The following is a 70,267-nucleotide window of genomic DNA, read 5'->3' as shown; positions in this document are numbered from 1 at the left end:
TCACAAAACCTGCTTGGAGCAGATGCTCCAGGGGGTCTCACAAACACTAGAACACAAATAAGAACCCCCCACACACACACACACACTTATTAGAAGGCAATTTTTAGAACTTGGGGAGCGATTCTAGAGTGGTCTGACATCAATCATTTTCAGAAAGTTATGAATTCAAATATGGAAATTAGAATAGACCCAGAGACATAAAAGTAGGGTGCAGACTGACAAACCTCAGAAGAGGGGTGGGAGGGGAGGGAAGAGATAAACCACAGAACTTATGCATGTATGCGTAACCATGGACATAGACAATAAAGCTGGGGGGCGGGGATTGGGAGGAGGGTGTCAACGGGGGGAAAAGGAGAAATATCTGTAACAAAAATAAATTAATAAAAATAATTTTTAAAAATATATAGAAATTAGCCCAGCTAGTGTGGCTCAGTGGTTGAGCATCAACCCATGCACCAAGAGGTCGCTGGTTCAATTCCTGGTCAGGGCACATGCCCAGGTTGTGGGCTTGATCCCCAATGGAGGGCATGCAGGAGGCAGCCAATTGGTGTTCTCTCATCGGTGTTTCTATCTCTCTCTCTCCTTCTCCCTTCCTCTCTCTCTAAAATCGATAAAGAAAAAAAAATTGTTTTAAATATGGAAATCAGGCAACTTATGTTAATACCTACCCAAGCCAGGCCCCGCACTGAAGCACCGAGGTCTACATACAGCGCCTTCCCCTTGCAGGAGCGGGATTCCCTGCGCAGCATCTACGTCCAATGTCGGTGGTGCAGGTGAGCGGACAGCCAGGTCTCCTGAGCACAGAGGCTCTGGCACTGGCTGCTGTGTCAGTCCGTCTCAAGCACTCAGAAAGGGGTGACTGCCCTGTGCCGCCATGACCTCATCTGCAGAATGGGAATAAGGATCTCAAAGTCTTCCTCCTAGCGCTGCTTTGGGGATTGAGCGAGATAACAGAACGCTCCGCTTGGGGCCTGGCCCCCGGGGCAGTGCCCAGAGACACTGCTGTCCTAGAACGAAGTCCTGCTTTCCAAACCCAGGTGAGGCCTCCCTGTGGCCGTCTCCCTACCGGCCAGCTGGAGAAATCCATTCCGCCCAGAGAACAGACCCAAATATGATCCCAAAAGAAGAAGAAGAAAAAAAAAAAGTTGTCCTAGTGAGCCTAATCCTTCTGGATTTTCTGCGATTTCCTCCACCGCCCCAGCAAGCCTGACACAAGGAAGGCATTCAATCTCGATTTCACAGGGGAAGAAAGCTCAGGGAAAAAAAAATACCTTTGAACAGAAAGAACTTAGTTTGTGCAAGAACCGCAATTTCAAGGCCCCGGAGGACACAATTGGAGTGTTGTGCGTTGGAGCGGCCAGCTCACAGGGCAGTCAGTACGCTTCTGATGCAACTGAACTGCTGGGCGGCAGAGTCTCTCGCCGTGGGTGACAGGCGTGTGCTCCCAGGAGCATGTCAGGCTGCATGCGTCTGTCATCCTGACGGGAGACCCTCCCAGCCCCAGCAGCAAGCACGGCAGCCCTGCGTGAATCCCGTTTCTGATCCAATCCAGTGTGTCCAAGGCGGGGCTTTGGGACTCACCTGAGGCAAATGCGTCTGAGCAGAATCACCCAGCGACATGTCTGCCTTTGCCCCCTGTTGTCACCCTTTCCTGTCTTCGCCCCTGGAGTTCCTGGGTGACACGTGTGCAGCCCAAAGAAGCTCACGTCCTTCATGCACACTGTCTGAGAGCAAGATACCACATGCATATTTATAGGACCAACCAGCAAAAATGACGTCTTGCAACATCATTTAACAGGAACGCCATAGGATTAGATCTGTTGCATTGCTCCCTAGGCCCCCACCCCAGCCACTGGGCCATCAGAGAAGCCTGGATCCCCGAGTGACCTCGGGATTGAATGCCCATGAAGCACCTGGCACATGCTTTGTGAAGGTGATGGGGGTGGGGATTATGGGGGTGGTGCCCCATCAAGAGACAGGGGGATCAAACTAGGAACAGGGGCCATCTCGCGAGCGTCAGAGGTACAGGCCGGCCTCCAGAGAATGACACAGAATCCCCATTTTCCCAAAGAAGAAACAGAGGCTCGGCGATGGGTGAGACCCGGCCGATGTCACACAAGCCACCCAGCTCTCCCCTCTCAGAGCTGCAAACACCTCCGGAAACCGCCGTGGTGCGTGAAGACAAATAAAGAATCTTGGCACGGCTCTCCTGGCCAGGACTTAAGTTCAGAAGGACCCTTGGACTCCCTGCTGTCTGTTTTCAGATGGGCAGTGCGGAGGAAAGACGATGGGGAAGCTGGAAGGCCAGCACCCCAGGACAGGGCGAGGCTACCCTAAGGAGACAGTGTTGGGCATCTGGGTGTATACATGGGGGCGGTCTACAGGAGGGCCTGGGGGATCTGCTGTCACCTCAACACAACCCACATCTACCTGGCAGGAGCTCCCAGAATCTCTGGGCAGGACATCCATAGGAAGGGATGGACATTTATGGAAGCCAGGGAAGTTGGACCTTGGCCAGCGGGAGTGGGGGTCACAGCCTCTTCCCTCGAGGACACACCTGCCCTGCCTGAGAGGGGGGCCATTAGCCTTGTAATTAATCTAGTTCCTCAGAGGCCTTGGGCAAACATTTAGACTGGGGACTCCCTTCTCTGGTTTGTCCAAATATTTGTAGATTGTGGGTCACCCACTCGCTTCCTACGAGGCTAAATTTGGGGTGGTTCAAACCCACACAATTTCCATCACCCCAGAACGGCCAGGGCCACGCTGAGTAGCATCCGTGTATCTGGAAGCTTCAGGTTCCAACCAGGGCCACCCTGACACGCAGGATGTTGGGGGAGGCGAATTCGGCAGTGAGACCATATTGGATCATCGTTTCGTATGTGGGGCTCTGCGCAGGACACCACACGGCAGTGTCTCAGCAACTCTGGGTCCAGTAGTGTTCAGAGATGAGGTCCCTCAAGGGATATAAAGTTACCCACACTGGGGATGGCCTGGGCCCACTCAAACTTGGAGGTGCCCAACACCACACTCCAGGTCTCCTACAGCCTCTTACACAAATGCTTTTATTCATGTATCCGCTTCAGCCCATATCTTGTTTTTTATCAGCCTCTTCAGGCTTTTTCCTTTGGCTACCATTTACCGAGCATCCCCACCTGGGTCAGGAGCTGGGATACAGCCTTCACGTTAATATCTGATTTAATCTCTCGGACCTTCTGGGGGGAGCTATGACTTCTCCCTTATTTTATATATGAGGCTCTCGAGGTGCAGAGAGGGTAGGTAACCCACCCAAGGCTGCACAGCAGAAACAGAAACACTCTGGAGGACAGATGTGTTGATCCCACCGAGCTCCAGACCCATTGCATTGTTGCTGCACCACCCTCACAACCCTGCCAAAGGCCTCTCGCTCCAAACCAGGCAAGTGGGCTGCAGGGGGGATGGAGCAGCGAATCTTGTGCCAGGTCCAGGGTGGGGGCGCAGGCAGAGCAGGAAGGGACCTGGAAGCCGCTCGTCCTGCCTGGGGTCTCTTGGAAGCCAGAGCCTGTACTTAGTTCTCCCTGGTAAATAACAGCTCTGGTTTCTGCTAAAAGGATTCATTCCCAGAACACAATAATTTTCATCTTCTCCTCGCTACAACCCATAGTTTATGGCTAAATATACGCCATAATGAGCCTCTGGCCTGATAGCGTTGTTAAGGAGATATTTGACCTTGGGTTTAATTGCAGGATGGAATAAATGGCTGGGATGCGCAGAGGGATGCTGCCAACTCCAAGGCAGTTCGGGGCAGCTCTGGCATCCACCAGACCCAGAGAAAGTGGCTCCCTCGGTGCCCAGGCTGCCAAGACCCGCGAATGCTTAAGAGCCAAGTGCTTCTGGTGCGGTCCTTGGCCAGGGGCTGCCGGGAACCCTTTCTTGTGGGTAGATAAGGTTGCCCGTTAACACTGGAGAGTGGCCCTCATGGGACTCGCTCCCTTTTCACCTGGCCCCCTGCTTCCCAATGCCCCTTCCCCGAAAGCCCCTCCCCCGTGAGCAGAATGCAAGGCCCAATAACTGGGCCTTCAGCTCTCTCAGGAGGCGCCTCGCCACCAATCGCGACAGACTAAACACCAGCTTGAAGTGTTTCCAACACAAACCTCCTATCAGCCTGACTGGCGAGGGCGCAGGAAACGGGACGGGAGGAGGATGGCCAGGCACCTGCTGAAGGCTAGGGAGAGAGTAACGCGAACTCTGGCAGACAAGTTGGTGACCTGGAGCAGAGCGGGGGCAGCAAGTGGGGAGGGGGGGATTCTGCGAAGCAACTGCGATGGTCTCCCGCCCTGGGCCTGCCAACCCAGAATGAAAAACACGTCCCAGCTGGAGCCTGTGACCCCTTCGGCCCACAGGAGGGGGGGCAGACTCTGGCCTGCAGCGGCACAGGGTGCTGCGCACACCACACGCCTGCTCTCTTCTTGGATTTTTCTCTCCACTGCTCAATGTCAAGGCTACAGAACCCATCAGGGGAGTGTCAGCTCAGTGCACCGATTTGACAAATGGCAGGGCCTTGAAGGGGGGGGGGGGACGGCAAAACCACGTCTTAGGCCCCATTTGTTGGATCTTCGTGGTTCTTAATTGGGAGGGGAGGTGTTGGGGGCTTTGAGCAGCTTTGGCGGTGCCTTTCCCCCAAAGGTACCCGAACACCTGGCTTTGCACCTCCCACCTCCGGGTCCTTTGATCTGGAGTGAAGAACACTCCCCCACCAACCTCCACCACCTAAGATCCAGGAAGCACACAGTCCAAACTCCCAACCCCAACCAAGGGTCCCTGCAGTTTCCAGGGGTTGGCATGGAGCCCCAAGGTGGCAGAAGAGGGGCACATGGTCTTTAAACTGACCTCTTCTCCCCTTGTAACTCGCCCCCCTCCCCCATGAGGCAGAAACTCCACCTAAACTTGGGGCTTGGAATGAATCACCTTAAGGACTGTTTCCCTGGGAGAGCAAGTCTACCTGCAGAATTCTCATGCAGCCGGGAAATTACCCCCTATTTACCCTCTTCCTTGAGAGGTTTTTGTTTCTTTGGTTCCCAGGAATTCTTTACAGTTGGGGTTCCCAGCAGGTTAGCAGGTCAGGGTGAGCCTGGCCTTCAGAGCCTTTTTGAGTCACGAGTCTGCTTGGTAGTGAGGAGGGAAGCAGAGATTCAGAATCCGGGAAGGTGGGGTCTCAAAGCAGCCACCAGACCCAGCCGCCAGGTGGGAAGCCCTGGGCGGGGTGTCCTCCATGCCGCTGCGGTGGAGAGGCAGCTGCCCAGCACCCTGCTCACCTGAACAGGAGGTGAACGACCCGAAAGGGCAGGAGCAGCGTCTACGCAGCACAGCGTGGTGAAGAGCTGCGACAATGTATCTAGAAAAGGCCCTGAATTTTCCAGGGGGCTGGCCACGCTCAGGTTTCCGCCTCACGTTGCCTGTGGAGACACGGCCGCACCGTGTTTGGAAAGAGGCCCGGTGCGTTTCCAAGAGGAAGCGCGTGGCCCTGATCCCCGCGGCCCTGGCCCGGGCAACGCCCCTCCAGCGCGGCCACCGCAGCGGCCACGGCCACGGCCACTCTCCGACGCGCTCAGAATCTCTCCCGCCGGCTGCGGTCGGTCGGGCACACTGTCCAGCAGCGTCTGGCTTTCCTTTCCCCGGGTTCTCATTTAACTAAGAAAAGGAGGCGACAGCAGACACGCGCCGCCACAGCCCTTTCCAATCCACGTTGGAAAAGGGGGCGGTGGGTGTTGAGAGAGAAAAAAAGAAGTCTCTTGGGATGGGGGAATTGGAGCGGCCTTGGAAAGCCAACTGCTGCTCCCCAAGGCTGGCGGTGGGGGCAATAAAAGTCGTCCGGCCAGAAAGCAAATAGCAAAGCCGAGGCGAATCGTATTATTTTAGAAAGAAAAGAGGCAAGTGGAAGGCGGGCTGTGTAGGGGAGGGGGAGACTGATTTTACCCCCGCTCTGATGTTCTCTTTTTTTTTAAGTAGGCGCTGCTTGCAATTGGGGTTTTTCTTACCCAGAAATCGGATTGTGTGCTACTGCCGGCGGACGGGGTCGGAGGACGGGTGGTTGCAGAGAGCTCCCGATTTGTAGGGGGGTGGAGGGAGGAGACACTATTTCACCTAGTTAGACGAAGTGGGGGTTCTGCTAAAGGTCTCAAGCGGGCCCAGCGTGTGCGCCCTTTGATTGGGCCTGGGACGCGAGTCCCCGGTGGCCACAGAGCGATCGGCGGGCTGTTTGTAATTCCATCCTTTTTTCATTAACATAAACACCACTTGAACAAAAATATACACGGCCACCTACTTCGCCAGGAAAGACGGCCCAGCGCCCACCAGCCCGCGCTCGGCCGCCGGCCCGGGGCCCTGCCCTCGCGGCTCGCCCGGTACGCCCAGGCCCACACGGCGCGCGGAACCACGGCTGGGGCCGCATTTGGGTGGCTTTGAAGTTTCAATCCTCCCGGCTCCCAGGACACCTCCACTACAGTTCAGCTTGTCATCCCAGCTGGCCGCCGCCGAGCCCCGACGGAGGTGCTGAGTTGTCAATGTAAATTCCTAGTTAAGCCACTTGTTGATAAAGCCTGGAGGCAAATCGGTTCCTCTTTACCTGCGCGCCCCCGCCCCCAACCCCAGCCGGCACGGCCCTAATTGCACAGGGATCTCGTAGCCCGCGGCGCCTCGGCAGCGAGCAGATGGAGTTCGGTCTTTAAGCTGGACGCCTGTCGGGGGTGGAGGAATGAGCTGAGGGCGGGGGTACTCGCCGCCTGGGACCTCGGGTCTGGGGTTGGAGGCTCAGGCTTGCTGGGATGGGCTTTTGGTGGGGAAGAACGTTGATGGGGCGGGGGTCTTCGCGGGCCACAAAGGTGGACGCTGTAACTGCCCCGAGCTCTCGTTGGTGTGCGGGCCTCCCGAGTCCGCGTTCACGCAGTTCTGGTCCCGGATTCTCAACTCCTCTTCCCCCCCCCCATCCCCCCCATACACACACCGCACGCTGTTCCTAGGGTCCGCCAGGGATCCAAGAATCCTGGGTCCGAGCTTCCTCCTCTTCCACCCCTCTCAGAATCCCCAATTCATCCCCCCGCGCCTGCTCGAATTAAAAACCGGCTTTTGGGGACTTCAGTGTGTATCAGCCCGACCCATCCAGTGACCCGGCTCCAGGTTTTGTCTTAAACGGGCGCAGGCAGGTGGAGAACAGAGCTAGTGTCCCGTATAATTCAGGCCCCAAACGCCGTAGCTGAACTAGTCCAAGCAGCGGACTTGGATGTGCTTTCCCCCCCCCTTTACCTGACGGCACAACCTTTGGTATCCACTGTTTCCTGTCGCCCTTACAGACACGCCCCAAGCAACCTCGCCCTTTAACTATCCCGGTTTTGCAGGGGGTAAAAATCCGGTTCGAGGCTCCCAGTTTCATGTACCTTAGACTACGATCTAGGCGTCACCCTCTAGCGGCAACCTAGGCTGCACCACGGTCCAGATCCCTCCTGTCCTCCCCTCTCCCTTCAGCGCCGGAGCAGCAGCGGTATGAGAGCCAGGACACTCCCGCCACAGTCCGAGGAAGGCGTCGGGGCCCGCGACGCGCGCGGACAGGGTTTCCCGAAGGCGCCTCTCCATGAGCGCCAGACAGGGGTGCACCCGGGTGCCCCAGGACTCCTGCTCAGACACGCGCGGGAGAAGACTGACTCTGCTCCCACTGAGGCAGGGCCAAGGGGCTGAGAAAGGGGCCCCCACTGCCCCCACCTCCCAAGACCCTTCCCCAGACTGAGAGCTTTTGGCTGTGCATCTCCAGCGCCCTTCGCCTGGCGCCCAGGAGCGCACCTTCTCGCTGGGGGCGGACGAGGTAAAATAAACCTCGTGTTCACGCAAGCAGAACCCATCATTAGTCCAAACCGCGGGTTAAATAATGGCTTGCTTCGTCGCAGAACCGGAGCAGTAGTAACCAGCCGGCTTTGCCCGGGACCCTCACGCTGCGGCCGCTGCTGTCGCCGCCCCCGGCGCCTCGGTGGACGCAGAGCCACATCACAGCCAGGGTCGGGGCACCCAGAACCCCGCGGGGGCCTGGCCACGCGGAGGGAAACCTGTCCTGTGCTTCCTGCGAAAATCTGATGCACCGCCTCAGCCGAAAGCCAGCCCCTCGCCAATTCTTTTCTGGGAGGCCAGGAAAGAAGGCTCGGGTCAGACTCGCGAAACCAGAGTGAGTCCGGGCTGCTCTGGAGAGGCAGGAGGGGGAGTGAGGGGCAGGTAGGGGTGCTGAAGGGCAGGACCCTGAAGCGAAGTCCTTCGGGAAATGCTGCTTTGCAAAGTCGCTGAGAGAATCGTGGGGGCGGTGGCGAAGGAGGTGTTGGGACTCTTGTTACTGGTCTCTTTCAAAAGCTAATTTGATTCCTAATTGAGTTCGTTTTCATGGCGAATTAAATGGGTCTTAGCCTAATTGGGGGGCGGGAGGTGACCCGCGGAAGCTTTGCCTGCAGCTGCCCTGTGGACCTAGCGTTCTCAAACTTGAGCACGGAAAAGGGAGGTGTGGGGAGAAAGAAGATACAAGGATCGATTTTGACCTTGGGAATAAAACAAAATGTTTGAAATACCTGGAGGTTTATGCTTCTTAAAATAGCAGGTCTCATACGTCTTCCCACTCCAGGAATAGAATTTTGCAGGTAATTAATTGCCGATTATTAAGAAAAATACCTAGGATAAGAATTAAATGGTGCTGGGGTAGAGAAACGAAGGACATATATGAAAACAAATAGCCCCAAGGAAATTCCTTTTTTAAAAACGAACCCATACTAGGATCTGTGTATGATCAGCTTGTTCAAAGGTTTGGTGTATGGGTCCTGGCCAGGTCGCTCAGTTAATTATAGAGAGTTGCTGGGACAGTCAAGTTTGCAGTTTGATTCCCCGTTAGGGCACATAGAAGAATCAACCAGTGAATGCATAAGTTAGTGGAACAACAAATCTCTCTCTCCTCTCCCCCGCCCTCCCTTCTTCTCTAAAATCAATTAATAAAGAAAAGTTTTGGTGTATCTCCAGCCCTGAAAAAAATATCTTTTGAAATAAAAGGACCGGAAAGTTTGTGTTATTGGCTTTATGTTTTCACCTCGGATTTTTTAATTCTACAGGGTGGAAAGCTGGGGGTTGGTAACAAGGTGAACCCTGGGTAAGAGGCAAAAATAATAGTACAGAGGACGGAGCCGAGTTTGAAGCGGCAGGGAGCCCACGGAGCAGGAGGTGTGAGGAAGAGCAGCTGGGTGGGGCCCTGTAATCGGCCCAGGTAGAGACCTAGTGGCTGGGCAGGCAGGGGCCATCACTCTGGAGAACTGCCCTGGAGGCCTGCTCCTGGGGGGACAGGGACCACTGGGCCTGCAAGGAGCTGAGCCCAGAACTGCTTCAAAGCCTGCGTGGCTACAAGTCCTCCCACCCCAACTTCATGCCACAGAAAGTCCAACAATGAAGATGTTCCCTGAACACCCTGGGTGGGGCAGTCTAGGGACTGAATGAGTCCCCCAGCCCCAGCAGGTGGAGACCTGGTGGGAGAGTTCAGGCCACCGCCCACCCTCCCGGCATTTCTCAGAAACTGGACTGTTGGGGAACAGTGCCAGGAAGCAGGGGTGCCAGCAGGCAGGCCTTGCATCTGCCACCCCCCTACCCTCACCCCCGTGCGAGGTTACAGGGCAGGACTCTCCGAAGGTTGGAGGTGTTATTTTGTTATTACTCATGGAGAGCTGTGGGGTGCACCAAGCAGAGCCTCTGAGTTTGGGGGCATGACAGTCTCCCCTCTTCTCCCTGGATTTGTGAATGGCAGCCCAGAGGCGGGACGCACGTGCCCTCGGGAGGAGGGAGGCAAGCGTCTTGCGATGGGCCCCGCGTGTGTGAGCCCTCGCCGTGCGCCCTGGTGCTGTGCCTTACTCTCTTCCGGGACGGGGCTCAGGAGGAGCAGCTCCTGAGCACAGGGCTGCAGTGTCGTCCGAGCTCATGACTTCTCTCAGGATAACACTGTCCTTGGTCAGTCTTCACACAGCCCTGGGGCAGAGATGCCTATGATTTTACCATCACGCAAAGGAGAAAGGGGGCTCAGAGAGGTTAAGAAGTTGCAGAGAGGTCCCAGAGCGGATGGGGCAGGGAGGCAGAATTCTAACCCGGGTCTTTGACAGGCTGGGCCCTGGTCTGGGCGGCCACCCCACAAGGAGTCCTGCTGATGCAGGGACCCAGCCTGGCTGGTAGGGGCAGGCAGGGCACAGGCTTCAGCATCCTTCCCTGCCTCCGGAAGTCTGCTGGGAGTCACCCCATGGCCCCCGGAGGCTCCCCTCCAGCCCGACATTCTGCCGCCTGACGTTGGTGCCAGGATGAGAGTCCCTTTCCTGTCCACACGGAGGGGGCAATTCACCGAGGCGAAAACAGTCTGAGGGAGCCGATCCCCCATTTTTTCTCTCCACCAGATCCTTGGTCCTGTCGAGCCAAGGCCACAGCCTGGGTCCCCAATGCTTTCGGGGACTGTCAGGAGAAAGGCATGAGAAATCTCATCCCCCAGCACCCCACACTCCAGTGAGGAGACACCCTCCATGATAACAACCAGGCCAGCAATCAGTCATGTATGTAATCCTCTCCACTGCCCAGAAGAGGCGCTGTCACTGTTCTTGTTCTACCAGTGAGGAAACCAAGGCACAGAGAGGTAAGGCTACCAGCCCAGGCTCACACAGCAGCGGAGCCAAGCCTCAGTCAGGCAGGTCCCATGCTCCGAACCGCTCTCCGGTTTATTTGTTTGTTGTTTAACAATTCTGTGTCCTGGCCAGTTTGGCTCAGCAGTTGGAGCATCGGCCTGCGGACCAGAGAGTCCCGGGTTCAGTTCCCGCTAGGGGCACGTACCAAAAAACAAAACAAAAATAAAAACCAATTCTGCCGTGGGCTACTGGGCATCAATGCCCCCACACACCGAATCCCCCCACCGGAGCCGCACAGAGTACTCCGGACGTTACCCCTCTGGACGGGTACTAGATTTACCATCCCCATTTTAAGATGAGGAAGCCGAGGCACCTGGAGGTTAAATCACCAAGGCTCTCCTCCTTCCATCCTGCCCATGGCTTCCTTTACTCACAAGGACCCCAAAGGGCTGCCACCCAGCTCTCTTGGCAAAGCCCCACACCAAGGCTAAATGGGAACTAGCCTGGGACCCACACTCAGGAGAATGGGACGCAGAAACACCTCAGTGTAAGTAAGAGCAGCCACTGACTGCCAGAGTCCCGGAGCCCGGGGGAAGGGTCTCTGCCTCTCTCCCTCGCCCTCTCCCACCCTCCCTCTTGCACACTCTCCTTGCTCCAGTCTGAGGCTCCCAGCCCGACCCCATCAACAGCCGCTGGATTTCTAGGTGCTGCCCCCACCCCCCAGCAGCAGACCAGAGACCTCCGTCCACCCCTGGGAGATCTCTCCCCGCCCCCGCTCTGCTCTCTGTCCTTTGTGTCGCTCAGTTTGCAAATTTCTGACTCTCACCATCCGTGTCTGAGTGTCTCTCCTGGCCTCACTCTTTGTGACTCCGACTCTAGGTGTCTCTGGGTTCTGGTGAGCGAATATTGGGTTTCTCTCCGGGAAGGGGAGGGTCTCCATGTCTCCAGGCCATCACTGCCTCTGTTCTCCTGCACAGGGCAAGCCGCCCAGTTCTCCACCCAACTGACTGCCCAGGTCCTGCGGCACCTTCACCCAGGTCCCATCACACACGAACTGGCTCCCCAGTCACTCACGCAGAAGACAGGTCCAGCCAAGTCGTGCAAGCCCAGCACACCCAAGTGCACATTCTTCCAGGGTTTCCTGGGGTCACCCGGCTGGGACAAAAGCACCCACACCAGACCTGGGGAGAGGCACAGGAGAGGATGTCACTTTCATTTTCTCAGCAAACCCTGGGTGGTGGGCAGAACCCGGGGGCAGGCAGAGCCCCTTCCTCCCTCCCTCTCTCCCTTCCAGAGTGGGGCAGGGGCTCAGTGGATTTTGTTTTCTCAATAAAAATAACTCTTGTTTACATCATTTTCAACACCCTCTAAATGAGGATGGACAGAGAGCATCACCGGCTCTAAAGAGAGCACGGCAGGCACATCCTGAGCGCACACACTGGCAGGCTTCTGGGAGCAAATTGCTGCTTTTGATTAAGAAACAAATCTGAGCATGTCCCCCTTCACCTCCCTGCTGTGCCTGGCCCTCATTTCCCGACCTCACTGGGCTCCAACTCCCTCTTCCCCCACCGTGTGTGTGTGTGTGTGTGTGTGTGTGTGTCTTTATTTCCTCTCTCCCTCAAATCAGAGAAATAGAAAATACCTACCCCTGACATTTAATTTACATTTTCCGATTTTTGCAACTCAGACGGAATTAGTTTCCATCTTCTCTCTCTACCCTGCCCCCACCATCTCAGGAGGACTGATTTCCCCTGGGAGCCCCACCCACGGAGGAAGCCTCGAGCCACCGTCTCTTTCTCTCTGCGACAGCTTCTGGGCATCACTCTCTCTCCTGCGAGGACCCTTTGCTCAGAAACAAAACCGGGCACCGCACACATCCTCACACACACGCCCCACTCTGGAAGGGACATCGCCTTGCTGTCGATCTGAGCACAGCTGTCCAGGCAATGGGGATGAAAACAGCGGCTGCTTCAGAGTTTGCCCGGCGGGAGAAGCAGGGCTGCAGCCCGGCCAGGCAGCGGGAGGGGACGCTCCATGTCCCCGAGCCTGTCTGCTTCTCGGAGCGGCATGCGCTGCTAATGCCAGAGAACTCCCAAAAATCTCGCAGGGGAAGAAGGCTGTAAATTCCTGGGCTGCAATGTTGTCAAATATTTCATTGAAGAACGTCATGGAAAATGTGTGCTTTTGGGTAAAAGGGCCAAGTGAGGGGCAGGCTCCGGGCGGCAGCAGCGCAGGCATGAACCTTTCTTTCTTTCTTTTTTTTTTTTTTCTTGACCAAAATATGAACCTCTCCCTAATGTACAGCTGACAGGGAGATGAACTGCCAGGGCCTGGTGCAGGGATACCCCCTCCCCTGCTGCTTCCCCAGTGTGGCCCTGGTGGTCCGCACAGGTGGGGTTTCTGAGCCCCCCATGTGCCCAGGGGGTGTGGCAGGGCTCTGCAGGCCAGAGGGTGATGCCTCTCTCTCCTTCTCACCTTGGGGGACCCCCATGAAGAGTCTCAGGGGAACCCAGAGTCCAGCTTCCTGTTGACAACGGGACTGCCTTCGTTCGGAGCTTAGTTTGGGCAGCAAGGGGCACAAGTGAGTGCAGCACCCCAAAACATGGGCGTGGGGCTCAGATCAGGAGCTTTCTCAATGGCTCCTGCACAGCCAGCTATGGGGCTCCCCAGTACACGCAGCTCTTGTTTCTGCGGCTTCTCTGTGCCGGCTGCAGACAGCAGGCTGCTGGGTCCCGGCACAGCCTCCCAAGGACCCACACAAGGCACATCGTCCCAGGTCTCCACGGCACTTCAAGAGCTGCCCTCCCTTCCCCGCGTGACCAAGTGCTCCAGTGCTACAAAAATAAAGTAGGAGAGTCACTTGGGACCTGAGATCAAAACAGACTCTGCCTTACAGGGTTGTGGTCAGAGTTGCCTGAGCGAGCGATTAGCTTGCGGGGCCTCAGAAGAGCACACAGTCAGGCCTCCGTAACCATCAGCTGTGTGGTCTTTGCATTTTGACGATTGCACGTTAGATTGCACACAAACTTCCTGCCAGCCTTCCCTCCGTGTGGCCATACGCTCCGGTAAGCACACTGCCTGAAGCTGGGTGGACAGAGCTCCCCGTGTAGACCCCACTTCTTGCAGCATGCTGAACCCAGGATGCGCTGGCAACACATTTCTCATGGTACTATGTGCCCATGGGCATCGAACTGTGTGTATTTTACAATGTTCGTGTACATCCAATATATCATGTCTAATATAATCCATTATATCACACACACACCCTACAACCATCTATATAATTCTCTATTTTATGGTCCTCAGAGCCTCCAATATTCTATGTCTGGAATACATTACGTTGTACACACCCTCAGACTATTCCATGTGTGCAACTTGCTGTACTAGACATATTTCATAAAGATCGGTGTACAGAAGACCTCAGATGGCACCGGAATATCTTGCACACATAATATGCTATATTGTTCACATCTTAAGATATTAAGTACACACGAAGGCACCGCACTGTACCTACATCATCTAATGTCCAGTGCAGCAAACCATCATACTTGCACACCTCATGCTATCCTGTGCACAGCCCTTACACTGAACACCCACCTGACACTCTCCTGTCTGCTGGACACCACCTGTGCCTCCCCCCTTCTACAGTTCTTCCCCTCTACTAATTGGCACGGTGATACGTGCGCATATCCAGAGTTTGCAGAGAAACATTCCAGTTTATTTTGTGTTAATGTGCACAGATAATTTTATGATTGGGGGAGGAGGAATGCCCTCTCACCTCCTGACCTTGAAGGTTCTCCCCACAGCGCCTGTCTCCGGGGTGCATTTTCACCGGTAAAGGTCCCGTCCCCGCCCCTCCAGCCTCCCTACGGATGCCTCCTGGCCAAGCGGCTTCCCTTACTGCCCAGTGCCTGCCTCGGGTCTGGGGACCAGCCCACACTACCTTGGGTCGCCTTTGGACGTCCTCTGGAAGGGGTTGGAGGGAGCAGGGCAAGGGAGGCGCTGGCCCGGCGCTAATGCAGAGCGGGGGCGGCTGCGGGCAAGGCGGCTGCCCTCGCGGTGGGTGGTCGGCGGCTGCCTCTGCCCCCGCCCCTGGGCCAGCCCCGGCACAATCCGAGCTGGATCTGGTTCCCTGCTCGGGTTACTGCGCGCTCTCGGCCCGGGCGGCTTCACTTAAGCAATTAGCCAGTAAAAATACCTTGGGCTTGGGGAGTGGGAGACGTGGCAGGCGTGTCTGTTTTTACACCCCCGCCCCCGTTTTGAGATTCCTGGGGCTGGCGTTGGGGCGCACATTTGATTTGAGATGGGAGGGGGGCTCTTTGGGGATCTTTAAGCTAAGAGTAAAAATCTGCCACATCCCAGTCTGCATTTTCTCTAACTGCCCCTCAAGCCGATTTTGTTTGTTTGTCTGTCTGGGTAGCCTAAGTCTGTCTCTGCACAGTCTTGTCCAGTGCTCCCAACAGCCCTAAGAAAAAGGTGCAATTATTTGTCCCGTTTTTTTTTTCAGATGAAGAAACTAAGTTACAGCATGGTGATTATATCTAATAATACTGTATCATATCCTTGAATGTTGCTAATTGAGTAGATAGATCTTAAATGCTCTCTACACACACTCACACACATGGTAATTATGTGGATGAACCAAGAGGGCAGCTCACTTTATCGGGGTAATCATTTTGCAACATATAAATGTATTAAACCAATACATAATATACTTTGAACTTCAGCAATATTGTGTTTGATTTCTATATAAATAAAGCTGGGACAAAAATAAATCAACAATAACCCCTCCCTCCCTCAAAAAGTGAAACTAAGGCACAAACCGCTCATGCAACATCCCTACACGGTAGAGGCTGGATTACATCTTGACAATGATTCCAAATCTGCGGGCAGAGGGTCTCTGCCCTGTCCACTGCTGATGCTCACCCCATGGCACAGGCTGAACCCCTGATCCAGCAGTCAGACCTGGGTTTGTATCCTGGCTCTGCAGGGTGACCTAGGACGCAGGGTAACCTCGCTGAGCCCCATCTGCAAAAGGAGGGATAATATTGACCTGGGAGGGCCTTCTGTGAAGATTAAACAAGTACTTTCGGGGCATTTAGCCAGCATCCTGGGTTCATGAATTAGAGGTCCCAGATTCACCAATGGGACCCGTGGATGGTGGGTTCAAAGTGTTTGGTAAAACCTTGACAATCATTTTACAAATGTCGCAGGTATGTACTTTCTGTGTGTGTGTGTGTGTGTGTGTGTGTGTGTGCCCGCGCTGCAGGGAGGGAGCGGTAAATGTAATTTTCAACAGTTGGTCAAAGGGATTCACAGCCTAGAGGACATCATCCAAGGGGGTGCTGATAAGGTGATGATCAGTACTTGGGCATGATCAGCGATTGATTAGCCCAATTGACATTATGTTTGTGGTGGTTGTTATGACTCATCAGCATCGATTCCCCAGCAGGCCTCTCGGTGCCTTGGGCCTAGGAAGCCGGGCAAGCCTGGAGGTAGAGCATCTCTAAATCCCACTGTCCTGGTTCAGCCTGCAGTGAGGCATCTGGGAAGGTAAAATGCAATGACAGTCTATCCTTGAGGGTGGAGAGAAAAGATGAAGAGACATTTGCTTATCAGCACTGGCTGACCCAGGCCAGGCCTCACTGGGCCTCAGTTTCCCCACCCTAAAAATGCAAGGTGAGGTAGGACTTCTCAGGGGCGTCTTAAGAGTCGAGAGCTTAGTTCCTGGGCGTGAAATAAAGCCCTCCTTGCTTTGGCTGAGGTTATTTCCAGAATTGAGGGGGATTTCCCCCAAGTTCCAGAACTAGGAGTTCATTCCCCCTCCCCTCCTTCTTATGCCTCCACCTTTACGTCCTGCCTGGTGGAGATTAGGGGTTGGGGAGAGCCTCTATCTGCCACATTCCTGAGGCTCCAAGGCCCCTGGGGGCCCCTCTCCCTGGGCATAGTAAATGCAGTCCTTCCTCTGCAGAGTGTGCTTTGCTGTCAGAACCTGAGGGGTAAGTGGAGGCCAGGTGGGGCTGGACTCTACACTTTTTGTCCCAGAAGGCAGTAGCTCCTCCACCCCAAAACACTTAGGGCCCCCCAAGCAGAGAGGGTGAGAGACAGGATGTGCAGGAGGGAGGAAGCTTGCTCTGGGGGTTAGCCAAAAGGAAATTTGCAGCCCCTCCCCACTGGAGAGGGCCTCAGAGGAAAGGGGGGCTACTGGAAAAAGAGCCCCCCAACTTCATACTCTATAGAGCCCCCTCACTTTGAAGGCGCCGGGTCAGTGGAGGAGGAGCGAGAGAAAGGGAGGCGTTCCTATCACTTTTGGGGAGCCATGGGGAGTGCTGCACCCCTCGCTGGCTTTGGAGCAGCAGCCTCCCCCGCTCGTTTCTCCTCTGAAGGCCAGATGTGCTCCCAGCAGCTGGTGGTTGCGACCCCTTCTCAGGAACTTCCCTCCCGGCGCTGCCTGGGCCTCCTTGCCTGCAGCTGCCGTTTGGCGGAGGAAAATAAGTGATAGAGGGCGAGAATGCGGGTGGATGTGGACGTGTGCGTGCGCGCGTGGAGCGGCTGTGCGCGCGATTGCGCCTGCATACGCGGCGGACAGTGCGTGGGAGAATGTGCAGTGCAGGAGTGTGTGCATTTAACCGAAAGTGTGTCCTCAGCGCGGGGCAGGCCTGTGCATCTGTGAGAGGGTGGGGCACCTGAGCTGTGTGTGGGGTGTTAGCTTGAGGGGGTGTATTGGAGGTGGGCAAGGTGCAGAGGGTGTCTGGTCTGTGGATGCTGACTGGGCCGTGTGAAGTGGAGGCGGAGGTGGGTCTGCCACTGCGCATTTACCTGCGCGAAGATGCAGCGACACACAACCCAGTCACGTCCTGCACTCACCCGTTCCTCAGGCCGGCTGGTTGCCTGCGCGCCGAGCCTAGGCCGTGCGAGCCAGGAGGAAGCGCAGAGCAGGGAAGATGACTCTCCTGTCTCCAATAGCGCGGCTCCACAGGATCAGGCGGCGAGCGCTGGCCAGACAACGCCAGCGAAGACCCAGCTCCTCGCAAGGACGGGCCTGGCGCCCCGATGGCGACGAGGCGTCTACCACCGAGCGAACGAGGAGGGGTGTCAGCAGGAGACCGGGCGACCAGAGAAACGCGAGAGGCCGGCGGCTTTGAAAAGCGCCGCGGGCCGCTCTCGGAGCCCAGCACACGCCTCTCACCCCAGCTTGAGCCAGAGCATGGCATCTTGGCTCCTCGCGATGACCCGCAAAAAACACCCCTCGCTTCCCTCCCCCGACCCAAGGCCCTGGCGGGAGAGGCCGAGCCTGGTGCCCCGCAGTCTGCGCGCAGACAGCACTCACCTGGGTCCCTGTGTGCGGCGTTGCGCTCGGCTCCTGCGCTGTCCTGCACTCGGCGCCACCGCCCCTCCACCCCCGCGTAGCGCACACCCTAGTGCTACAAGGTTGGCGGAGGGAGGAGTGCGTACAAGCCCCCTGCTGCGGGCAGCCAAGAGCTCGAGGGCCGCCTGAGCCGGCGCTCCCCACCCGCGCAGACAGCTTTCCGGAACCTGGCCGGGTGCGCAGTGTCAGAGGCCCCGTTGCGGCGACAGGCCAGCCCACAGAGGCATTAGGCCAACTCCCCCCGCGCACGCGGAATTCTCTATTATTATTATTATTAAAGAATCCCTCAGAACATGTTTACATTGAACCGTATAAACTTCCTGCCAGGGCCTTTACCATCCATGAGAAATTGGAACCTGCTCTTGGAAAGTGGGGACATCAGGGCTGCGGGGCCAAATAATAGGCGGGTTTTCAGTGTGTGCGTGTGGGTGGAGGTAGTGGGAGTGGGGGAATCAACCGAGCTTCGGGTGGATGCAAATCCGAGCGTGGCTAAGGCACATGTGGGTGGGAGTTGGTGCAAATTTAAGCTCCCATGGGCCTATTGTGTGTGCGTGAGTGAGCGCATTAGTGGGCGCGTACATGCTGGAGCGCCCTGTGCGAGTGGAAACGCACGAGTGGGAGTGAGCTTACACATCTGAGTCTAGTCATATACCGGGTCTGCATGTGCATCAATACATACATGTGTGTGCATGAGTGAGTGGATGAGCAGGGACAATTGTTCTGGGAGCCTGTGCGATTTTGGTCCCTGAAGACCAACCGTCCTCACTTGCTCCCGCCCGGCCCAGCGGAGCCGGAGACAAAGTGGCAGCGACTCGCCCTGCGCTTTCGTTTTCCTCCTGCTCTCGGCTCCGGCGGCTGACCGCCTGCTCGCGAGCTGCTGGGCGAGTCCGAAAAGTCCCGGGCGCGGCGTAGTCCTTCCCGGGGCGGGGAGAGTGGGGAGGCGGTCCCTCGCGGGAACGTACGCCCGCTGGCTGCGGGGACCGTAGCCGAGCCGGTTGTGCCGTGATGGCCACGACCTGGAGGCCGCTGCCGCCACTGCAGTTGCGATTTGCCACTGGTCTGTACTCGTCGGGAAAGGCCCTGGACCCGGGGTGGGTTTCCCGTGGCGCCGCCAGGGCAGGGAAGGCGGGGGCCTGCGCGCAGCGGGGCTGAACCACGGACGCAGGGCGCTTTAACACTTGCTCGCCAGGTTGGTGGAGGCGGGGCGGGTTCTGCTGGCGACGCTGGGCGGCAAGGGTGGGGGCCCTTTAAGCGCCCACCAACGTGGGGGCCAGAGGGGGGCAGGGTGGGGAGGAAACTCCTGGAGGGTCTTACGCCGGCCCGGGAGACGCGGCCCAGAGAAGGTGCAGTGAGGACGGCCTCGGCTGGAGTTTTGGAGTCGAGGGCTGCGGGTGGTGCGGACTAAGCACTGGTCCCCGCGGGGGCGCACGGACCCAGGCCCTAGAATTGGTGCCTCCCCCCAAAAACCGGTGTGTGTTTGGGGGGGTTCCCGCAGCCTCCGCCCTTGCTGCCAAGAGGCTGCCCTCAGCCTCCGCTCTGTTCCTTCCCTTGTGGGAGGGCGAGAGGGAAAGAGGGAGGAGATAGAGGTGGGGGGAGGAGGGAGCTCTAGAGAGAGAGGGGCTCTGCGCCAACCGCCGGCCGATCCAGCAGCTCCTCCGGGAGGACGAGCGGGCGGGGGAGGGCGCGCCGTGGCTCGCTCGGGAGAAGTGGCCGCCGATGACGGCAGAGGTGCAGCCAGCCCCGCGCGCGCAGCCCCCTCCCCCTCGCCCTCCCCCCCCTCCTCCTCCTCTTCCTCCTCCTCCTCCTCCTCCCGGCTCGTCGGCGGCGCAGAGCAGCGGCGGCAGCGGCGGCGGCAGCAGCCACCCGATGTCTTCGGCGCCCGAGAAACAGCAGCCACCGCACGGCGGCGGCGTTGGCGGCGGCGGGGGAGGCGGCGCGGCCATGGACCCCGCGTCGTCCGGCCCGTCCAAGGCCAAGAAGACGAACGCCGGCATCCGGCGCCCGGAGAAGCCGCCCTACTCCTACATTGCACTCATCGTCATGGCCATCCAGAGCTCGCCCACCAAGCGCCTGACTCTCAGCGAGATCTACCAGTTCCTGCAGAGCCGCTTCCCCTTCTTCCGCGGCTCCTACCAGGGCTGGAAGAACTCGGTGCGCCACAACCTCTCGCTCAACGAGTGTTTCATCAAGCTGCCCAAGGGCCTCGGGCGGCCAGGCAAGGGCCACTACTGGACCATCGACCCGGCCAGCGAGTTCATGTTCGAGGAGGGCTCCTTTCGGAGGCGGCCCCGCGGCTTCCGAAGGAAATGCCAGGCGCTCAAGCCCATGTACAGCATGATGAACGGGCTGGGCTTCAACCACCTCCCGGACACCTACGGCTTCCAGAGCTCGGCCGGCGGCCTCTCCTGTCCGCCCAACAGTTTGGCGCTTGAAGGCGGCCTGGGCATGATGAATGGCCACTTGCCGGGCAACGTGGACGGCATGGCTTTGCCCAGCCACTCGGTGCCCCACCTGCCCGCCAATGGCGGCCACTCGTACATGGGAAGCTGTGGCGGCGCGGCAGCCGGCGAGTACCCTCACCACGACAGCTCGGTGCCCGCTTCCCCGCTGCTGCCCGCCGCTGGTGGGGTCATGGAACCTCATGCCGTCTACTCGGGCTCTGCGGCCGCTTGGCCGCCCTCGGCCTCCGCAGCGCTCAACAGCGGCGCCTCCTACATCAAGCAGCAGCCCCTGTCCCCCTGCAACCCCGCAGCTAACCCCCTGTCCGGCAGCCTCTCCACGCACTCCCTGGACCAGCCCTATCTGCACCAGAACAGTCACAACGCCCCAGCTGAGCTGCAAGGTGAGTGGGGAGTCCGGGCGGCCCAAGTCCTGGGGAAACCGGACATCTGTGAGTGCATTGTGGACCCAGCACCCCGATTTGCTGACTACCCTTGGGTGAGAGCCTGCAGCCACTTATGTGGGGCACCAACCCCAATACTGTGGTGTTTCTCAGCCCCACCTCCCTCCGTTTGAAGGGCAAATGCAGCTTGGGCCCTGATTTGGGCCATGTCGTTGTTTCTCTTTTTCTTTTACAACTCTAGGCTGCTGGCCTTCCGGAGCATGGCCAGGTCCCACCAAAAAGGCTCTGATCCAAATATTCTAAGCCGCTTCTGGTCCGTTAGGCCCCCTCACACCTCAGCAAGTTCCCAGGATGGAGATGGGGCCCAGCCCTGGCCAGCAGGCTCACCCTCCGGGGGTAGTCACTCAGAAAGCTGCCAGGAGAGTCGGCTCTGCTCCTTGCCTGGGCAGAATGGAAGAGTTAGGCCCAAAGCCGCCCGGTCTCGGTGCACAGAGGCTCAGCACCCTGGCCTTCCGGAGAACCAGGCCTGGCCTTGTGAAGATTGAGTAGGGGTCGTTTTGTGGTGACAGAGGCAGAGAGGGTCTCAGGCCGGGCCCAGATCGAGGATCAGAGTTGCAGGCCCCACCGACTCTTTGTTTCTCAGGATCCAGGTTTTTGGGTCCCCAGGTACCCTCTCCCCAACCCTCAGAGAGAAGATGAGAACAGTCTCCCCTCCCGAACCCCCTCATCCCAGCACCCACCAGCAGTCTTCTGGCCTACTTCTGGCAAGAGCATGGGGTGAGTAGGGCATGGCCTTGCAGGACTCAGCTGTTAGCCTGTGGGAGGCAGGAGCCGGGCCTGGTGGCCTGGTGGCGGAAAGGCCACTTCTCCGCGAGGATCTGGGTTTGCCCTGCTTGGGCGGCTTCAAACCCTTGGCCTTTCGTTGCCCTGGTGGCCCTGTTCTCCAAGGGGGACCTCCCCTGAAGAAGCCACCCTTCACCGCTGTGATGGCCCTATGCTTCTCTGTCAGCGCTGAGGCCTCCACCGCCTTCGGGGTTGGGAAGTAGTCGCCCTTGCACCAGGCCGAAGGCTGCCCGAGAGATGGAGGCGGCCAGGGCCCTCCCTGGCAGCTGCAGACCCGTCTTGGCCCCAACCCCACCCCTTCCTCTTCAGCATCCGGAAGCCCCCAGCCCGGGCTCCGTGTCCAGGGCAGGAGAGGCCCAGGCGGCGAGAGCCCCTGGGAGCAGGGATGGTCACAGGGTGTTCCAGAACCTTCCCCTCGGGTGCCCAAGCCCAGGGCCCGAGTAAGGGCCCGGAACTCAGGGAGTGCACCATGGTGGAGAGTGGGGAGGACAGGGCCCCGGACCCAGAGGTCAGTGGGCAGCGCTGCTTCTCCGTCTTGAACTCTGGCCCCTTGTCACCTCCCTCACAGGCATCCCTCGGTATCACTCCCAGTCGCCCAGCATGTGTGACCGAAAGGAGTTTGTCTTCTCTTTCAACACCATGGCGTCCTCCTCCATGCACTCTGCCGGCAGCGGCTCCTACTACCACCAGCAGGTCACCTACCAAGACATCAAGCCCTGTGTGATGTGAGCCCAAGCCCGTGGGGCCCTCCCGGCACAGGCCGCCAAACAGGGACCTGGGAACCCATCGCAAGAAACTGCTTTATTCTCGAGGTATAACCGTCGGCAGAAGAAAAGGGTTTGACCCCTCCCCAATCGGATTATTTCAAAAGGAACCCCCAGGGCAAAGACACCGCGCAGTGGTCGGCACCTCCTCCCCCTATTCCCTCAAAATTAAGGAAAAAAAAAAAAAATGATGGCTGTAAGGCCTGATCTGACTGCAGCTGTTGGTAAATAAATATCTATTTTTGTTCCGATTGAAACCGGCTGAGAAGGTGCTGTGTTGGGGGAAAACCCTCAACATCTAAACAAAAATTCTGCTGAGGTCTCTCCCAGCCCTTAACCCTCCAGTGGAAAAAGCGGAGGGGGGAGATTTTTTTTTTTTTTTTAGAAGAAAGGCAAACATATGAGACCATCATTATCAAATACTTTTATTTTTTGGTTGAGTATTTATCTTTTTATTTTTAACTTTTTTTTTTTTTTTGGAAAGAATGTCTTGGAATGCGCAAGTCTCTTTTTAGAGCCGTCTTTTGCAGGGAAGGGGGGCAAGACATCGCCTTCTCCCTCCCCACCTCAAGTCCTGCAGCAGCCACAGGTGGATGTGCGGACGACTTGCATTTCTGAAGCCACTGTTCGTCTTGAAAAAGAAACACACGGAGCCCAGAAGCGGGCGGCTCTCCGGGCCTCTGCCATCCCCCTCCGCCTTCCTCTCCTCCCTTCTCTGCAGTCTTTTTGGTTTTGTTTAGAGTTTTACTTGGACTTTTTCGGTGGGTGTTTTTCTCACGAGACCCGGCTGTCTCCCGACCTCTACTGTAAACTTTCTGGTGCGAAGCGAGGCGAACACACGCGACGCGGGGATGGGGAAGGCCCGGCTAGCGCGCGAATTCAGGATTGCGGTGAAGGTTAAGGCACTTTTTATAACTATAGCAAGGCTCATCCTGTTATTTATTCTTTCTTTCCCTAGTAATCGAAACACCGCATAGGCTCCTCTGTTTATCAGTATTAATGGTGTAACTTTGTTGGCAATATTTGCCGCGTAGAATTTTTTAGATATCCATTGTAAATTTGAAACAAAGTCCAATTTGTGTAAAAACAAATTCCCATATGTTTTATATAAATATATATATAAAATGAAGGACTACCCTCTCTTTTTTTTTCTAGTATTTTGGCTGCTGGGATGCAGCGTTTGTGACACGTATTTTAAATTTCCTTCTGCACTGTATAAAATGATAATTTGAGGATGTTTTGCCTTTTGTGTATTTTTTTCCTAAAAAAGAACAAAAATAAAAATGTATAACATTTGTACATGGCCTTTAACATTGTATCAAGTAGAAATAAAATCGCATGAGTATTTTATTGGGATTGCAGAATATCTTCGAAACCCCCAAAATATAGACAGAAACTGGCTTGGGATAGCTGGACTTTTTTTTCTTTCCTTTTTATATTTTAAATATGGGTGATTCTCAATACTTTCCTCTTTTTCTTTTTCAAATTTTTTTTTGGCTAATCTTCCTCTTTTCACTCTTCATTGCACATTGAGGTGAAATCTGGACACGAGTAGCTATTTTTCTTGGCTTCTGTTTTTAAGGAGAGCCCTCTGCCTCTCTAAATGTCATTTCTCTTTTTAAAGAAATAATCAAACGTTGAAAGAAAAAAAAAACTATAGTCCTCCTTCTCCCAGGGAAGACCATAGATATGTAGAAATATATAAATCTATAAAAATTATATTTTTAATTTCTCCCACTCCAAGACCAGTGAGAGTTGTCCTTTGCTCCAGACTTGACTGTTCCAATATTCCAGCGGTTATAAATCATGAGAGAACTCTTAAGCGTTTTTTTGTTGTTGTTGTTGGGTTTTTGTTTTTGTTTTTTTGGTATCCTACACTTGTTTTTCCCAAATCAATAAGCGAGTAAAATTTGTGCGGAAAGAAGGGGCCTTTGGTGGGAGAGCAAGGTGATAACGCATGTTTCCAATCCTGTAACATTTCCCCCTAAATCCTCAGGAGTAAAAAAAAAAAAAAAACCAACAAAACCAAGAACCAAAAAATATTTTTTAAGAGCCTCTGTCTCCTGCTGATCACCCTCTTTCTAGTCCCATTCCCGCTATTTGGGAAAACAAACACAATGAAGTCGCATTGTTGGTGCGGCCGTTTGAGACCCACCGCAGTTTCTCTGAACCTGGTTCTTCTCAAATTTGACATTTTGGACCTGAGGGTAATTTCTCCGGTGCTCTGTTACATCAAAATTATCAATAAAGTCGCCCGGGCAATTAATGTCCCAACCTAACAGCTGTCTATAAAACCGAGATAAAGGGGACAGGAAAAGACCGGTGACTCCGTGTCCCTCGGGGTCTCGGACAGGCCAGCGCATCGGGCCGGGGTCTCCTGGGCGAAGCGCGCTGGCGCCCGGGCGCGCACGGCCTGGTGCTCCGAGGGCAGGTTCGCGGCGGATAGACAAGGCACTGTCCTCCCAGGAGAGGCCACCTCTCCGCGTCCCCGCCTCCTACCGGTGCCCAGGAGAACGAGGCCAGGGAAAAGCCCCCGGGCCTCCAGCGCGGGAACATCGCGCCTCCACGCAGACAACCTCTGCAGGCAACAGCGGGCCTCCTCCTCCCTCCGTCGGAGCCTGCGCCCCAATTAGGTCGGAGGCTCCGGGGAAGTGGGGCTGATTAGGAGAAACTCAATGCCAGCCCAGCCGGCGCGCTCCCCGGTCTCCTCCTGCAGCGTCTCCAGCCCCCTGGCCCGCTCGCTGGGACCCTTGGCGCGCCAGAGGCCTAGGTGCGCCCTGGTTGTACGTGGCTTTGGCGCCGCGGCTGTGCCAGAGTCCAGGGCGGCAGCGAACCCCGGCTTCCTGTGCATCTCCTGGTGGCGCCTGCAGTTCAGCGCGATCTCCCAGCGTGTCCACGTCCAGGGTGCGGGGAAACCGGCCTGGGATGGGCATGACGGCTGTTTTCGGGCTTGACTTGGGACCCGGGGATGACAGAAAAGTCCAGCCTTCCCCGGGAGGAGAGCTCGGCTCCAGGCAAACCTGAAAGGGCCGGATTTCGCAGGAAAAAATTGCTCCACACCCACGTCCGAGATTTCACGCCGCCGCTGCCGCCGCTGCTGCGCGGAGACCGAACTCGCTGGGCTTGTGTCCTCCCGGTGGCCCGTTCGGGCGCGGGCTCGCACCGGAGGCCGCAGGGCGAAGCTCCCGCTGCCGCGCGCCCCGCTGAGAGCGTGCCCGTCACGTGCAAGTTACAAACTCAAAATGTAACGTTTTAAGAGTCTGGTGCGAAACCACTGGCCCTGCGTGCAGAAACGGGAACCGTCCTAGCAGACAGGCATCTTCAACGGGATCGATTCAAAGTCGTTGCGCTATCTTTAGGGAGTTTGTCTTGGAACAATGCAGCCCATCCCATGCCCTAAATGTGTGTAATTCCACCCGCCCACCCCCAATAATAAAAGGCCCAGAAGCGGAGAAGTCGCAAGGATGCCTGCGACAGGGTTTCTGTTCGTGGATCACAAATTCCGCAGATTTCGCGGTTCTCCACGCGGGGCTGATGCGGAGGGCGCACCGGAGCCTCGGCAGCTCGCCCATTGCACCCTCTGGCCGCAGAAGCGCCTGGGCGCGGCCTCTGGGCTCCCAGAGGGGACTGCAGCCCTGGCGAAGGCCACCGCAGCCCGGAGCTCACTCCCAGTCCACGTTGGGTGCAAGCGCGGGGCAGCTGGAAGACGCTCGGGGGTGCACTTCTGATGGGAAAACGCGGCCCACCGAGGTCCGCTGGGTCCCCGCTGTTTTCCTTTCCCTTTGGGCTGGGGGGCTGGGGATGGGAGGGCAGCGCTGTGGCACCAATGCCGGGCTCCCCGCCTGCTTGTCCCCCGCTAGCAGGCAGCTTTCCTGAGGCAGTGGGAATACGGAGCTAGACTCTGGGCTCTGCCACCACCTGACCACCACAAGCAGTCACCTCTGAACCTCTGTTTTCTCATCTCTAATAATACTGTCTTCTAGGACCTCTGGGGGTGGTGGTGGCTCCAACAGGAGTGGTCATGGGACCCATGCATGTCTCACCCTGAGATCTGGTGGTGTGTAGGTGTGAGCAGGTGGGCTGAGAGGCATACCAGGTGCAGGAATCCATATTTTACAAGGCCCCCTGCTCAGGGACTTCCAACCAGCACCCAGTTTGGGAACCATGAAACTCCCCGTCTCCTGGTATGACCCACTTGCATGCTCCCTCCCTTCCCAGGGAGGAGTATGACATCTGTACGTCTCAAGAGATGACATTTTGACAGTGGGGTTGGTCCTGGGCTCCGACATGGACTCACCCCCAGGATCTCCTAACCTCCAGGTCAGAAGGCCCCTGAGCCCCAAGGCTTCACTTCGGATGGTGATTCTCAGAATGCAGCCTGAAACCACCCTCCTCAGAAATGCATGGGTGGTCCGCTCACACTGCAGATTTCAGAGCGGGGCAGGGCCTGGAGAACCACTGGATTCGAATCTCTGGGCTGGGGGGTGTACCCAGGAATCTGCAGTCTTTACAGATTTCCAAGCGGTCCTGGTGAGTGCTTTAAAGTTTCTCCTCCATCCTTCTCTGGGCTCCCCAGAAAACCCAGAGAAGGCAGCTCAGCCTGGCCTCTGCTGCCCCCTCCCGCCAGCAGCCCAGGGTGGCTTGTGAGTGTAAAATTCAGCGGATTGAGAAGGTGGAGCCCAGCAAGCAGACTCACACAGGGCTCTCCTTGACCAGGCTTACCGCTGCAGGCCTTGCTGCCCCCCCGCCCCCCAGTTCATCTAGGCAGTCCTCACATAGGTCCTCTTACTACTCTGGCTTTCTCGGTGTAGAAACGGAGCTTGGACAGGTTCGGGGACTTGGCTCCAGACCCTGCTGGTAAGAGGTGGAATTTAAACTCAGACCCAGGACTTTCTGACTCCAAAGCTCATGTCCCTAGCCACTGCATTGCCTGGTCCTGGTCACCCGTTTTCCTCCAGCCATGGGGTCTAGTGAACAAAGAGGAAAGCTTAGTGTGTGTGGTCCACGAACCAGCCTCTGCTGGCTGCCAGCTCAGACCCCTGACATTCACCTCCTTGGCAGGACAATGGAGTTAGCTTTCATGAGTTTCCGCCATGGGCCCTCATGAGAGCTCTCTTGACTTTCTTGGGCCCTCTTAGTCCAGCAGAGAAAAACTCAGAAGTTAAAGCTCACGGTGAGAGAGGCCAGCTGGGGCTGCGTGCATGTCTGCACCTCCCTGCTGTGCTTCTGGGAGCTCCGGGACATCAACATCCCTGGGTCCTGGGCTGTTTTAAAGAGAATGGTCCTTGTTCTGCATCTCCTACCTATAGGCACACCGGGGACAAAGCTCTGCTGTGCAAGCAGTGTGGCCAATATCCTGGACATGTGGGGGAAAGGCTGTGTCCATTTACATTGGTATACTGACTTATTAGAGGACCAAGACAAATCATGGGCCTTTAACAGATATATTTTGTGCTTTGGGGATGGGTAGGGAAAGAGGGACAACTGATGTTTGCAAGTCTAAAATATTATTGGCATGAAGGAACAGAACGATGGGAAAACCTGCCTCTGATTCATTCCTTCAAGAGACACTGAGCACCTACTATGTGTCTGCCACTGAACTAGACTAGATCTAGTGTCTGACACATCATCACGAGTTGATGATCAGTGCACTGGGGTGAAGGTGGGGCTCATGTCTACACCCCGAAGAGACGATGTCACCAAGGCCAAGGGAACCTGAGCGAAAACAGAAAGACCCGGGGTGAGCACAGTCACCAAGGTGTCCACTCCAACGTCCTTGATGTAGGCTGGGGACGTGGAAAAGGGTGAGTCTGGCCAGAGCGGCCAAAGTCCACTGGGCCAGGTGTAGGTCACACCCATGGCTTGTTCTCTACGATGCTTTGTGTCAGCACAATGACACATTGTTGGTGGGCAGTGATCTGGAGAGAAACTGGTGACAGGCCTCTCTGAGCATCTTATGAAACTAGTCACAGCAGCAAGGAGGCATGGACCCCACATCCTACTATGTCCAGGGTTTATGGCCACGGGGCAGTGGGCTGAGTTCTCAGATGTCCCCTGGAAAAGGATAAAAACTGTTTGGAAATTTTCTCCATAGATCAGCACACCCTGTTTCTGTGAGACGGTGGCAGATGTGGCCAGTGAGGACATGAGAGCGGTGGGTCCCAGCTAACTTTTCAGGGGGCTTCACTGTTATTCCCTTTCAAAGGAGAGAGCTCAGGGTCAGGGACACTCTTAGTGAGAGGAGAGGCACCTGGCCCACCCCAGGCATTTCACACGCGGGCTGTTTTTCTATTAGGCGGCAGCGCCACCTGCTGTCTGCTTTGCAGTTTGTGTCGGAACAACAGCAGAGACTTAGAAAAATAAACCCGGCCAAGGAAAATTGATTTCACAACAGCCTGGACAGCGAACCATGTGCACAGATGAACCTGATTTTGGTGTTTCAAACCCTTTGACCTTTGTGAAGGGGTAGCCGCCTTTTTGGGGGAGAGGGTCAAACTAAATTAGTCTTTTCCTAATTACACAAATGATAGGGCTTATTTAAAATAAAATAAATAAACCTTGGAAAAGTGAAAAGAAAGCAAACGTGGCGCTCCTGAGACAGCTGTGTGGGTCCCAGGAGATGCAGGTAACACATGTAGTGGTTGAAAGTGTGGGAGTCAGAGAGCCCGAGTTCGAGTCCTGACTCCACCTCTTCCTAATTTCGTGAGCTTGGGCAGCTCCTTCTCCTCCCCATGCCTCAGCTTCCCCATCTGTAACATGGGAAGAGCAGCGGGAGCAGTTCCCTCAAAGCATTGTTGTTTAAAACGTATAAAGGCCTTACAGGTGAAACTGGGGCACAGAGAGGGCAAGCATTTTGCCCGAGCACACACAGCTTGTATACATCAGAGCTGAATGTACTGCAAACCCCAGTGTGCACTACTTCAACACCACATTCCTCAATCGTTAGTCGTCTCTCTGGTGTTCCCCACAAGCTACTGTGGCTTCCAGGTACCCCTGAGGCCCTGTTGGTAGTGAAGAGATGAGCCATCAGAGTATCTCTGGAGAACAGGCTTCTCCTTTGCAGACTGGGAGAGGCCCTGGGTGAAGGCCTGCTCTGCTGTGTGACCTTGGCATGTCATATAACCTCTCCGAGCCACCTGAAAAATGTAGTAGTCCCTGCTTCATGGGGTTCTTCGAAGGGTTAAATGAGTTAATCCGCCCTCCCTTTGAGACAGGGAGGGATGTTTAGTTTGCTCACAACTCAACACTTCAGGGCCTGAGTTTATTGCTTGTTTCCAAACCATCCAAAGTGCAAAATGTCCACATTACACGATCCCATGTCAGCTCCCATTTTAACCTTTGTGATTTATGGGCATTGGAAATAAAGGGGTCCATTGACGGGGAGAACCCTGCCCTGCTGGAGGAGCAGGAGTGTGGGTTCACTGTTTAGAAGTCTCCGATGGTTTGAGAGCTGGCCCAGGCAGTCTCGGGTGAAAACTCAGGGCGACAAGGACTGGCAAAGTGAGCAGGACTCGTGGGCGTGGGGTGGGAACCTGCGGGGCTCTGCTGGGAACACGTCACCACCACCCGGTGCCTCAGTTTCCTCACCTGTGGAGGGGCGAGGCTGGCCCAGGGCCCGTCACACAGTGGGCTTCCCACAGGGGTAGCTATTTCGAGAGGTGCAGACTGGAACTGGAGGGAGCGGGACAGACAAAGGGCAGAGTGGACACACCCGCGGCCCGCTGCCGGGAGACTCTCGGAACTGAGCGGCGGGGACCCCAAGGCATCTGTGCCGCTGGCCTGCGGGTGCCCTGGGGAAATCACCCCACTCCTGCGCCTCTCCTCTAGCAAGTGCCCCGGCTTGTCTGCCTTTCTACCTTAGGTGGCACAGTGAAGACAACCGCAGTGAAGGATGCCGCATGGGTATTTCTGGCTTAGTCCATGATCTGCGACAGTTTGAGTCTCAGCTTCACTGCCAACCAGCGGGGCACTGTGGGCAAGTCGACGCCTCTCTGTACCGCGGCTATGTCTACCAAATAGGCAGCCCCTCAAAAGTGACGGTAAGGACTACCTGGAATTACGTGCTTGTGTTTCTGTGTATACAATTTTCATTTATATGTTATTATATCTTCAATAATGTAGATTCATATACGTGCATCCTATAATCTACAGGTGAATATCATTATCTATAATATAAATGAAATTATGCAACTGATTACCAATGAGGAACAAATCATCTTCCAATCTTAAAAATATTTTTTTCTTTATTAATTTTTAGAGAAGGAAAAGAGAGAGAGATAGAAACATCGATGAGAGAGAACATTGATTGGTTGCCTTCTGCATGCCCCTCACTGGGGATTGGGTCCACAACCTGGGCATGTGCCCTGACCAGGAATCGAACCAGTGACCTCTTGGTACATAAGTCAATGCTCAACCACTGAGCCGCACTGGCCGGGTGGTCATCTTCCAGTTAAAGCAGCAAAACTCATTCATTTCGCTCCTGACTGCAGTGTGTGAAGGGCTCAGTGGAACAGCTTGCATCAGGAGGCATCCCTGAGACGGCTCAGCTGGCGCTGGAGGGTCCCACTTCTGAGTTGGTGTACCCACAGGCTGGTGAGGCGGTGCCGGCTGGTGGTGCCTCTCCACGTGGGCCTCTCCACAGACAGCTTGGGCTTCCTCATAGCATGGTGGCTGGGTTCCAAGAGCATCCCTTGAACCCAAATAGAAGTTGACCATTTCTTAGGTTCCTCTTGCAAGCTCTGTGTTACTTCTGCCGTAGCCTATTAACCGGGCTGTCCCAGAGCCCAGAGCCCAGGAGATGGACTCTAGTACTCCCACAGCTCAATGAAGCTGAGCTGTTATTAAAGGAGGGAAGCATCAGCAGGTGATAGAAGCCAATCCGGCTGAGGATGTGGTCCCCTCCTTCAGCTGCAGGAGAAAAGGGGCCGGGCGGTCATGCAGGCAGCACCCATTAAAGCATGCTGTTGGGAAGTGGTTACGTGTTCACCTACACACTCACCTCGCCTGCACGCGTGGGGTTCTGTGTAAGATGGATTTTGGAGAAAGGTGTCCCAGGAGCCCCTACCCCCAAAGAAAACATTTTGAAAGTGGAGTCCATGCTCCTTAAGTTTTAGGGGCATTTGCTTCATTTGGAATGTAGGCTAGATTAGATCCAGACAAAGGGGAAGTAAGTTTAGCAACACCCATTTGGTTATTTGTGCTGGGGGCAGGGTGTGTGAAAATCAGAATCAGAATTTTGAAAAAGGTCATCTGCAAGCCAGGTGCTCCCTGGGGGCGTGTGGGGGAGGGCAGGTGATCATGTGTGGTCATGTTCCCAGTAATTCAGAAGAGGTGAAGGGAAGGAACCCTCATTTTTGCTCCTTTGGCAAAAAGCTTTATTATCTCATGGCAAGTAAGAGCATCCAGCCCTGGTACATTGAAATGCAGGGATGCAGGGATGGTCACGGATGTCTGCTCAGGGTGCAGAGAGAGAGCGTGCTTCCGCTACGTGTACTGTCCCTAGACCTGGCTGTTTCTCTTTTAAAATGTTCCCATCTGACATTTGATTCCTCTCTTCGATCTCTGCCAAATGTGAGTTTTATGGTTTTCGCTACACTGGCTCTTTTCTTGGGTGGTTTTGTTCTCAGCCTCTCATTTGCTGCCTGAGTCATCACCAGCTTGTCTCTCCTTAGGTGGCATCTGGGCTGAGGTGCGCTTGGGTTGCTGGATGAGAACGGGGGAGGCCAGATGATGCCCAAAGGACACGGAGGGCAGAGAGCCAGAAGAGCTGGCAGGACCCCTCCCCTGGAGCGGGGGCTGGGAGAGGGCTGCTGGCAGTGATCCCCATTAGGTGCAGCTCAGCTCTGCCAGAGGGGCTGTGGGGCCAGGTGGGGGGATCCCTTGGTCCGGGTCAGCCTCGGTCTTCCCATATGCAAAAGCGGGAGGACACTGCTTCCCACCTCACGGCTGAGGCGGTGCTGCCGGGCCTGGCCCACAGGGACACGGGATGCGGTGCTTGTCCACGTGGGGAGCCAGACCCCAAGAACCGTGGTGAGCCCTGGCCAGTTTGGCTCAGTGGTGATGTGTCTGTCCCTCTCATGTCGATGCTTCTCTCTCTCTCTCTCTCTCTCTCTCTCTCTCTCTCGCTCTCTCTCTCTCTCTCCCCCACCCTCCCTCCTGCTCTATCTGAAGATAAATGGAAAAATATCTTTGGGTGAGAATTTAAAAAAAAAGAACCAGGGTGGACACGCTCACCTGTGTATCAGCGCAACCCCATGCACTGCCCTGCACCCCAGAGACTGAGGTGAGACGTGGAAGGCAAGGAGCGTGAAGAATACTTATCCTGGCTGTCATCCCCCAAGCGATTTCCGTGCTATGAACTAGAACCATCAATGTGTAGTGACAAACATTAGGGAAAGAACACACAGAAATCACAGTGGCTCTTGCAGGTGGTGGGGTTCCTCTTTTTCTTTTTTTTATCCTCACCCGAGGACATTTTTTTGCATTTATCTTCATAGAACGGGAGGGAGAGAGGGAGGAAAAGAGAGAAACATCGATGTGCGAGAGACACATTGAGTGTCTCCCACCCACACGACCCCAACCAGGGCCGGGGACAAACTGCAACCGAGGCACATGCCCTTAGCGGGAACCGAACCCGGGTCTCTGGTCCGCGCGCTGACGCTCTAACCGCTGAGCCAAACCGGCCAGGGCTCCTCTGTTTCTTGATATGCTCTAAACATTCCAGAATGCTTGTTTTCAGGGCACTTCTGCACCTTCACATTTTGGTGGAAATCCTATGCAAATATTCTCTTCAGCCAGCAGCAGAACCGGGTCTGGCACCCAACACTCTTATGGAAGAACAAACAGCTCAGAGGCGCTTGTTCTAACCAACTGCTACCTGTCGATCTACTGAGAAATCAGGTGTGAACCACTTACGTGGTCCAGGTGACTTCACTGCACAGAGCAGAGACCATCAATGAAAAACCCTGCAGATGTCAACAGAGCCTGGCGCTTCGGTGCCCGCGTCACAGCCCTGCTGCTCAGCCAGCGGGGGCCCAAGGCGCCTGGGTCTGGCATTGGCCATGCACCCGCCCATTTTCTTGGGCAGTGGGACAGGATTTAGGGAAAATCTGTGGAAGGATAGAAAGGTGGAAGAGACCAAGGAGTTTGTGTTTCTCCTGAAGATGAAATTCTTTTCCAGATGTAAAAACTGGATCATACTATAACCTTCCCTTCCCCCTTAGAGTAGAAGTGTCACCATGGAAATGGCTCTTCCATGGAGTCATGAAAACAGCCTTTTGGGGACCCATGCACAGCAGGACTGCCTCCAGGTGCCCGGGGTGGCATCCAAGAACAGGTGGCTTAGCTCCATCCCGCTGTGAAGAGGTCCCGCCTCATGTCTACCAAGCCCAGAAGAAGGGCCAGAATCCAGAGATGTGCCGTTACTGGCATCGGAAGGGCATCTGAAGTCACCGCAGTTCACTTTGGTCCATGCCAAAGCTCAGTCCAGCTCAGTCTGTCCCCACCCGGCTAGTTTGGTCTCCATTCCGGGCTGCGCTCCGGCACCCAGGCCGGCCCTTGGACCCTGCCCAAGCTTGGGCCCGCTCCACTGCCCTGTGCTTGGAGTCGCCCGGCTGCTAGAGAGAGAGCAGGCGAACAGGCCAATGGATGGGCAAATACATGCTACCAAGACAGGCCTTTGTTAAGCTTTGGTTCTATTACCTCGGGCTTGGGAAAGAGCCAGCTTTGTTTCAAACTAACCGATTTCTTTCCTAATCCTTTTGGGTTTGTGGAGGGTCCTGGCCCTATCCAATCTCTTTCTGAGGTCTCGCGCCCCCATCCAATCCGATATTTTTCTCAAGCTAGATACTGCCCCTTTATGGTTGCCATCTTGTGCCCAGCAAAGGAATACTTTCCCCTCTCTCCCTGGTAATCCTGGCTAATGGTCTGTTGTCCCCCCTGGAGATGGCAAAACTGCTCTTCCGAGGGGGATTAAGTCCCCTCTGGCAGAGGATTTGGCTTTCCCCGGGGGAGTCTGAAGCTGTAACTTCCAGGCTTAATCAGGCTCAGCCCTGTCTCGCTCCCTTCTCTTTTGCTGACTCCGATGCCCACCCTGACAGTGTGACATGCATTGGGTGCCTGCTCCCAACTCCAGAGAAAGAATCCTCCATGCTGATGGCTTCATCAACTCGTAGGGGCCGCTGGACCTGCTGGCCATATTTACACATATAGCTAAGGGTCGTTGCATTGAAGAGGAGAGTACTAAGTAAGCGCATGAAAACAGTGCTCTAGTCAGTTTTCCTACTTGGAGAATATTCCTCAGATAGCTCCTCCTGGGTCATTTGCATTCTGCACCAATCAAAGTCTCACATTCTGAGACGGAACAAGGGAATCGGGTCCTCCTTACATTCAGGGTCTTGCTTATGCAGCCCTTCCCTAACCCAATGATGAACTATTCTCTTGTATTATCTCCAAATTCTTTTGAATTTCTTTTTCTTCCAAATATTTTTATTGATTTTTAGAGAGAGAGGAAGAGAGAGAAACATCCATCGGACAGTGCACATCCATTGGCTGCCTCCTGCACGCCCCCAGCCAGGCATCGAGCCGCAACCTCCCAGTGCCCAGGATGCCCGACCCCCTGCGCCATACCAGCCAGGACTTTTTGTATTTCTTTCTATGTCTACTGAATTCGCCTGGATTTTATTTTTATGTGTGCTATGAAATCCCCATGAGTTACTGATACTCTATGGGGAGGTCACTGATCTGTATGCTTTCCTTGTTTTGGATTTTGAGGACTTTTCAATATGAAGCCAAAATTTCTTTAGCTGAAGACAGTTTTATCTACTCTCCCCAATGTTTCACACTTGCCCTCTCTGTCCTCTCTACTCTGGTGTCAGGAAGAATCGTGTGGCTTATCTTCCCACTGCCTGCATTTGCGTCTACCCTGCTGTCAGTGTGATGGCTTAGGTTTATGTCATGGTGTTTTCAATGCCTAAGAACTGCTTTTTCCCTTACCAGTTTATTCTCTTTTTAATGGGCATGATGGCCTCCTAATCTCCTTCTGATTCCTGTACTGACATTTCCCCAAGGGTCACATACTGTTCAAGATGCTGGTTTTCCTTAGTGAGTGGAGACTCCGTATGGTCTGCTCACACCTGCAGAGGGCCCAGGGTGCAGGGCTGGTGTGACCCCTCTCCAGGCAGGGCTCCTGCCACGGGACACTGACGCATACACACATCAGTTGTAGACTCCGTGCTCTGCCACTGCCTTCTGCGGCCCAGGGGAGTCCCTCCAGGTTTTGAATGTCGGTGTGGTCTTGCCTTCCACGTGCCAGCTGCAGCCACAGTCCCTTCTCCAGTTGTATCACCTTCTTGCTGCCCTCCTTCTCTCCTCCACACCACATCTTCTAATATAAATGGCAAGGTTACAATCACACATTTCAGTTTTTTAAAAATATCTCTACTTATCCTGCTCTTTACATGTCTGCCTACTTTTGGCAGGCTCTCTTTGGACAGTGACCCACCCCACTGGGCTTTTCATTTGAGAGCTGAGGATTTCCTGTGCACTTCGAGATCAGAGCAAAAAAGGTAAAACAATGGCACAGATTTTTCATAGAAAAATGAAAACTGTTTTCTCAAAATTTTCACAAATACAGAGCAGAGGTTGCCCAAAATTGTTTCCTTGGAGTAAATCTTTTTCATAAATGCTTTTCCTTCATATCTCGTGTCAGATCCTTTTGCTTTGATAGAGTCTCTGAAAGGCCCCATATTAGTCTGTTTTCTCTTTATTCAACTGCATTCAGATTGTGTGTCCTAGAAACGGGCCAGGAGCTTCTCCTTTGTGCTGCTTTTCACCTGTGAGCTGTCACAGACTTTCTCTGATCTCCACCGAAGAGCCTGTTTCTGGTTCAATGATCGAATCACCTGAGGGCTGGGAGGAGCTGGCTTCCCAGGCAGGGGAACGTAGATGGGTAAACTCCAGAGCCAGGGGCCCCTCTGGAGCAGAAATGTCTGCTTCCTGTCTTCATAATACGCTCTCCTGCAAGCTCAGTGCTGTGGTCGCCCCTGCCCACTTCCACCAGGTCTCAGCATCCATGACAACCTTTGTCACCTGGGAAATGGCCATCACCGGTACCCCTAAAGCCAGGGGCCTGCTGTGATGCTGACTCAGACCCTTGCTCTTAATGCAGGGCATGAGGCAGGACCTCTAGGTCAGTCCCGAGTTCTGCCTCACTCAGAGCTGCTCCTCCTCGAGAGGCGCTCAACGGGGTCTCTGGGCGGCCGGGCCACAGGGCCCTGCATGGAGAGTACACAATCACGAGCACTTGCTACGTGCAGACACATATTTCTGATGCATTATTTCATCTGATCTTCACAAATCTATGACCGCTTGTAGATGAGCAAACGGAGTTGGGAGACAAGGAACTGCCGTGGCACAGCGTACAGACACTGGCAAAACCCGTGCTCCCACCGAATCTGCTTGTTTCTCAAGCTCCCGTGGCTAATCCCAGCTGTTTCAAAACTGCACAGAAGACTGAAAATAAATAAAAGGTGATGTCAATCAAGGGTGCTTAACTGGTGGGGTGATGGCTGATACCCCTTTATACTTCTGAGATTCCAAAGTTTCCATAATGGCTATGTTTACTTACATACACAGAAAAACCTAAGCGATGATGACCGGGAGGCTCCAGAGAAACAGGATGTCAGAACTGGTCAGGACTTTGTTCCAGAGATGCAGAAGCTAAGACCTGGACCGGCCACTTGGCTTGCCCGTGGCACAGGAATCGCGAGCAGAGGCCGCAGTGGAACCTGCGTTCTGGGCTCCGAGTCCAGCGCTCGTTGCGAGCTCCCGGGAGCTGTGCGGCTGCAGATCGGCACGAGCCAGGTCCACTGGCAAAGTGCAGGGCCAGTTGGGCAAACACAGGACGGGCCCCACAGAGCAAAGACGTCTACAGTCCTCAGCTCCTTGCCACGTAGTTCTTTTCCGTTATTTTACCTCGGTATCATCACGTACACTGTGCAGTTATGATCCTGACAAGTACTCGAGAGTCTTGGGCACAAACAGCTGGGTCACTGGCACTTGTCCTGTGACAGTGCTCCTCGCAGCAGCTCTGAGAAAGGCTCTCCAAGGCCCGTCTGAGGCCCGGCGGAGGGATCAAAGGCGGACATAGGCTGTTACATTTGCAGTACCAGTATTTCAGGCACGTGGTCTTCCGTTTTCCTTAATACTGATTTTCCACAAATATAAAAATAGTGAACTCATTCGGATTATCTGTGTACCAGTAAATCTGGATTATTCTGGCTGCAAGTGGCAGAATGCCCAAGGGACCTGGCTTACCCAGAACCACCACTACTGACGTGTGTACCGCAGTCTGAGCAGGCTGGCGTCAAGCACTCCTGGACACGGCTTCGGGTGGTATGGTCGGGATGTAGTTTCTCGGCCTGGATGGATCCATTCACATGTTACAGTTTCCTGAGCTGCTATGTATTTGCCAGGAGTTGCTCTCACAGCTCAGGTATAGTGGAGGGTGGCAAAGACAGGCAGGGACACATTTCCTGTTCTCCTGGACTGCAATTCTAATGGAGTGGCAAATCAACGATAAACACATCAACCAAAACTAAACAAGAACATGCACAACACAGGAGGTACTCAGGAAAAAGAGAGAAACAAAAACGGAGTGACACGTGAAGATGGTCAGGTCACTACGGTGGATTCGGTGGCCAGAGTCAGCCTTGCCATCCCTGCTGAATGCCGAGTGACAAAACAGAACCAGCCGTGCAGATGAGGGTGGACAGTTCAGGCCAAGAGAGAGGAAGCCCAGAGGTCCCAAGGCAAGGAAGGTCCTGGTCCATTTTGAGATATTTGTCCACCTTCATTTTATTCATGACAACTTGGAAAAGGAGTCTGTATTTAATGAGCAAATCTAAGAATGGTGAAAATGACAGAAGCTTCATTGAAAGTGGAGTCCAGAGGCCAGAAGAGAGATGTCATACCCGTGTCACTCTAGGCACACTACTGACCCCCACAGGAAGGACCCACCTGCATCTCTGGCAGGGCTTGGTTCTACCTGTGTGCCTCAGCAGGAGGAAGGAGAGATGCCTTCTGGCCCAGTAACAGCTCAGCCAATGAAAAGTCACTACACTTCGAACTTCCAGTTTCCTCCAATGGACTCTTCCTTTACAACAGCTCCTCGCAAGTCCATAAAATATTCTTCTCCTTTGTTTCACATGGTTTGCCATTAGACCACATGTCCCGGATTGCAACTCTTTCTTGTTCCTGAATAAACCCATTTTGTTAGAGAACTATCTGTCTATTTAAGGTCAACAGGATAGATTTTCTTTCCAAAGTCTCCACAGTATCTTCATTGTAAAACCAGTAAGAAAATGCTTTTTCCAAGGGAAACGGAGTACCTTGAGAACATTTTCTTGAAAGTTCATGCGAGGCCTGGCCTCTTGAGGCATAATAACATACTTAAAATACACTCAGTAAGATCCTTCGTTGAAAAAATAAAATTTCCAATGCATGTACATTTGAAAAAATAATCTCCACTTAAATGCTTATTTTGACGTTGTGCCCAGGATCAACTGCAAAAGCGCTTCTGTTTAGAAAGCATAGTTCAGCCAAAATCCAGCTAGTTTTTTAGGAACAAGGACCTGGAGGAGAAAACTCGGAGAACACAAGGCGCTGGGCAGACGCGAGCGTGCGCGCATCTGCAGGACTGCCTATGACGTGGGCCTGCAGGACACTCCCGAGACGCGCTCCCTGCTGTGTGCAGGCCCAGCTGGCCAGGGGAGCCAAGCCCAGAGGGAGGAAAGGCTAGAAAGGTAAGGAGGGGGCAGAGGGGAGACCACTTAGCCCAGGGTCCACGTCATGTCAGCTCTCCATTTCCGACACCGGGACAGAGTTGAGACAAGTGATTTGTACACAGGGGGCTGAAGTACTTGGCTAATCCAATTTGAACACTGCTTTTCCCGTCTGGAAGCGCCGGGCCAGGGTCCTGGGGCACGGACGTGCTTTCTGGTCTGCCTCCCTGGGCTCCTGCATTTGGTCCCCGCCAGGACCCGTCCAGGCAGCATCCTCTCAATCTCCCACTCCCCTTGAATCCAGACACACACTCTCCTAAATCACTGTTACCATTTACTCCTACTGGTTTATTCTCGCTTGGTCTCTTACACCCTCTCAATTGCCGTCTCTGCAGAGAAACCAGCATGGCTATGCCATCCAACAAGCCAAGGGACTGTGATAAACCAGAACTGAACACATGGAGCCCTCAGCCTCCCAAATGCAGGAAGGGCACTACTGGTTGACTTCAAGTAGTTTTCAATCACGCAGGAGCTGAAGGCTGTGACTTCCCAGAAAGGACCGTCAGGGCAGCTCCTGTAGCATCAGCTCTGTCCCGTCCTGCTGCGCAGGCCTCCGAAGTCCCCCATGTCACCACTCAGATGGTCGGGCAATGGTCTGGGTGTGGCTCTCTAGCACAGCTGCCCACCAGGTCACTGGCCGTCTGCTGCCTGGCCAGCGCCACGCTCAAGGTGTTGGCACCCAGGTGTAAGCCCTGCAAACAGGAGACGGCCTGCTGGGCTGCGGCTGGATCCTGGTAATGGAGGAAGGCCCTGTGCTGCAGCCCCTGCCAGGTGAGCCGCAGGGGGGCTGCGCCCCGTCCTCTGAGGGCTCTCTTCAGCTCGCTCACTCGGGTGTCCCGGGGAAGGTTCCCAACGTAAACAGTGTTAGAGGGCACATCCCCCGCCTGCACGGGACCTGACTCCTGCGGGGGTGGGTCGCGGGGTCTTCTCACAGTGCCTGGCGGAGCTGTGTGCTGGCTGTGCGGTTCTGGAAGGTGCTGGTGCTCATCCTGAAGGGTGACATCTTTCCCAGCCTGCTTCTCTCGGGAGCGGAGGCTTCTGAGTATTGGGATTCTCCCCATCATCTCACAGCTGATCTGAAAGAGTAAAGCAGTTCCAGCCATTCTCAGGGTGTCCACAAGGAACCACAGCTCGGTCACGAGGGAGGAGAAACGACAGTCCCACAGGGGCCTCTGCCCCACTGCTCTCAGCCACCACCCTTACCTGTGCGTCAAGCCACGTGCAGCAGTGAAGAGATGTGCATGGTCCCACCTGGCCCTCTGTGATGCGGGTCCCCCACCCCCAGCTTCAGACAGGCCATGGCAGCTGGCAAGAACGGGCAGCTTTCTCTAGTCTCCGAGCGGCCCAGAGAGCGGGGAACCGAAGGCCTCCTACATGGAGGGGGAGCAGCTAAGGTCCTAGTGTGAGGGTTACAGGCTCACAAATGGCACCTCCCTGGGGGCTCCCCAGGATAATGGGGTTTTCTGCCTCCACACCTGTCCCCTCCCCTTGACCTATACCATGGGGCAGGATGAGAACTTTAACAGGCCACAGGGATCTCCTCCTCCTCCTCTCCACGGAAGGAGCAGTTCCCAGAGAACTGTGTCACTGAAACATGGAGCCAAGGCAAATCTGAAATAGAACACTACCTTTAAAACAGTTCTAGCGATGAATCTAAAATAACAAATACCACACACACACTGTCTTGATGAACAGGACTTCTATACAAAAGACATCTTTGGCTCTTTGGCCTAATCAATGAACAACTATCTCCCGAAACCTCCCACAAAGGAAGCGGTAGGTGTCCCAGTGAGTGAGGCTCAACCATGGAGCCTGCCTGGACAGGCTGGCACTGCCTCTCTCCGGCCTGCAGTGGGAGACTGCTGGCTCCGCCCTGTCCTGGTGGGGCAGTGCCCCTGGGGCTGCCCTTCAGGTCCGGCTGAGCCTGGACAGCTGAGTCCGGGGCAGAACTGGTCTCATATTATCACAGGAATCCAGGAGGCAGAAAAAAATCAGAAAACACTCTTTAGTCCTTTCGATGATCCTTATTCTTTAATGATGCTTTCTGTCTTTCTTTTGGGCATGAAGATTGTAAATGATTCATTACAAAGAGGCAAGCAATGGTCCAGACACGAGCTTCCCCCAGACGTGGGCATGCCAGGCACGTCAGAGGACCAGCCTACAAATAGGTGCATTCTTGCACAAAAATAAATTGCTTCTTTTTAATTTTATTGATTGATTTTAGTTTTGAAAGAAAGAAAGGGAGAGGGAGGGAGGGAGGCAGGGAAAGAAGGAAAGAGAGAGAGAGATGTGCCCTGACTGGGGATCAAACCTGCAACCTTGCCCTGGCCGGTTTGACTCAGCGGTTAGAGCGTTGGCCTGCGGTCTGGAGAGACCCGGGTTCGGTTCCCGCTAAGGGCACGTACTTCGGTTGCAGTTTGTCCCCGGCCCTGGTCGGTCGTGTGGGTGGCAGCCACTCGATGTGTCCCTTTCACGTCGATGTTTCTCTCTCTCTCTCTCCCTCCCACTCTATCTGTACAAAAATTGCAAAAATGTCCTCGGGTGAGGATAAAAAAAAAAAAACAAAAAAACCTGCAACCTTGGCAAATCGACGATGCTCTAACCACCTGAGTTACCCGGCCAGGGCAGAAATAAATAGTGTAACTAGCATCAGTGTTCTCGTTATATTTAGAATCATATGTAACTTAGAGTGATGGTTCTTATCTTTGGCAGGGTGTCAGGGACCTTTGAGAGAAGTTGGGGTTCCCTCCCTCGGACTCCCCCACAGTTCTGTGTACAATTTTCCAATGTGTGTTCATGGACTTCCGAACCACAAAAAGTGCACAGGCCCTGGGTTAAAAATACACGAATCAGAGGAAGAGTTAAAGAAACACAAACACCTAAGAACAGCCAAGGGCCGGCCTGCAGTCTTCATTCAGTGCCTAGTCCTAAGTGCACAAGACTCCCCACCCCAGTGAAGCCTTCCTGCGGGCCGGAGCCCTCTGTGGGCGGCACTCGCTGTCCACGTGGTCTTCACAATGGCACAGACCCTCAGCTGTGTGCCACGGAAGGGTGTTCCCCACAAGGACTTGCTCTGATGCCGCCCATGCTCAAGGAAAAGGAACCACCTGACACGCATGCACCCACAAGGTGTGACTGCTCTTTCCTAACCGGAGGGACTTTTCTTTCACCCACTGTCCCTCTGCAATTCTTCCTAACCGATTCATCCAAAGGGGATTAAACTCAAAGGCCTGTACCCTAGAGGTTCTGGGTCCCCCCAAAATCATCTAAGTCCAGCCAACCCAACTTCTTCCCATTCCCCCACTCTACCTTCCTAAAGAGTTCAGATTCTTGTGTTCTTCCAGAGTATTTAAAAAGCGATGTAAACGAGTTATAATTCGATCCTTAGGTTCCTACATCTGGTATTTTGAAAGAACGACCAGATCGGAAGCTGCACGTGTCAGCGGAGCAGCGCGATGACACCTAGATGGAAGAACTCAGTGCAGCCCGCTCCAGGCGGCACGTGTCAGCGGAGCAGCACGACGACGCCGAGATGGAAGAACTCAGTGCAGCCCGCTCCAGGCGGCACGTGTCAGCGGAGCAGCGCGACGACGCCGAGATGGAAGAACTCAGTGCAGCCCGCTCCAGGCGGCATGTGTCAGCGGAGCAGCGCGACGACGCCTAGATGGAAGAACTCAGTGCAGCCCGCTCCAGGCGGCACGTGTCAGCGGAGCAGCGCGACGATGCCGAGATGGAAGAACTCAGTGCGGCCCGCTCCAGGCGGCATGTGTCAGCGGAGCAGCGCGACGATGCCGAGATGGAAGAACTCAGTGCAGCCCACTCCAGGCGGCATGTGTCATTGGAGAAGCATGACGACGCCGAGATGGAAGAACTCAGTGCAGCCCACTCCAGGCGGCAGCAGCGGGGCCCGGCAGGCCCCCGGGCAGACCCACGCCCGAGCTGTCGGCCGGGTGGCCGCCCCAGAAGTACTGTAGCCCCCGTGTGTTCTTGCCCGGTGGCTCCACAGAGCTCCCTCGGGCAGAAACCTGACCCATGGGGCAAGGCGCTACACTCAGGCAGCTGAAATTCATTTTAAAACATGTCATGTGAAGCAAAAATACATTCTTCTGCACACTTCACAGGGCTGGCACACGTACCAACTGTGATCAGCTGAAGAAAAATGAAAATGCCTTAACCACACATTATGCACCGACCAGAAGTCTATATACCGCCACACGGCACATGCACAGGGACCTTTAGCAACTGAGATGCACAGACGCAGGCTTTTCTGTAAAACTGCTGGTTTCCAGGGCAATATGTTTACGGGGTAAAGGACTGACAAAGCTTACGTCGCTGTACTCTTCCACACTCCCCGCCAAGTTCTAAACGGAAAGGTCTCCGGGCTTCGAGGCGGTTTTGCCAGCTGCCTGCCATTGCTGCACTCTGCGGAACGGCTCAGGTTGACCGAGCTCCCACAGCCCACAGAAAGGCCTCTGTGAGCCAACCGGACAGGCTGCACTCGGGACAGGGCCACTGCGGTGCTACTGTTTTTCCTGGCTGGCAATTAGGAACATTTGTTATATGTTGTCAACTTGCCATGTGCAATGAAAGATTTTGCTTGTTAATCAAACATTAAAAAAAAAAATATTTCCGCCCTTCTGTAACTAAAAAAATAGTATAAAGCAAATTTGATTTTCTTTTATATGCTATAATCACGCTTCACTGAAGTATATCGGTGTCAGTCACTTATAAATATGTATTCTCTTTCATGATGAAATTAAAAGCCTGTCCCCTACAAATACATGCTCAGTCACAATAAATCAGAACCTGACTCTCAAGCCATCTGCTGCCAACCCAAAAAGAAGAGACCTGGGTTCTAAACTTAACTCAGCTACACAGTGGCTTTGGAATTTGGGGTAAGTTGCTTTCCTTCCGGTTCTCACTTTACTTGACCAGAGATAAGGAGACAGGATGGGTGATCTTTCAAGTCCCTCGTTCTAAAATGCTGGGGCATGTCTGAGCAGCTGGCAGAGATAAACAGAAAGCCAGAAGTATTTCTAATGGCAGCTCTCACCAAAATGACTAGCTCTCTAGCAGGAGGCTAAAGCTTATTCACTGATGAAACACGCTCTGCGGTCCCTCCAAATGCCTAAGGTGAAACAATTCTAGAGCAAGCACACTCGGAAGAGTACGAAGCCAGAAAAGGTGTTGCCTTCCACAGACACCCACAGATACCTTGAAGCTTCCCAGTGACAGCTACCCTTCAGTATACACTATAAACCAGTTGGCCAATAAATTCACGTAATTAGCCCTCCCCAGTGTCCTGGTCATTTCTTCCATGTACAGCTAGATGTCCAGCAGAAGGAGATCTTGAACATGGCCGCTTATCAGAATTCCACAGGTTCGTCAACTAGACTCTCAAGCCCAGGCCTGGAGATAGGGCTTCAGGAGCGGAATTGTTCAAAAGTTCCCGGTAACCCTAACATGCGGCCACCCCAGCCTGGGGACAGCTGCCATGCCAGATGGAGAACACAGTAAGAGAGGAGATGCCTCTAAGCTATGGCCCAGAGCTGGCCACCGGATGCCGTGGCTGCCCTCGATGCCATGTGGTGACCCACCTTAGACCATATGATCCCTGCTGGCTTTGGGCGCGCACACCCCGTGGTGATGACTCTCGTGGGAGTGAGAATATAGTCCACGGTGAGGTCGTGATCCTCGAGGAGCGCTTCAGGTATGTCGACGACCTGTCACACAGAAGTGGGTAAAGGAGCTGACGGGGAGTCTGGCTCCAGTTGTGCCCGGTGCGCTGCTCAGTGCGCTGCTCAGTGTAGGTACGACACTGGCCCAGACCCACTGGAGACGAGGCCTGGCTGTCGCATCACTCAACAATTCCGGCCCAGCTGACCAACACCGCTCACGGCAGCAGGGGTGAAGTCTTTCTCTCTCCCCACCCTTCCCGCTCTCCCTCTCCCTTTCCCTCCCCCCAGTGGAGCACGGCAGAGCCTCTCCTGGGCCACGGGCAGCACCTGGCAGTCATGGACGATGGTGACCACTGGCGTCCCCTGGCTCACTGCTCCCATCGACACCATCATGGCATATTCGAGATCAGCATAACCTTCTCCCTTCCCAATTCTCCAGCCTGAGAGACAATGCAGAGAATCAGGATCTCTGTAAGGCCTGGGGAATCATTCGGGAGTAAATTTTTCATTATGCCACAATGAAAGGAGAAACTTGGACCCATATCCCTGGCCCTGGCGCAGAAACTAACACAGTAACCACATAGGCAGCCCACTGAAAATGGACTTACGGGACTCAAAGAGGAATAGCAGCGCTGAATATGTACAGTGGTTAACACACAATTAAGTCAAACCTTTCACACATGCTACCAAAGGAAACTAAGCTTGCATTTATGTGCACTTTATGTTAGTGGGACTACATGTGAAAATAATAAAGAATTGTTTTTAAAAGGACTAAAAACAATGTCCTACTAGAGGCAAAATCTTTTTCGTCTCTTTCCCTTGAAAGGAAGATAACAACGCTAAAATCAGAGATATGTGATTTTAGAATGGCACAGCCTATTTTGTAGCTACCCAATTCAACCCACCAGTTCTTGAAGGAGGATGGTGTGAGCAGTACTAGCTATTTTTGCAAATTTGTAAATGGTGGCACAACAAAGGGATTATTACCTAAAACTAAGCAGGAGGAAAGAATGCAGCAAGACAGCAAACATTACAATGCCTCTGGCTCCCAAAATGAGCCTATACACTCAGGAGCCCATAACAGTGTAGAAATTCTGACTTCTATTTAACATCAGCGTCAGCATCAGCACCAGCACTGAGAGTTTAAGTATCACTGCTCGTGCATCTAAGATTCAGATCTAATCATGCTACTTGTGCAATTAAAAGCCTTCAGCAGTGCATGCAAAGAAATAAGAGAAAGACAATTCAATAAAAAAATAGCAAAGGGTGTGAACAGTCTACAGAAAGAAACAGGCAGATTAATAGCATGAGAAACATTCAGCTTTACTCCTAACTGAATGCAAATCAAAAGGCACATGAAATAACATCAAATGGGGACAAAATTCAAGTTGGACGATTCTAGTTATTAACAAGGGAGCAGGGAGAGAGGCAAGACATATGGTGCTGGGGATGCGAGGTGGGCAAACTTTCGAGTGGGTAATCTGGCAACATCCATCAGGATTTAAAATCTACCCTTCGGTTCAGCAATTCCTCACCCATGGATAGTTCCCGAAGGCCCATGCAGGCCACATGACAAGACAACAGCTCTTTCTAGCGCTATTCATAAGGGAAAAGCCAAAACCAAACCCTGGAGATAACTAGCTGTCCCTTAGCCAGGGCCACGTAACAGGTCGGCCTGCCCGCGCTGACAGCAGAGGCCCTGGAGACACGTCGTCCGCATCGCTGCAAGTGCTGCTGTCCCTCCCGTGAAGACACAGGATGAACACACAACCCACGCAGAATACACGCGACACCTGCATCTCATGGGGCGTGGGTGTCCATGTACACAGACACAAGAAACTGCCGAAAGTGGGGATTCGGGAAAAGTAAGAAGGACGTGCAGAGGTGATGCCCTCTGTGCCATTCAAAGGCATGCAACAGTGGTTTTGTCGTTTCAATCAGGTGGTTATCTGGGTGAGGAGAGTTACAAAGCATTTTTTTCTTCTTCATACATCCAAAGCTAAAGAAGAAAACTCCTGCTAATCTTCTGAAAGAAGTCTCTGCTAACTTTCCATCGCCAGAACAGTGTAGCCCCAATGCCATCACCTAGCCTGAAGGCTCCAGGGAAGCGGGCCCAACCAGCAAAGGGCCCTGCTGCACAAACGCGTCCCTCCTCCCCCACTCCTGCTCCACCTGCAGACCACTGCATGCAAGCACTTCTGAGACGATGCCCTGCCACTCAGGCTGCAGGCTCACAGGCCCTCCTCCGACCCCACTGATGTCATCCTAACTCCCATTTAGGACACTCAGCGCATGGCCCTGCAGTTCAGCTGCTGCCTGCTCCTCCCACTCACTGTGGGTGCAGGGCAGAGACGACCTTGCCGGCCTGGCTCCTGGCCCATGGTCAGCATGCAGGAAAGGTGTGCTCAGGTGCACCCATCCCTGATGACACAGATAAAATATCTGTAACTGTGCACAGGGAAAGCAAAAAATATAGAACTACAACATCTTGCCTGGCCAGTGTGGCTCAGTGGATTGAGCATCATCCCATGGACTGATAGGTCCCGGTTTGATTCCCGGTCAGGGCACATGCCCGTGTTGCAGGCTCGATCCCCAGTAGGGGGTGTGCAGGAGACAGCCAATCAATGTATCTCTCTTATTGATGTTTCTATCTCTCATTCCCTTCCTCTCTCTCTAAAATAATCAATAGAGTCCAGCTGATGTGGGTCAGTGGTTAAGCATCGACCCATGCACCAAGAGGTCACCGGTTTGATTCCCGGTCAGGGCACATGCCCAGGTTATGGGCCAAATCTCCAGTGGGGAGCATGCAGGAAGCATCCAATTGATGTTCTCGCTCATCGATGTTTCTATCTCTCTCTCCCTCTCCCTTCCTCTCTCTCTAAAAATTAATAAAAATAAATAAATAATAGAAATCAATAGAAACATATTTTTAAAAAAAGGAATGACAGCATCTCACATACTAGCTCAGAGAGATGGGGAAAGACAACTTAAGGTGAAGACATTAAAGACAAGCATTTAAAAAGACCAAGCTCAATAACTTAGTGCATCTCTTACCAACTATTTCCTGGGAACCTCTCCTGAAAAAAGAACTTGACTTTAGCCAATTAATTTTCAGAGAGAGCTTTGGGGATGAGCATCTTAGGACCGTATCCTTTTTTATCTCTTGGGACCCCAAATCACACTGTATAAGTGCAAGTCTGAGATGGGCTGACCCCACCAAGAACTAGCAGACTGATTTCAAGAGCGTCAGCTGGGCCCGAGGCAGAGCAGCGCAAGGGGAAGAGGCCCTTGGGAACCAGTCTGAGGGTGGCTGGGCAGAGCGCCCTCACCTGCCGGCACAGCAAAGCAGCAGCCTCGCAGGCAGGCGCGGGGTACCCCAGCTTGTCCAGGAGGCTGCTTCATAACAAAAACAAGGCTTAGTACTTAATGTTTTTCCATTTACTGGAGGCTCTCCAAAACCAACTATTTACTGACATACTGCAAATAAATTCAGCTCCAGTTCCAGTTAACTGAAGAACAGAGGGAAAATCTTTCACCACCTGAAGAGAGTTATCTCACTTTATTTTTCCTGTTGAGAAGAGTGAAAATACTGTAGAAGTGTTGAGTGGGGCCAGGAGTGGGAGGGACGGAGTTAACTCTTCAAAATGAGCCCTAGACGTACTGGCTTTGGGAGCCAGGCATGCGTCCAGAAAGCTGAAATTACTTTCTGTCACCGTCTAACAGACGGACGGAGAGCTGGTGGAACAGCAAGCTGCAGGGTAAGTGGTTGCATCTGTGAGTTTCTGTTCTTAATCTTACCTTTTTCAGAAACGGCAACGGACCCCACCACAACTAAGTCCACAAGGACCCTGGAGTCCAAGCCCACGGGAACGCTGTGGTTCCTCACGCCCTGCGGACAGAGACAGGGACCTGAAGGCTTTCCCGGCGCGAGCGGCTGCCCCGCCTCAAGCCTCGCAGGCAAGAGCAGCCCGAGTCTCGATCAAGCTCCCGCGAGAAGCAAACACACGGGCAGCCCTGCACCAAAAGCACGGCATTGCAGAAACGGCATTTCGGGAAAACCGTTTTAGGGTAATCTCCCACGATTTCCTCCCCAGGAAAGATGCCAGGAGGACCTGACAGCACAAATACATAGGACAGCAATTTCATGATTTTTAGCAAATCATTTTCCCCCATGACACAGAAGAGCACAGTGATTAGATCGCAGGCTCGGGAGTCTCGCGGAACTGGGTCAGATCCCTCTGCCCAGTGACCTCGGCAGCAGGAAGCTCTTTGAGCTTCCGTTCCTGCGTCTTTAAGACAGAGACACCACTCCAGGACTTGTCGGGCTGGTGTTACAATGAAATGATGTCACAGAGGCAAAGCATTTGCTACATAAGACATGGTCAGTAAACATGAATGCCATATTAATTCAGTATGAAACGTTGGAGGCCATCATCTTCTTGTATAGCACACTCACTTCTGAAATATCACTTGTTCAACCAAAATGCACCAAAAGTACACCCCTGTGTACTAACTAACGGGGGCCCATATTTAACGAACAGGGAAGCTGATATGGTCGTGGTTCTGATAACGAGTGCTGCAGGTGTCTAGGAAGTCAGACTGGGCCATGTATGGAGCAGTATCGGGCAGAAGCGAATTGCTGGGTATGGTATTTACCCCTGTCCCCTGTCTACAAGTATATGACAAGCCACTTACACGATCAGTGCATGTGCTCAGTTTGGGGGACTCCCAACAAACTAGGCAACGGCCCCCGTGTTCCCACTGTGGGAAAGCCTGTCCTTTCTTAATCTCACAGTGGCCGTGGAGGCAGGCACCTCATGTCCACGGCCCTTGTCCCCAACTCGATTTTAATGGGCTCAGTGTCTGGCAGCCTTAGTGAGCAGACAGCTGTGTGGGGTTTTCTGTGTTGTAACTGTCAAAATTCCTCTTCGTTGTCGGTCAGCCTCACCTGCTAAGTCCAGCCAGACAGAGCATGGGCGACCAGGAGTCTCTTGATTTCCCTAAGTCATATTCAAATAACAAGAGTCATGGATGGGCAGAAGGACTTATCATGAGATTAACACAATTTTCTGCCTATAGGGGAGGTTACATATGTCAGAGTAAATACAAAGACAACGATGACAGACAGGTGCTTAGGGCATGACGGTGGCAGGGGGCCGAGGTGGTGAGGGACAAATCCAGACGTGTCTGCTAAGAAGTAAGGCTGTCAGAGCCTCCTAGAGCAGACATGCACTGCGGCAGCATTTCTACAGCCAGAGTAACGACCACACTGAGATTTGCATCTGCATGCACACGTGGCCTTCCGTGTCTCTCTCCACTTCCATTATTTTCCTGATGCCAGAAAGTAAATGCAAATTTTCTTGAGGTTCATAACTTTGGATCCATTATCTCATGTCATACAAAAGCCCAAACTCTGCTGTTCAATCCCTACCGAAGTTCAGTCACAAGAACGGGTCAGGCCTTCCGCTGGGCCCTGCTGTACTTTCAGAAGTGCATGTGCGGGGCCACCCGGCCTGCGCTTCCTGGGGAACTCCTGGCAGTGAGCAGAGTGGTGGTCCCCTTTCAGAGGCAAGGGAGCTGTTTCGGGTGACGGACCAGACCAGCACCAAACCTACGTCTGACCTGGACCTTGATCCCAGGAAAACACGGCTGTTACTGTCATGAACCTGTGACTTACAATTGATCACATCCCCTGTTGCTCTAAGAAACATGGGCTCAGCTCTGCAGCCTACATCGCTGACGGCAGAGGATCACAGGGTTCATGTCCCAGCGGTGACCAGAACCTTGCTGCCTCTTGTTCTCTACCCTCGTTTCCCCTTACTCCCTTCCCACACATATTGTATTGTTTTACTTTAGAAGTATTATTGTAAACCACATCAAATCTACTTTTGGAATAAAACAGGTTATCAATAAGTAACAATAAAGCATTCCATTTTTATACATTAGACTTAAGTGAAAAATCCCTTTAAAAAAGGAATATCTTAACGCTGTATTTTTTATTCCAGTAGATTAAGAATCAAATGGCTTGGGTCTAACTCTAGGAGTCTGAAAAACCACCAAATTCTATTTCTTCATCTGTCAACTACAAGACAAATTCCATTATAATGCACCCTAATGTAATACTTACACACTGTGGTTTTACTACATTGTGAGGCATTCAAGAAAATCTTATAAACAGTATAAGATATCTATATATATTCTTATATATATGATTCATCTCTACACACACACACACACACACATATACACACATACATATGTATATATAAGCAATCATTAATTTAGAACTAATGAGGCCATTTCCAATTGAACATATTTTAGAAATTCTACCGTGTCCCCAGTTGCTCTGTTGGCATTCAATAAAACGCTCCAGAGTGCTAAACAACATCAAGGATTAACACTAGAGGGCGCCAAAGTACCAGATGACTTGTTTTTCTTTTCCTTTTTAAACAGAATTTATAATTTGCCAGCTTGGTGCAAAATAGAAACCAAGTTACAATAATGGATGGAACCCGTGTACTCAGTTTTTCTACTTGTCTCCCTTAATGACAGGACTGCTGAATACTTCAACATCGCTGTTCATTTGACTTTGTTAAAAATAAATTTCAAACTCTGTGGTGTACTGTATGTGTTCTAAGTCACCGGAAGTTGCAGCTGAGAACAGTTCTTTCCTCGGCGAGTGACTTGCTTCTTGCTTCTTGCACTTACCTGAGAGGTGGCACATTTTCTCAGGACATCTTTAGACGCCCCAGGGGGTGGTGTGATCTTATTAAATAACCCGGTTCGCAGTCGTGGTGTCGGCACCAACAATGTTTTTTGGCTCTTTTAAAAGAAAGACAATCAATAAATTACAAAATGAAATAGGGACTTTCTTGCGTACGTTTCTAACGTTTCAGGAGTGGAAGCAAGTTACTATTAACTGCAGGTTAGTGGTGGGTGCCCACGAAATTAGTTGTTGGCAAACAAGTAAGTAATGCATGGCGGTTGACTTCACGCGAGCCTCTACTCCACCAGCCTTGGAATTAAAGTAGGAAAGCAGAGCATTCGTTAAACTCGCTAATTCTACTACACTTGCCAGTGAAAACTGTTACAGGTGTAAAATGACAACACAAATCCAAACAAAGGTTTGTTCTTATAAAACTTCCAACCATAACTCTCCTCTGTCCCCTGTTCTCAGCATTGAGGACCATACAGTCACTCTTTTAATTTGACACTGGTAGCTAGAGCTACATTATTAATGTTATTCCATCAAGCATTTATGTCTAGTTTGCTGTTCAATAAATCACAAGCTAAAAGGTCAGCACTTGATATAATCAATCTTTTACTTTGATCTGTGTCAACAGCTCTTTCCGGATTATGAGTGCCAGAGGACACAGGGCTTCTCAAAGTGAGGGCCCTGCGCAGCCGCGGAAACCCCTGGGTACTTGTTAGAAATGGTCAGCAGCTCCGGGGGTGGGCCCAGCCATCTGCTTTACTAAGAGGGCATCTCTGTAGATCACCCAGGGGTAGGCCATGAGGCAATCATAAAATTTCTAAAAAGTTTTGTGTAAATAATAGTATATTTTAGTTTTTGTGCAGGAGATGACAGCCTGAGACCAATAAAAGACCTATAAAATCACAGTTTGGCTTATTTAAATAAAGGTTTTTCACCCACAAGAGAAGAGTGATGACCACATACCATTTTCCTTTTGAGTGTTAAATAATTTGGGTTCATTTCATTTGCAGTCTCCAGATGACTCTGGTACCCTGCAGATTGATTAGTTACTCCCTCCTTTCTGGAAGCTGCTCACACACAGCTCAGTGGATCTCAACCCAAGGTCCAGACCTGCTCAGAGCCTCTGACTTGAAGCCGACATTGGTACCGAATGCTCTCCCCAGCTCCCCAGAGGGCCTAACATGCAGCGAGGTTCGTAACTGCAGCCCTAGGTATATTTAAAACGCAGAGAAACCAAGTCGAGGCCTGGGGTTGAGCCTGGGAAGCTGTGCAGCCCCAAGCACAGGCCAGTGTCCCCAGGTGTGGTCTGTGGTCACGTGCAGCACCATCATTGCCTGCATCAGGTGGGACTGGAAAACCTGCAGTTTTACCTGCTTCCTAGGTGAGTCTTAACCCACTCAAGTTTCCGGAAACCACTGATGAGTCCGTAGCCCTAGAGCATAAGGACCGCAGGTGTCCCTGTGCCCGGCACAGTGCCTGAAATACAGCTTGGCTATTTCCCCTAAATAAAGTAACAGTGAGGACTCAGCTGTTCCATCCTGTCTCCTGGCTGCACTCCTTCCACAGACCAATCTAAAATCTCCAACACATTCAAGGCCTTTGATTTCGTGCTGAAGGGCGGACAGGAAAGAGCCCTCTAACCCTCCCACATGCAAAAAGCTGGCTCTGGTCACACAGTGGATCAGAATCGCGGTTCCACCATTCCTGACATGTGATGTGGGCAAGACACCTGACGTCTCTGGTTTCTTCAATGTCCTCTGGGAATACAGATTGCTCCTATAGGGTTGTCAGTAGGATTAAATGAATATAGGAAAATGTTTAGATAGAATTGTGCCTCACATATAACTGCCCACTGTGGGTCCTTCACTGCTGCTGCAGCTATTATTACCTCGAGTTCATTAAAGTGACGTAGTGACAGGGAAAATAAGGCTGACAAAAAAGAATGCTGCCAGGTGAGCCTAAACCAGAGGCCCCCCGTGGCTGACCCGCAAACAGAAGACAATGATTTTCTACGCCAGAGAGTTGAAAAAAACAGAGCAGGACCCCTACACCCTCCTCATTCCCTGCAAAATTACTTTCTGCTCTTCATTTCACCACGTGATGAGAGGTGCCCTGCATACCCAAGGCTTCTCGGGGGCTGTGGCAGAACCGAGTCACCACTAGGGGCTGGGAGCACGAGGCAGGATTCCAAGGGCCTGCACGGCGGCATTCAGCACACGTTCCCGTCAGTGATTTGTTTCAGCAAAACAACATCACCCATTACATAAAATTAGTGGTTGTTTGAATGTTATTGCTTTTATAGTTTTGTTTGTGCTTAATTTATATACTTATTTTTGCTTTATTGTTGCATAAGAGCTATAAACATTAAGATGTATAGGATATTTTAGGTTTATACTTATTGAATTTTAATACATTAATTTAAAGCAACCCTAGAGAATATTTTCTTGAAAGGGGGACTATGTAGTTAAGAAACATTGTTCTAATTTATATATTTTGGGGGTTCCTTACTCGTGGGTTATCCCATTTCAAAGAACTGTAGTATTATATTAGAGAAGGAGCAGAAGAAACGTATTGCAACCTTCCCCTCCGATGAAGCTCGCCAGAACCGAGACTGCCTCAGCGCCATCATTCTGCACGTCCTTTCTCTCTGACTTCCAAAACATTCAGGACTTCTGACTGCTAAGCAAGTGACAGACGCTTGGACTGGTCTTAGAAAAACAACTCCAGGGCACGTGCGTGGGAGGAACTGAGAAGCACCAGCCTTGTAAACACAGGACGCAGGCATTTACCAGCCACCTGGAGACTGCCTGCCTTCCCTCCACGGCCGCCAGGAATTACCTGCAGTGCCAGCAGCCGGACGCCTTCCAGCGGTTTATCGGGGTCCACTTTAACTTCCTGCGTTCTGGCAAAAATGTCGAGGTCTTTGATGCCTTGGCAAGCCAGATAAGAGCCCTGGTTAGGCAAACAGACAGAGTTGCACTTACGTCGAGGACGAAGAAGCGAGCATTTTTCTGGGGAGCATCAGGGTTGACTTTAATGGTTCTGGCCATTTTGAACGCCTGCAAGCGTGGGAGATGCTCAGCAGCACGAGGAGCACCCTGTGTTCAAAGGCAAGTGCACATTACCGGGGGGACAGCTGCAGCCTGGGCGTTTGCTCCAGCATCCCACCAGGCAGGCGGAAGCACTAATTGTGAAACAAGATGTAAATCACTCAAAGAAACATCTAAGGAAGCAGTCAGGCTAGAAAGGGGCTGAGAGAAAACATACACCCGGAAAAGTGTACAAATCATGTGTAAGCTTAATGAATTTTTACAAAATGAACACACCTGTGCAACCACCACCTCAGCCAAGACACAGCATATAAATCAAGGTGAGAGCACGAACTGGGAACCCCATCCCTCTCCTAGTTGATTTCCTTTGGAAGGATTATTATGATTCTGTGTGCCTTTCACCTTTTCGCTGTATTTCATGTACATTTATCTCCCTGGAGTAAAGAAGTAGCAACAAAAACTATCCCCAAAAAACAGTTTTTCAGGCCAGGATGGCCTCGAAAGCAGCTCAGCTCAGGACCAGAGAAGGGCTGGCAGGGACTTGCTTCTCGGAAGCCAGGCTGGGGAGGGTCTAGCCAAAACGGGGTGATGGCGAGCAGATGGGCCAAGTCCTTCGGGCCTGACAGGGCAATCAGTGTATTTTCAAAAATGCTCTCTTTTTCTCTTGAAAACATGTATAAGCTGTGTATGCTGCCTTTTTCAAGCACCTTCTTCTATGAATACTACCATAAAGAGACATCTTTGATTGTCTTCTATTCTGAACAGCTGGGAAACTGAGGCCCAGCGCCATCAGAGACCGGTGAAGCCGTCCGCTTTCCACAGATGCCAGCGGTGGGCCCCCATCTCCGCTTGCCTCGCCCCCACTGCCCTCAGGAAGCCAATTCTGTGAGAAGGCACCACAACACCATGCTTTCAGCCAGGATAAACATTTCACTCTACATCAAATGGTAAACAGTAGACTGAGCACCACCTCTTGACAAGACAACCAACCAAACCACCCACCCACCCTGTCCAGAAAGGCAAGAGGCCCTGAGGGTGAAGATTAAGTAACATAAGGGACATCTCGAAACACAAAAACACCCCAGCCTGGTGGTTTGGATTTCACACCACCACTCTGTTCACGGAATGTGAACCCACCACCAGACAGGATGGTAACTGCATTACTAATGCTATTCATCTAGGAATATCCGGTTTCCCTTTTGAATGCTCCAGGGATGCTTCAGTACCTTGAAGTTGGGAATCCTGTGATGAACAGGTCGGGGAAAGTCAGCTAAATTTTGTGATTCCATGTAGTCCCAGATCTGCTCACGAATGTCCTGTTTCGAAATACCTATCCCAACAAGGGTGTGACTGGTTAATACAGCAGAAAGGAATTCCACAGCGCATGCACCCCAGGTCCTATCGCATGCCTGCTCCAGCTGCACCCTCCCCTCTCTGTAGGACAGACCAAGACCCTGGGCTTCTCATCTCTACATCGTAAAATCACGGTTAGTGATGAGCTCCACACTCATGATAAATCGCTAAAGTCCAAAAACAGAGTAAACTCAATATAATCCCAATGTTAATCCAGTTCTACTGACCTGCAGCAGAACAAAATGCAACTCAAACCAGGCTACCCAGCATTCCCAGGGATGCAAGTTCTGCTCAGTCAGGACACTGTCAGTTAGCACTATTTAGTCTTGAAATAACTATGATTAGTTTACCCTTGCTGTAAATCCAGTAAGCTCACCTTAACTCTAAGTGATTTGTAAACTGGTTATTATTTGGGGATACCAACTACAACCCCTTTGTTAGTGTGGGAATTTTTTCTTCTATATCCAACTTTGGATATGCAATTTTAGGCAACAAATAAACCAGCACTTTCATACAGACAAATTTAAAAATGATCACTGAACTTTTGTTTTTGTTGCTCCAAATCTTGTATGCAAGTTTGTTTCAAATCACTTTGCTACCTACTACTTGGCTTGTTTTCATAACAATTTATTATACGGCCAGCATTGTGAATTATGAAGCAGAGAGTTTCTTATGTGATCATCTCATTCACTGGTATACTCCTTCTACCAAACCAGAATTCAGTGCCCAAATATAACTTCCAATGAAGAAGAGTGCTATCCATCTATCAATGAGTATCTTTAATATTCCTATGCCACCCAAAAGTACCCGCAGGGATATATGAACATCATGCTTAGGGGATGTGCATCCCTGACAATGGCAGCAAAAAGGTGACCTCTCCTTTTCACAGAACGTAGATGGTGCTCACCATAACTAAACACACCCAGACCGTGACCCTAGTTTCTACACAGAGCGTGTGGCTGGGCACCTCTCATCACACAGGCAGGGAGGAGGGGCAAGTTTAACTTCTCAGGTCCTCAGTCTCCCTTAAATTCATGGAGGCTGCTCAAAAGTAACACAAGGGGGCAGTCCCATGGCCGGAGAAAGCAGGGAGTCACCTGGCTGGTCAGTGGGATGGGGCTGGCAGATGGGTTCTCACCATAAACATTTCTGAATTGCGTGGCTGTGAATCATTTGAATTACATTTTAATAGCTTTTTTTTGGTAAACAGATTTTTAAAACATACAAAAAGATCTAAAATGAAAAGCCTCTCTCCTCACTGTCTGCCAGGTACCAGGTCCTTCCCCCAAGGCAATCAGTGCACCTGTTTCTTCCAGTGAATTCATGCCCAGGTATCTCAGGCTTCACACAGGAGATATTTCTGTTCTCACTCTTGTTCTCTTTTCCTCAGAGAGTGTACTATCTATACAGCTACACACACTGCTTTGCACTTTGTTGTTTTTACCTAATATCTTGCAGATTAGTCCATATGACATATAAAAAGCATCTTCATGTTTTTTGCAGTTACATAGTATTCCACTATATGAACAGGTCCAAATTTACTCAAGCAGTCCCCTACTGATGGACAGTAAGTAGGTGTTTTCCACCTTTTGTTACTGATGTATGCTTTTACATCCCTCCGCCCTTTTTATACCAGTCTGTTAACCCTCTATGTGTAGTTTTAAGATTTAAGGGCCACAGCTAAAGGTTTCCACTGCTTTTGTCCTCAGGCCTGGCGGGAGAGGGCTAGGAGGGAGGTCCTCGGGGAGACACCGCATCCTTGTTAGGTGCCTGTTGTTTGTTCATGGAGCAGTGTGCATATAAGGCCCTTCCCACTTTCCCAGCCAGACCCCTGTCATTCCTCACTTCAAATTCAAAAAATGGCTCAACTACTGTTAGTCCCCAGCCTCACACACCTGCCCACCTCTCTCTCTCTCTCTCTCTCTCTCTCTCAGGTTTTAGTATTTCCTCTCCTCTCCTTTCGCCTCCTCCCAGGTCCAGCCCCTTCTCTTCCTTCAGGACTTGCTGAGCTGCCACCTCCCCCAGAAAGCACTGTTTGAGTGCTCAATCGCAGACAGATGACCTTCCTTTAAGAACCCAGAGGCCCTGGCAGGGTAGCTCGGTTACTTACGAGCATGGTCCTGATATACCAAGGTTGTGGATTCATTCTCCTGTCACAGCACATACAAAATGCAACCAACAAATGCATAAATAAAGGAAATAACAAATCAATGTCTCTCTAAAGTCCATTTTTAAAATAAAATAAAAAAATAACCCATTGCTTGTTATTTTTTTCAAACAGAAACAATTCCATTGATACAACTATCAGAAGGCTATTACATGATCACTTTCACTAACCCAGAGGGCCTACAATATCCCCAACACTGTGCAGGATACCCTGTGGGACACAAGAAATGAAGAGTCCATTAATCACAAACATTTGAGTGACTCCCATTTAGAAAGCAATGGGCTCATTGGGAGCAGGGAGAGAATAAAAGGGCACGTCCCTGCCCTTGGAAAGTTATGAAAACACAGGAAATGATTAGGATAATAAAAGGCGACATATATTAATGTGCGAAATGCCTGAACCCTTTTCTGTGGTTGCCAGTCAGGTCAGCTTGGGTTTCACTCTTCTTCCATCTCTAGCTCAGTCCTGGCATTTGACAGGCATCCCCAAAAATCTTGGGTTTTTTTTCCTTCTCATCCCACTGTATTAACAGCAATTGTTCTGTGCAGTGTACATGCCGCGCGTGTACCAAGGACAGCAGTGGCAGGCCCTGGCGCAACGTGAGCTCGGGTACGCTCTTTGCCAGGCAACCCTGCGACCTCTCCCCAAAGCCCGGGGCTCGGCGGAGCCTCCCCAGCGCCTGGTACATGGAGGCCTCACGCAACATCTAACAGGCCAGTGATGAAGGGCCCCAGTGCTTCGGTTAAACTGGTGTCCAGTCCTGCCCCTGCCAGCGACTGTGGGCCTCAGTTTCCCGCGCTGTAAAGCGGAAATGACCTGGCAGGGCAGATCTCCCGGGAGTAGCGGTGATGATGCTACGGAGCCACGGACACCACCACCTGCCCAGCTGGCAGCCCTCCTCTGATCGCATTAGCTGGGTATTCCGCCGCGGGCTCGACCCCGGGCCCCACCACACCCCTCCGCGTCCCCCGCCCGCCTTCCCGTGGGCCCTCTGTCTGTCCCTCGTGGGCCCTCCGCGCCCGCGCCGCCTGCCCCGGGCCCCTCACCCGCCCTGGCCTCCATGGCGATGCCGTCAGCGCGCGACACCACGCGGGCGGGGTCGACGCGGAGTGACGTCACCGCGTGCGCGCTCCCCCGCGCCTGCGCGCTGGCGGCAGAGGGACGGCGGCGTCGCCGAGGAGGCCTGGCGGGAGCGGGTCAGCCGGGAGGTCTGCGGGGGCGCGCACGTCCGCGGGCTTGTGGTTTTCTCCGTGGAGCAGGCCCGCATCGAGCGCCAGCCGGGAGCGTTTGCGGGCGCTGGGGCACGGAAGTGAACAAGCCCCTGGCCTCTCGGCGCCCACTGCCAGTTCCAAAACCCCGCCTCCTCTTTCCGGCTCCAGGGCTGCCTCCTCCGGGAAGCCGCCTTGATTGCCCCTCCAGGATGAGCGTCCTCTCCTCTGAGACCAAAGACCTGGCTCAGTCGGGGGTACCTGTGTAAAATGCCAGGTTGCTGGGATGGAGTTCATTGGGTCTGGGGTCTGGAAGCTGGCTCTGAGGCCGCCCTTTGGGCCCACACCCCTTAGATTTTTACCGTGGCCTCTGCATCTCCTGGAGACTGGAAAAACGTGGCAGTCTGCATTTGTTTTCTGCATCATTCACTCATTTGTTCTCTCATTCATTCAACACACAGGATGAGTCCATCAAAAGGCCAAATGGACAACCAAGTCCATGGCCTCCCTGCCTCCAATCCAACTGGAGAGATGAGGAGGAGGGTCAGCTTGGCTGTGCATTCACCCATGAGAAAGATAATCCCTTCCCTCCAAACAAGGGGGGGACCAGCCACTAGTAACCCCTCCCTGGGAGTGATTTCATACCCTTAGCAACATGCATAGTGCATCATAAGCACTCAAGAAGTGGTACCTGCTTTTCAAAATTATATATCCAATACTTTATACAATCCTCGCCACAAATCTGTAAAATAGACAAAGCATTTTAATACCCACTTTACAGATATGAAAATTGAGTTTCCGGGTGTTCCAATGACATATTCAGGGTCTCATGGAATTGATCCTATGCCATTTGCTTTTATCAGATAGGACATACTTAATCACGGTAATAAACAATGCTACTAATGTGCCAGGCTCTGGGCTAAGTGCCATGGAGTTCATATCTAAATATAATCCCCACAACTATAGGTGACAAATGTGACTGGCATTCTACTAAGGAGGAGACAGAAACTCAAGATGTTGAAGAACCTTAGCCAAAGTCACCCAAATGGGAAGGGACAGAGCATGATGTAGCCCTGATGTAATTATTGCAAATCTGTGGCTCCTGGTCACAACGTTGCATACCTAGGTGGTGTCCATAGCATTAATATATAAAGACATTAACAGGCCTCAATGCTACATGAAAGTGGCCATGTGTTTTACCAAGCTTACAAAGGGAGTACAAGCATCGTTTTGGACAATAGGAGGTTATAAAATGAAATCTCTCAGAGAGGTTGGGTGTCCTTCCCCACTTTTAGGAAAACACAGTAGATCTGTGGAAAGTATTTTATGCGAGTTGACCTGGCCCCAGCAATGGAAATGTGCAAGTCTCACTTAGCCAGTTGTACTCCGAACAGAGACCAGGCTGATAACCAACAGCCTAAGTCCCTCTGGTGGCCAAGCTGGCATGTCCCCACTGATAGTAACAAAACACTGAGGACAATATATCCCAGTGGCAATTTTACAAAGCAGATGGAGCCAGAGGAAAGGACATTCCACTTCGCTCTTTTACACCAGGTTTTCAAGTTAGAAGTACCCCCCAAAGTCCAGGCACTTAAAAGAATAAGTAACTATAAAAGAGACACCTTGGAAGAAATTAGCTGGCTCTCTTGTAAAAAGATATTCTAGACCTTGAACCCAAATGCCTCAAACTTGATTATACATGGAAATTTGCATTTGGTCACTTGAGAACTTTTAAAAATACACTTCATTGTTTAGAGAAGTTTTAGGTTCAGAGCAGAATTTAGAGGAAGGTACAGAGAGTTCCACGTACCCTCGGTTCCTCCCCACACGATCTCCCCCACTATCAACACCCTCCACCACAGCGTACCTTTGTTGAAATGGATGAGCCTACATTGACACATCGTTATCCCCAAACCCATACGTGGGAATCTAATCCCCAATGTGATGGTGTTAGGAGGTGGGTCTGTGGGAGGTAAGGACGTCATGATGACCGAGCCTTAATAAAGGGACCCCACAGAGCTTCCTAGCCCCTGTCACCTTTGAGGACACAGTGAGAAGAAGGCTGTCTATGAACTAGGAAGGGGACCCTCACCTTGATCTTGAACTTCCAGGCATCCAAAACCGAGAGAAATAAATGTTTGTTGTTTAAGCCACCCAGTCCATGGCATTCCTGTTATGCAGCCCCAGCTGAGAGGCGACCAAAGTCCACAGTTTACATGAAGGTTTATCTCGGTGGTGTACATTCTGTGGATTTGGACAGATATATAATGACATGTATCCACCACTGCAGTATCGTACAGAGTAGTCTCACTTCCTTAAACACCCTCTGTGGTCCATGTGTCATCCTTCCCTCCCTCTGACTCCTGACAAACACGATCCTTTCACTGTCTCCCTAGTGTTGCCTGCTCCAGATTGGCATTGAGTTGGAGACACAGCATGTAGCCTTTTCCGATGGCTTCCTTTCACTTAGTAATATTCTTTAAGTTTCCTCCATGTGTTTTCAGTGCTGAGTACTATTCCACCGTCGGGGTGTACCACAGTTTATCTGTTCACCTCCTGAAGGACATCGTGCTTGCTTCCAAGTTTTGGCAATTATGAAAAAAGCTGCCATAAACATTGGTGTGCAAGTTCACGTGAGGATTTTAAAGCCGGTCACAGGCATTTCCTTATGCACTCTCATGAGTCCTTTAGAACCTGGCTAGAAGAAATGTAGTGGAAAGGGTAAGCAGGTGAAAACCTTGGTCACGGAGCGCTGTGTGACTCTGGATAATTAGCGCCACCTCTCTGAGCTTCAGTTCCCTCTTCTGTAAAATGTGGGGAAATGCTTCCTCCACACGAGTCGGTGAGAGGATGGAGTGGGCTGGGACATTGGGCGTCTTGGCACAGCCCTGCCCAGCCCTCAGTGAGCTTGTTAGAGACGTTCGCGTTCTCTGTTCCACAACAACCTGCTCGGTGGACAGGAGAAGGAGGCGTTGAGAGATGAGGTCCAGGGACTCACCCAAGGTGCTGGGTGCTGAGAGCTGAACCTCTCCCTGCGTGTGCTTCTGAAATGGCAGGTATGGGCATAAAACATTAACCATCACATCGGGCTTTCTGCTCTCTGACCTCCCTGCATCACACTCACGTGCACAATTCCTCAAGCACTATAACAAAGAAAAAGTGAATAATTGCGCAACAACGAAGGCTGGATCCTGAGACGCTAGAGGATTCCCTTCCACGTTCAGACGTTCCTCTGTCAACTGGCTCTGCTCTGAGCTCTGCGCACTCTCTCATCCGGGGATCAGGTGAGCCCGTCCCATCAGCACCTGGCATTTCACAGGAGATGCCTTTGGCAAAACAAGGATGCCTGAAGGGTCACCGTGATGCCTTGCCATTCCCACTGCCACCACCCAGGCCAAAGATGTCACTCACCATGCTCCAGACTGCACCGCCTCTTGCCTCCCCACTCTGCCCCCTTCCTGGGTCGTCTTCTTCCCCCTCCTCCTTCTCCTCTTCCTCTTTCTTCTTCTCCTCTTCCTCTTCCTTGTCCTGATCCTCATCTTCATCTCCCTCCTTCTCCTCCTCATCTTCTCTTCTTCCTCCTCCTCTCCCTCTGCTTTCCTTTCTGGCCCTCCGTCCTCCCGAGCCCCACCCGTGCACCTTCTAGCTGTGACCTGCGGCTCCCCGCTGCCTCCACCGGGCAGATCACACCCCTCTCCCCTGGACGGCGCAGGCCTTGCTGGTCTGCCTCAGCGCTCGGCCAAGCGACCCCCTATCAACTCAGCCCTGCCCTTCTCCTCCTGCCGGGTTTTGTTCATGCTTTTTCCATCCCAGAAACGCCTCACCCTCAATTCTCACAGGTCAAACACCCACCCCGAACAGGCCCAGGGACTCTTAAAAGGGAAAGGTGGGGCACCAACAAACTCCTCTATCAAAGCAGGGAACCAACAAACGTGAAAGTCGAGGAAGGAACGGTGAAAGCGAAGAGGCTTCACTTCAAGGCACAGAAGGAGTCTGCAGAGGAGCTGGAGAAAATCCCACGGGAAGCTGTGTGGGGCAGAGGGAGGGGTCTGGCACCCTCTGGTGAAGCGCAGTGCTGATTTACAGTATGCATGTTGTGCAGCCAGGATCTCCGGCGACCGTGTGGGTCATGTTTTATTTTATTTTATTTTATTTTATTTTATTTTATTTTATTTTATTTTATTTTATTTTATTTTATTTCCTTTATTGATTTTAGAGAGAGAGGGAGGGAGAGGGAGAGAGAGATAGAAACATCGATGAGAGAGAACATCAACTGGCCGCCTCCTGCATGCCCCACACTGGGGATCGGGCCCACAACTTGGGCATGTGCCCTGACCAGGAATCGAACCATCGACCTTTTGGTGCACGGGTCAATGCTCAACCACTGAGCCACACCAGCCGGACTGTGGGTCATGTTTTAAAGTGCCCCCCTCCCACCCTGCACATAGAAACCAGCCAATTTCTTCTCAGTAAACTTCTTACCATCTTTAAACACAGTGCAGGAAGAGCCTCATAGAGATGGTCACCAAGAACAGTAACAGCAGCAAAGTCTCTTTTTTCCAGAAACCCTGGTACCCTCCAGGAGAAGCAGTGAAGAAAGGTGATGATCTCTGCGAGTGAAGGGAGGGTGGCAAGCAGAGGCTCCTTTCATGTGAGCATCTTCCTAACCATGTGAGCATCTTCCTAACCATGTGAGCATCTTCCTAACCATGTGATGAATGATGCTGGTGCTCACTTGGAATCACTACACTTTCTTCCGTATCTCAAGCTGCAAGTGACCATTGGTGTCTCCCGTTTCTGGCCCTGGACAATGACAGAGCCGAGTGGAGACTCCCTACCGCACGCCCCCCTTTACTGTGAACTGTAATAATACCTAGTTGTTTGAAGCTGCACCTACTACTTAATAAATGTAAGGATGTTTAATAAGCTCATAACCCAAAGTGGGTTTGAAGAACTTCTGTTTTTAAAAATTTCTTTATTGATTTTAGAGAGACAGGAAGTGAAAGGGAGAGAGAGAGAGAGAAACACCGATGAGAGAGAACATCGATTGACCACCTCCTGCATGCTCCCCACTGGGGATTGGGCCCACAACCTGGGCATGTGCCCTGACCAGGAATCGAACCAGCGACCTCTTGGTGCATGGGTCGATGCTCAACCACTGAACCACAGCGGCCGGACTGAAGAACTTCTTTTCCCCCAAATCCAGGTTTCCCAGGTTAAATACAGGGTTCCCATTAAATGTGGATGTCAGATAAACAACGAAGAGCATTTTCTCAGGATACATATGTCTCATGCACAGTGTGGGCGTCTGTATTTTCATTCGCTAAATCTGACAACTTCCACGTGGAGGAAAAAGAATGCCGTTTGTGAAGTTTCCCGAGCCCGGTCTCCAGGCCCAGCCCGAGTACCCACGCCTCCAAGAAGCTTTCCTCCATCCTCTTGTCCCCATCCTGTTTCTTAGTTTGCTCAGCCCTGCCCCTCCCTCGGTGCTTGGTGGCCACAGCAGGGACAGTACCACGAGCTCGTCCCCAGCTCCACAGAGGCCGAGTCGGGCAGGTGACTGGAGAGCTCCACGCTGCGCCTCTGTCACCTGTAGGGTGTGGGGACAGCTGCTGGCGTCTGCCTCCCAGTGTTGGTCACGGGAACAGGGCCTGCCACGTGGTGGAGGCTCTCTGCGTTTGCTGAAATGAAAGTTTCAGCCTGGGAGTCCCTTCAAGGTCAGCCTTGTGCCTGCCACGGTGTGGGAGCCAGGGAGTAGGGACGGTGCGCCCCTGTCCCCAGGCAGCCTCTGCCTGGAATCAGCCCCAGGACATGTTTAAATTCTAGTCTGGGTTTGAACCACTAAATGCCCGACTATGCCTATGGTTATGGCGGGAGGGAGGGGGTGCCTCTGAAGCCCCCAGGTGACATCCATCTGTTCAGTTTACAACTTCAGAGCATGGAGTCCATGCCAAGCACAGCACTGGGTGCTGGATGCTGGGTGCTGGGTGCAGTAGGGTGCACAAGGCAGACCAGGTCCTTGCCTGCCTTCCTGCTACTTACATCCTGGTGGTGGGGCGAGGTGGGGGGGCAGACGACGAACAGAAGAACAGACAGAATCATATCAGACGGGGTGAAAAGTAATCAGGCTGAGGGGTGGGAAAGGGGAGGAGGAGGAAGTATGAGGGCGGTTGGGGGAGATTTCAGAGGGGGTGACAAGGCAGTAAGGACTGAGTCACCCAGGCACAGGGCACAGCGTGGGCAGAGGCCCTGCAAAAGGTCCCAGCTGTGCAGGTGCACGTGGGCAAAACTTGGGAGCCAGTGGGACAATGTCCTTGGCTTTCTTGGTATCCCTGAGGGTGAAGGGCAGCCAGTACCAGCCATGATCTGATCCCTGGGCGAGGGGGAGGGGGGGGTTGGGGGTGCATGCACTCTGCACTGCTGACTTATCCTGTCCTTGAAAGGACCTTCTGGGGCCTCCCTGGGTTACTGCCACCCTGAGACTCGTCAGTCACTTTGAGGCACCAGCCAAAGCCGACCCCTGACTGCAATTCCAAGCTTAGCGTATTCCCTGGGGCTCAGAGTACTCACCCCACAGGCTGTACATTTGGTGACAAACAAGTCACCTCCTCACCTCCTTCTCTCCCTGCCCTTGACCAACAACCTAAGCCTGTGTGCACCTCCCGGGGAGCAGCCTGCTTCATCGGCTCTGATAATGAGTCACCCACCCGACAGGGTTAATTGCAGGGTTTCAAGTGGGTGATATAAAAAGCCCAAGTTTCACAGACGTTGAGTCACGTGTACTCGGAAGTCATGCCGCCATGCATCCCAGCTGACTGTGTACGCACAGTTAGGAGATTATATATAGTATGTTTCCATATAGGCTTTTTATTTATAGAGACGTTTCTATTTTAACTTTTTAAGTCGCCTCTAATTTCCAAGGCCCCAACCCTAATTTCAAAGAGATAGCAAAGTAAAGAGTTATTTCAGATCACTGAGCCTTGTTTGTACAACAGTGATAGTAAATGTCCTGTCGTGGACAGAACATTTAGCACAGGGCTCGGCACACAGTATGCACACATTACATTTCTTTCATGTATTAGGAAAACCTTGGAAAAGTCAGACATTCATTTAATACACGCTTCTTTTGTCCCTACAGGATGCCAAGGTATCATGCAAGGCAGAGTCACTACCTGCCTAGGGCTTGTGTGGCAGACATGAGGTTGCTAAACAAATGTCAGCTAGCCCCTGTGCCTGGACACGGGGAGACTGAACTTCCTGTCCCCTGGGTGTGTTGGGCCCCTGTGACCAGTTCTGGCCAATGAGTTGTGCATGGAAGTGACATGTGTCACTATCTCTTTGTGTTCCAGGCAGGAGCACAATTCCTAGAGCAGAATCTCCCTCTCTTGGCCCTGCATGGATGACGGGAGAGACAACCTTTGAACACTCAGGCTCCTGCGTGATTTCGATGAGCAGAGCTCCCTCTGAGCTGGGGTTGGTTCAAGATTAAATCACGGAGACATCTCTCATAGCAATCTTTTTGCCAACATATCACCCAGAGCAAGGGAAACAAAAGAAAAAATGAGCAAGTGGGATTACATCAGACTAAAAAGTTTCTGCACAGCAAAAGAAACCATCCACAAAATGAAAAGGGAACCCACTGTATGGGAGAACATGTTCACCAAGGGTACCTCTGATAAGAGGTTAATTTTCAAAATAGATAAAGAACGCATACCACTCAACATCAGGAAGACAAACAACCCAATTAAAAAATGGGCAAAGGACCTGAATAGACACTTCTCCAAAGAGGACATACAGATGACCAATAGACATATGAAAAAATGGTCAAATCACTCATTGTCAGAGAGATGCAAATGAAATCCACAATGAGAAATCACCTCACACCTGCCAGAATGGCTACCATCAATAAATCAACAAACAACAAGTGCTGGCGAGGGTGTGGAGAAAGGGGAACCTGAATGCACTGTTGGTGAAAATGCAGTCGGGTGCAGCCGCTGTGGAAAACAGTATGGAGTTTCCTCAAAAAATTAAATGTAGAACTGCCTTTTGACCCAGCAATCCCACTGCTGGGAACATATCATAAGAATCCCAAAACCCCAATCAGAAAGAATATAGACACCCCTATGTTCATAGCAGCTTTGTTTACAATAGCTAAGCTCTGGAAACAGCCCAAGTGCTCATTGGTGGGTGAATGAATAAAAAAGCTGTGGTACATTTACCGAATGGAATACTATGAAGCTGTAAAAAAGGAAGAAATTCTTATCTTTTGCAACAGCATAGATGGACCTGGAGATTATTATGCTAAGTGAAATATGCCAGTCAGAGAAAGACAAATGCCATATGATCTCACTTATATGTGAAATCTAATGAACAAGATAAACTGACCAACAAAATAGAACCAGTCATAGCTACATAGTACAGACTGACACATGTCAGAGGGGAGGCGGGTGGGGCAGATGGGATGAAAGAAGGTGAACAGCCAAAGTACATACATGCATAGCCCAGGGACACAGACAACAGTATGGTGAGGGCTAGAGGGAGAGGAGGGCAGGGTCTGGTTGAAGGGGGGGGGGGAATGGGAGACATCTGTAATAATGTCAACAAGAAAAATAAAATATAATAAAAAAAAGATGAAGTCACTGAGACTTAATCTTGGGATGTTTGTTACTGTGCATACACTGGCCTTAACTGACTGATACACCATTAAGCAAATCAATGACAGCAGTATGGATAAGGGTGACTCTATAGGACTTGATGAAATGAGCAGCAAATAGAAGCATGCCACGGACTCTCTCCAAGAAGAAACAGGTGTATCTTTAATATTCTCTTGAAAGCATGTACATTGGTCTTGGATTTCTTGCATCTTTGATTATATTAACTGTGGCAATGCTTGAATTATAAGGCAGATAAGCTTTTAAGAAAATCAGTTTCTTTTTGTCCTTAACAACCACAACTTAATGTGATAAAGTCCATGGCTGTTTTTCAGAAACACAAGAAGAGGGGACACCAGGGCCCAGATGGGTCCCCACATTAGGGTCCGCAAGTTCTTCCATAGAAAAAGGTTTGTGTTGTGTCATTACCCGCCCCCCCCCCTTTTCTTTGTTAGTCTTCACCAGGAAGATATTTCTTCCATTGATTTTTAGAGAGTGAGAGAGATTAAGGGAGGGAGGGAGAGAGAGAGAGAAACATCGATATGAGAGAAGCAAATTGATTGGTTGCCACCAGAAACTTGCCTGGACCGAGGCTGGGGATTGAACTTGCAACCCAGGTATGAGCCCTTGACCAGAATCCAACCCTTTGGTGCAGAGGCCGATGCTCTAGCCACTGAGCCACACCGACCAGGGCTCACATCCCTTTTTAAATTTTCAGAGCTGCAAAGGTGTTTTTCTCCAAAATTTTTTTTTAATTTTGAAAATTTGTAAACTTACAGAAGAATTGCAAGAAGAGTACCCAGTGGATACCCACATCACATAGATTCAGCAACTATTCTCATTTTACTATATTTCAGATACTTTTCTCTTTCCTCCTCCCCTCAGTCCACCTTTCCCCACCTTTGATTGAATCTTTTAAAAGTGGCAGAAATGATGACTATCAGCCCTAAATATTTTGACATGTACTTTTAAAAAACAGGAACATGTTCTTACCTGACCACATAATTATCACACTCAAGAATTTTAACCTTGATACAAAATAATGATCTAATATGCAGTCCATTTTCAAATTTCCCCAGGTACTCTCAAACCTGTCCTTTATTCGTTTCTTAAATGTTCTCCATCTAGGATCAAGCATTGCGTTCCGTTGTCAAGTTTCTTTCATCTTTTCTCCAAGAATAGCCCTCACCCTATTTTGTTCGTGACATTGCCCTTTGTGAAAGGTGTCACATCACAGTAACTCTTTGGAGTGGTTGAGCTCAGTCAGATGGGCTCGGATGGTTTTCATCAGGGGCACCCTTTTTGTCCTGGAAAAAGATAATTGCTAGGAACTGAGGTGCAATGGAGCTTTAGGATGCAGCCTGGATTCTGTTCAGCTCAAGAGTTCATCAGACCCCATTAGCTTGTGGGAGTCTGGGACTGCTCGTATTCCCGGTCCCTTTCCCCAAAACCGAAGGCATCGCGTGAGCCCAGAAGGGAAATGTTTGAAGGATATCAGGCCAAAAGTATCGAGAATAGTGAGACGAGACACAAATCTCCTTCATGTGTCCCCTCGTTCAGTTCTGCTGTGCCTCAAAAGCAGACTCCCTCTAGTTCAAGCCAACGCTATATACACATCTAGTACAAACGTTTTCCTGCTGAATTCCCTGAAACTCATGCCACACGTTGGGCAGAAAGACAGCTGCCCTGGGAAGACACGGAGGAGCAATTTGTTCAACAACCCTGGAACTTTAAAAGACAAAAAACCAAAACAAAACCCAGACAGCCACCCAAGAGGCACAGATTTTATTTGCTTAAAACCCGAGAGAATCTTCTTCCCTAGAGAGGATTTTTAGCTCCCCTAGCTTCAAAGACGTTTCTGTTTTCCAACAGATCATGTTCTTGACACATTGCAAAGCTATGGAAAATGTTGTGTTGTTGTTTTTTAAGGACGCATCGCACACAGTTGATTTGCTTCACAGATTTTGGAAGCTTTATTCCCGCCGTGCAATGCTAAGTTGCATCCATAAGGTGTCAGCACCTTCATTGTAACCAGAATGGTCGAATTTTTTTTTTTTTTTTTTTCTTTTAAGAGTAGTTTCTCCTTTGGCCTCAAGGAGGTGCCAACATCCCAGGTCCACCCGTGCGCCTCCAGGTGCAG

The 70,267-nt window shown here is 52.2% G+C and overlaps 2 protein-coding genes across 4 annotated transcripts; one reads left to right on the top strand and one right to left on the bottom strand.

The window, feature by feature from the left end:
* Window positions 1–19,731: 19,731 nt before the first annotated feature.
* On the top strand, window positions 19,732–23,723 carry FOXF1 (forkhead box F1). Its single transcript, XM_036275880.1, has 2 exons — window positions 19,732–20,857; window positions 22,269–23,723. Exons 1-2 carry the CDS (start codon window positions 19,732–19,734, stop codon window positions 22,427–22,429), a joined length of 1,287 nt encoding a protein of 428 aa, XP_036131773.1. The 3' UTR covers window positions 22,430–23,723.
* Window positions 23,724–39,563: 15,840 nt separating this feature from the next.
* On the bottom strand, window positions 39,564–59,349 carry MTHFSD (methenyltetrahydrofolate synthetase domain containing). Of its 3 annotated transcripts, none has more exons than XM_036275940.1 (8): window positions 59,315–59,349; window positions 55,975–56,078; window positions 54,683–54,796; window positions 51,692–51,805; window positions 48,782–48,872; window positions 45,311–45,423; window positions 44,903–45,028; window positions 39,564–40,381 (listed from the first exon to the last, which is right to left on the bottom strand). In XM_036275940.1, exons 1-8 carry the CDS (start codon window positions 59,328–59,330, stop codon window positions 39,881–39,883), a joined length of 1,179 nt encoding a protein of 392 aa, XP_036131833.1. In that variant the 5' UTR covers window positions 59,331–59,349; the 3' UTR covers window positions 39,564–39,880. The 3 variants fall into 3 exon arrangements, with proteins under 3 accessions (XP_036131833.1, XP_036131832.1, XP_036131835.1); XM_036275939.1 differs by lacking the exon at window positions 54,683–54,796 and adding an exon at window positions 54,537–54,650 and having other exon boundaries at window positions 39,580–40,381; XM_036275942.1 differs by lacking the exons at window positions 54,683–54,796; window positions 59,315–59,349 and adding exons at window positions 54,537–54,650; window positions 58,212–58,284 and having other exon boundaries at window positions 39,580–40,381.
* Between the last annotated feature and the right edge of the window lie 10,918 nt (window positions 59,350–70,267).

Source organism: Molossus molossus, unplaced genomic scaffold (assembly GCF_014108415.1).
Source record: "Molossus molossus isolate mMolMol1 unplaced genomic scaffold, mMolMol1.p scaffold_m16_p_21, whole genome shotgun sequence".
NCBI lineage: Eukaryota > Metazoa > Chordata > Mammalia > Chiroptera > Molossidae > Molossus > Molossus molossus.
This window is presented reverse-complemented; position numbering and strand designations above follow the sequence as displayed.

Coding starts and splice junctions, on each gene's coding strand:
- FOXF1 (XM_036275880.1), top strand. CDS start 19,732: ATGACGGCAGAGGTGCAGCCAGCCCCGCGCGCGCAGCCCCCTCCCCCT. Junction 20,858..22,268: donor CGCCCCAGCTGAGCTGCAAG/GTGAGTGGGGAG, acceptor CCTCCCTCACAG/GCATCCCTCGGTATCACTCC.
- MTHFSD (XM_036275940.1), bottom strand. Junction 48,873..51,691: donor GAAAATGTGCCACCTCTCAG/GTAAGTGCAAGA, acceptor CTCTGTCCGCAG/GGCGTGAGGAACCACAGCGT. Junction 40,382..44,902: donor CAGGGATCATATGGTCTAAG/GTGGGTCACCAC, acceptor TTACTCTTTCAG/ATCAGCTGTGAGATGATGGG.